Here is a 72,089-nt window from a genome sequence, read left to right as displayed (position 1 = left end):
GTCTTAATGTTAAAAGAGGATATTCTGTTGAAATAGGTATCAAAGACATGATTTGATATCTGGGATTTCAAAATGATAGAATGGGGATAGTGTGGGTGGGGGATGGGGAAGAAACAAGCGTAACTATGTGTTGACAATTGTTGAATTGGATGATGACTGCACAAGGCTTATAATACTATTTTTTCTACTCTTGTTTATGTCTGAGATTTTTCTGTTACAGGTTTAAAGATGTTCTGGATGAGTGTGATATGGAATAAAGGTAGCTTAAAATCTCCATTTAGAGCAAGGGTGTTCCTCAGTGAAGAATTATATGAACTCTCCTTGGATCTTTGAAACCAGCCTCTGACTCGAATGCTTTGTTTTCACTCTTAATGTAAATACTTCACAGTAATAATTCTCAAAATAATTGTTTTGCCTTTCAATGATGCTGACCCCTATGATAATTAATTAAAATAAAGAACATGAAGTTGTACATTATTGGGAGACTTTTTTCCATGATAATAACACAACATCAAGTCGGTCAATGAGAGATCAGGAAGGAGTGTAGCAGAAGAAACAATCAGGAACAGAAATTGTATAAAATGGATGAGGAGAAATATGGAACAAGAAATAAATATTTTGAAAAAAAACAGGCAAAATTATATATATATATATTTGGGCAAACTTCTGCTTTTCTATGCTTTTCAAGTAATAACAACCCTTCATTCTGCTTGTTTTTGAAGACTCAAGAATAGAGCTTGTTGAGCTATATGAGAGTTTGCACATAGTAGTGCCATAAAAATGTAGGGAGAAGGAGATCAAATTATTTGGAGAGATTCATTGACTTCTTAAAATATATCTTAGTTCTAGCAAATGTTTTAATGAAAATAAAACATCCTCGACTTGGGAGGTGCTTTTTTTAAAAAATTTGGCCCAAAGAATTCCTCTCAGTTTTGTCTTATTTTGAGGTCTCTAGCTATCATTCTCCTGCCAATTATATGCTAGTCCTAGGGACACTGCATCCCTATTTATGCTTAAGGCCAAACTATTCTTGCCAATTAGTAAGGGCTACTTCTAGATTAGGATCATATAAATGAGAGTATATATATATATTAAGACTGTATATACGTTGTAAGCATTAACCTGAAGGCAAATATTTAAGTCTGGCCAAGACATCTGGTCACCTTATAAGAAATTTCTCTCTCCTTTGCCATATTAATAGTTATTTCACTTCAGATCAGTATACATTGCAGGTCCAGCCTACTCAATTTAAATTTAGCCATCAGGATTCCCATGGTAGTGTCCTGGCTGCCTTCCCAGGATGTGTTATTGGTGACCTATTGTTCTCTTCTTTAAAATACAAAGTTAATTATGACTAGTTGGAGTCTCTAATGATATCTGATGACCTTTGAGACATCATACAGACCTCTGCTATTCATCTAATGAATAAATGAGATTTTGAAGGAGAAAGTATTCTTTTAAAAAATTGCCAGATCAGGCCAGGGGAAGCTGAATCATCCTTTCTGATGAAATGAGATTGCAGAGAGTATATCTGTGAGAACTCACATCATTGCAACTGGATTAATTATGTGTAATTTCAAGAGAATGGAACACCCCTTCACCTTTGACTTTGAATTAAATGTGAACTGGGGTGATAAGGCTGAGAAGAGAAAAGAGAATTCTGGCCCAGATTTTCAAAGGTTTATATGATTTCCCAATTCCAGGTTAGATTCGTTTTATTGGTCAATCTGGTTCGATTTCCATCAGATATGAGAAACAATTTGAAGAAAATTTATTAAACATCATTTTAGGTTTAAAGTGCTCCATGCATAAATATATTTAAATATATTTATTTGGTCATGAAAAATGTTTTTTTATTGATCCTGAGTTTTAGAATACAACACAGCAATAAATTTAACAGGTGGATTCATCTTTAATGATATTTAAACATGTGATTGTAGAATTAGCAATATACTTATAATCCCATTTAATAATTATACAAATATTCATGGTATTTGCTATTGATAAATGCTGATCTCTTATTATGATACATGTTTTCTTTGTTATAGACTAAAATGTTTATTTAAGGGAAGGTATTTTTATTTAAGATATTTCAAGATGATGGAATATAGCTAATTTGTCTTAAATAAAAAATAGCAAAACTATTTTTAAAGTTTCCATTTTTTTAGAGTAAACAAATATATATTAAAAAGTAAGTGTAGTTTATTCATCATTACCTAAAATTTATTTATACTTACACTTCCAAGATAATGATAAATCTAGAATTTTGAATAACATAGACAAAAAATAAATATGCACTTATCTGTTTTTACTGTAATTCTGTTTGGATACATGATCTATAATAAAAATTAAATTAATGAGGAACCAATTGATAAATCTACTGCCTCAAAATATGGCATTTAATTCTGAAATAAGAGGGTCTAAGTGAGATTTTGAACAAGAATGAAAGAAAATATAATACACATAAAATGATTAGCATATAATGAAATTTAATGAGTAAAAAAGTGATAGATGAAACAATAGGGAGAAAAGAAAAATTATCAGTAAAGCAAAAGAATATTGGGCTGATAAATTCTTCCCGGTACTCTTCTGCTACCAAGTAATAGTAAGACTTTCTATTTCAATTCATCACTTGTCAAAACACAATTCATTGAATGAAGATTGGCAGGTTCTGTCTTCAGGAGGGTTCTAAACTAATTCAGTTTGGTGGAAGTGACTCTAGACAGTGTGTTTTTGGTTTGGGATACCTAGGTGTCAGTTGACAACACGTATTCAGTTGTCTAAAGGAAGTAGTTTTGTGTTAATTCAGGATACAACACAACATCATGAGTTATGAGATCATCTATTTTTGGAAACATTGGGTTATGAGCTAGATCTAGCACATGAACAGAATAAAGTTAACAGTAATTGTGAAGATTTAGAGATTGACTGGTTTCTGTATGCTTTATTAGCTGTAAATAAAAGAAGTTTGGGCAAGTCAAATATCAACTCAAGTTATTTTGTGAAAGTGAGAAGGCCTTCATAGTAATATTAATGAGACCTTTAAATTTTTCAGCCACAGGGCAGGCTGTTACAATCCTAGATTAACCACAAAAGTGAGAGAATCATAAAGAAAACTGAATGTAGAAATTTGACAGATCTCCTTTCAGTCTGATAGAGAATGAGTGAGACACTTGGACGGCTGTGCCTGAAATACTTGAACCCATAGATTCCATTAAATATTCAGGGTTGGCAGAAGCAATGCACACTTCATTGCAAGAAGAGAACATCCTCCCCTTTCCTGGAGATCTTAGAAAGACCACACCTGAAGCAGATCTCTTTTAAGGGGATACATGTCCTCCTCTAGATCCCACCCCCACTGGCCCCCACTGCTTCCAGATCAATGATTAGGTTTAGATCTCAGCAAATTTCAAGCAAATGATAATATACTTAGGCAGTTTACTTACAGAAAAATGTTGTAAAACCTGATAATTACGTACCAGCAGGAATAAGGGGAATATTTGTGAAAATGGATCTTGTGGTTGTTGAACTACAATGGGGAGGAATATATAAACAAATAACATAGACTTTATGAGACATATGGAGCTCTTTCACATGAATCAGGAATTTAACCTCTTGGCAGGGACACCTGCAACTGGTCCTAATTTATTCTTTTGATTTCTCGAAGAGGGGAAGCAATGATGGCTTAACAGTAAATTAAATTATCAATTTAAACTTTACCAGAGATGAGAGTATTGGGGAAGGAAAAGCAAAGCTCAGGGAAGAGCCTTTAAAGAAAAATTTTTTGCATTGCAGAAAATTCATTTGCATATTTTGGATATTAAACCTTTATCAGATATTTGGGTATGCTGGTACAATAAATATCCCCCTAATTCTACCCCAGAGGATATTCTGGATGTTTACTAGATTAACTGTACACTGGGGGAAGAATAATCCCTAGACTTTTTGAGAGAAGCTGTAGTCAGGGTTTAAGGTAACGCAGATACCAGAGACTCCGAAGTGTCTTCTTGTTCCATCCTCTCCCCTTACACACAAACAACCAGTTTGATTTAGAACTTAAGGAGGTCAAGTGATGAATAGATGTCAGGCCCTAGTAAATCCCAGCATCTGTCCAATTGGCCTGTGAAATGTTTAGAGGGACTTCTGATTCTTGACTGAACTCCATAAGAAGCTATTTAATAGTACAAATGAGTTCACATCCACATTGCCATCCTCCGATACCCACAGTAGTCATAGATAGATTAACATAATAAAAATTCTATCAAATTGCAACTCTACTAATTCCCTAATGACATTCAATTGAACTGAGGAAAGGATCCTATGTAATCTTGCCTCTGGCCACCTCTTCAGCCCATATACTGTCACTCTCTGCAAACTATGATACAGCTATTCCATTTTCTATCTGTTACTTAAATATGCTGAACTCCTCCCACCCATAAGAACACTAACCTATGGTACTTTCTTTCTGACATGATTTTATATGTCACCTGTCCTTTATCTATCTGATTTCTATTCATTTTTCCTATCTTCACTAAAAAAAAAAAACTCCTCAGAGAAGGCTCCCTAAATCCCAAGAATATGGTAAGCCCCACCCCTACCTCATTTTAATCACATTTTAATTATCACAGTGGTAATTATGCCATGGCATAGTATATATATTAGTTACTTGAGGGCATAAACCATGGCAATCTGATTTATGTTTGAATTTCCAGCATATGGTTACAGCATTTTTAATTGAAATTTTTATAAAAACATTTTTGTTAAATAAATAAATAAAGAATAAAGAAATGAATGACCAAACATATCATTAAAGAAAGGTAAAGCTTTCAGATGGTGAATTTAGCCTAAGCAAATGTGTAGACATGGGGAAAAAGCTCAATATAAGTAACAGACTCTAAGATGATGAACTATGCAAAAATGAAACTGCCAAGAAAGATCAGCATTGCAGGAAGAAGAGGAATGAAAGGCAAAGTAAAAATTTGAATTACTGTGAAGAGGCAAAAGAAGCCAATATAGATATTTGAATAAAAAGGTGGTTCTTGAAAAGTAAAGCAAATGATGTATGATTATGTATTTGTTGTTTTCTCTGACATTTCTAACACTGGAAACTAGCTTTTTTTATTAAAATATCTCTCAATAGTGAAATAAAAATGCAATTATAGCTCAAGCATTACAAAAAGTACTGTCTATAATTTCATATGTGCTATGACAACAAGAAGAAAAGTGAATGAACTCTCTGTGGATACAGTAAGTTGCTTTTTTTTATTTTACAAAAATCTAAAAAGTGGAAAAAATGCCAAATAAATTGAATCACAGCCAGTAATAGCAATTATGCATGTGCTGAATACTCTGCACCCAATGGCTTGACATTAATGATGTGAAAGCTAGTGCATTAGCCAGCCCCAATTATTGTAGTGTGTGGTCCCTTCCTCTTTTTAAACTTCATCTACCAAAATACACTAAGCCTAATAATGGGGAAAAGACAAATTACAAAGTCTCATTTCAACAATTTAATTTATTTTCCATTCCTGAAATGCGATGGGTCAAATTAATGTTGCTGAGAAGTCCTATAAGAAGAATTCTTACTCATTGATTTTTTAATATTTTGATCTGTGGTTTTACTGACTGATATTACACATCACTTATGCTCAGGATCATGTCAGTATGCACACTGAACTTGAATTATGTAATGGCAGCAGTGGTAAATATCTGATTTAAAAAATGGAAATATAAAATCATGTAAAATTCCACTTAATGAACTTTTGAGGTTAATTCTCAAAGAAAACTGGTGGACAAATGAAAATTAAATTGTGTTGAGTTTGTTAAAATGAAACCAATTATCTCAGTTTCCTAAAGCATCTGTACCAAAGAAACCAGAACTAGGTGGCTTAAAATAGCTCTGAGGCTAAAAGTCCAAAATTAAGGAATTAGATAGGTCAGTCTTCATTTGAAACCTGTAGAGAAGTATCCTTCCTTGCTTCTTCTAGCTTCAGGTGTTTGCCAACAATCCTTTGGCATCAATCTCTGCCTCAGTCATCACATGGTATTCTTATTCTCTCCTCTGTTTTTCTTTCTATCATTGTCCAGTTCTTGCCTTCTTATAAAGACACCAGTCATTTTGATTTAGGGCACAGTCTAATCCAGTTTGGTTTGATCTTAACTAACAACATCTTCAAAGATCTTATTTTTAGATAAGGTCACATTCACAAGACTGGGGATTAGAAATTGAGCATATATTTTTGAGGGATACAATTCAACTTGCAACACTTGTCATATTCATGGAGGATATGACAACTTTTTTCTAAGAACCAACACTATGGTTTTATCTTCCTCCAAAGGGACGTATATTAATTTTCTACCTGTATGATTTTCCTGTTGCCACTGTAACAAATAACAATAAGTTTTGTAGTTTAAAACAATGCAGACTTATTAACTCAGCTCTGGAGGCCAGAAATCCAAATTGGGTCACTCTGAACTAAAATCCAGGTACTGGGACAGGGCTGCTTTTGTCTGGAGACTATAGGGGAGAATCTGATTCCTTGCCTAGTTTATCTTAAAAGACCACCTACATTCCTTGGCGTGTGGTTCCTTCCTCCAATTTCTAAAAAAGCAGCATTATATCTCTAAATCTTTTGTTCTGACTCCTTTGCCTTACTCTTCCAGTTAGGAGGAACTTTTTTATTACATAAGGACTACCTGAATAATACAGAAAAATCCCCCCATCTCATAATCCATCACTTAATCCCATCTGTAGAATCTTTTTGGCCATGCAAGGTAACATATTCATAGATTCCAGGAATTAGGTTGTAGACATCTTTGTGGGAGTATTATTCTGCCTACCACACTGCCATTGTATATTTCAAATTTTTCAAATGTCCCCAAAAACCTAGGTATTACCAATTTAATAAGGTATTTCCCTTCAGTGCATTCTGTTCTTACTGATCTTTTTACTCCCATAATTGGTTTCTTACCTGTCAAAATGTTTAATATGTGACTCATGCAACAGGAACTTCAAGAAAAATTATAACAGAAATGATAGCATGTAAGCCAAAATAGAACATAGTTCCCTACGAAGGTCATCATATAATTCAATTAAGTTTCCTATTTTCATTTATACTTTAATTGCCTGTTGAGTCACACTAATTGAGCTATCCAGAAGTCAAATTAATACTGATGCTGTTCTTCCTTGATCTATGAAATTTTTAAAGTTGTTCAATTAAATTAGAAGAACAACATCATATTATTTTATTCCAGGATGGTGGTTTTTTTTTTTTTTCGCTTTAAATATAGTTGCCACTAAATATACAAAGTAAAATTTAAATGCATTTGAAGTCCACAATTAAGGTATTTGAACTTTGTCAAAGTTGGAACAAAATGATTAAGATGTGGAAAAAGACCATATAGAAAAGGGTCATTGACTTTTCGTTGTGCTTTCTAAGCTTGAAAGCTATTATTTGAGGGTATGATGAGCCTGCTGTGTCCATATGTCTTTGAAATTAAAACAACAACAACAACGACAGAGAGAGATGCACTATGCTTGAAATGATAGACTTAATTAAGGAAAAGTACCAACAAGAAGAGTTATGCATTTATAAGAGCTCAAGCCAAAAGTAAATTAAACTTGAACTATTTAAAATAATGTGGGTAGATTAATAAAATCAATGCATACATTTGTTTTACAGTTGCATCCCTGTAGTTTAAAATATAATACCTCAGGTGTCCATTCATGCCAGGTTATAATTCTTTTGTACATAAATCACTTCAACAAACATGTACTGATTGCTTACTTCATTCAGACATTGTATTAGGTAATGATAGATACTGATAAGATGGACTGAGTTTATCATCGCTTAGAGGACATGGCCAAAGATATTGGTTCAACTCTATGAAATAAGAACCTTGATAGCAGGAGTGCAGGAACTGTCTCTGCCCACAGATGAGAAATCAGGACCAATCTTGTATGTCTTTGAAGGCTTCTCAGGGGAAGACATATTTAAGCTAAAAGTGAAGACTGAGTGAGAGTTAGTCAGGCTAGGAGGATGTGGAAAGTATTCCACATGTTTGGAATGGCAAAGTTTGAGAACTGACATAGACATGGACTTGAACCATTATTAAGTGACCTTAAACTATTTCAGTGTCTAGAACAGAGAGTAGGAAGGATTGACTTCTCAGGTGAAATTAATGAAGAGAACAATTGAAAGGATGGAGCCAGTCCCAAACAGCACTGAAACACCCATGTGTGTGAGGTAACAAGAGCAAATTAGAGGGTGGGTCACAGTGGCTCAGCAGGAAGAGTTCTCGCCTGCCATACCAAAGACCTGCATTCGATCCCCAGTGTCTGCCTTTGCCCAAAAAAAGAGTGAATTAAAGTCACTTGATTTCAGCTATTCTTTTTTTCATTCACCCAGAATTTAAATACTGTATTAAAAATATGCTTGTAGCTTACCTAATATAGCAATTAGGTAAACAAAACAGAATAATATTTTAAAACATATGTGAAACATATGTGCAGCTAAAAAGAATCTTGGGAGTTTTGTAATTAAATTCTCCTTTTGCAAATGATGAACCTGAGTTTACACGAAAGAATTCCATTTACTGAAGGAAACATTATTTTAAAAATCAAAAGCTTCTTTTAATTTTTCAGATACTACATGACACATTGATCACTCATTTCTTTTTTACTTGTATTCATATCTGTATTTAATATTTTGCATATTTTTAATCTTATAAATATGTATTTATTTTATGTGTCAAAGAAATCCAACAAATTGAAAACACTTTTGAAATGGGAAGTTATATTCTTTCAACAACTCTTAATGTCTTAGAACTTATTGGGTAATCATAACAATCAGAAATAAAACCCCCTAATGATTAATTTACATCCTTAGAGTTTGGAGAAGCTGAAACTCCAATTTTCATTCATTAGCATTAGGAGTTCGAACTGTACCCTTGTGAATGAATAATCTATCTTCCCTAACATCAGCCCAGCATTTGTGACTTTTGATTCTGACTTAATTGATTTCCATGCAACCCTTTAAGACATGTATAAGTTTTCCTATTTGCATTATTAAGTTCTTGAAAGTAGTGAATATGTATGGTATTGTATTCCAAGGGTCTAAGAAAACGCTAGTGCATGGTCAATAAATTTTTGTTGACTGAAGAAATGAATAAGTTCCCCAAATAAGTTCTAGAAACATATGTTGATAGGTTTCAAACGTAGCTATTTTTATTGATTTTTCACACTTGTTTTCATTAAAACTTCAGACATTTTTTATCTAACTTTTTTCTATTTACTGTGAATGTCAAAACAATAATTTTACAATTGCCCCCTGTTTCTGCATATCTGATATTACATAGGAACTGCTGACAGTGAACTTTGATTCTTAAACAAAATGGGATGATTGGATCCAAGGTTGGCAAGAGTGAAGTGGCAGCACTTAATCATCAAGACTTGCTAGGCATGGTGTCGGTACCGGAATCAAAGCAGTAATCAGAAAAGTCTGACTGGCAGAAATCCATAGCATTGGTAGTTGACCACGGGGTACCTGGAAGTGAAATAGATGGAGGGACAAATGAATTATTTGATCTCTATAAGTAGAAGAGTTCTATGTCAAGTGAACTAAAGCCCAACTTGAATCACAAAACAGAGTCATGGCCTATAACTCAATTTCAAGATTTGAGATAGTTTATAGAAACAGAAACAGAACCCCTTGAATGAAGGGAAGCTTGGGTCCTCTTGAGAAAGGATCCTGCTATGCTCCAAATATGTAGACTGTTATTTCCTCCTAGCCTTCAGCAAAGGTACCTAAGGCTTTTTACCAGGGTAACTGGGCACTGGGGAAAGGAAATATTCAGAAATTTTTTGGAGGGGGGGAGATTATTAGACATTAGCTCACAACTGACATTAATTTTGGGAGACCCTAAACATCACTCTGGTTCACCAGTCAGAGTAGAGACTTATGGAAGTCAGGTGATCAATTGAGTTTTAGCTCAGGTCCATCTCTCAGTGGGTCCAGTTTATCCTGAAACACATTCTATGATTATTTCCCAATTCTGGAATGCATAACTGGAAATGACATGCTCAGCAGCTGGCAGAATCCCCATATTGGTTCCCTGACTTGTGAAGTGAGAGTTTTTATATAGGAAAGGACAAATGGAAGCCAAAACAACTGCCTCTATCTAGCAATAGTAAATCAGTAAATCAGAAGTGTGACTTAATTCCTGGAGGGATTGTAGAGATTATTGCCACCATCTAGGACTTGAAGGATGTAGTAGTGGTGATTCCCACCCCATTCCCATCCAACTCTCTTATTTGGTCTGTACAGAAGACAGACATATCTTGGAGGATGACAGTGAATTACTGTAAACCTAACCAGATGGCAACTGCAATGGTAAATGCTATTCCAGATATGATATTATTGTTTTAGCAAATCAAAACATCCTTGAGTAGCTTTTTCCTCAATACCTCTTAGTAAAGACCACCAAAGACAATTTTCTTTCAGTTATCAAAGCCAGGAATATATCTTCATTGTCTTATCTCAAGGCCATGTCATTTCTCCAGCCCTATGTCATAACCTTGTCCACAATGTCCTTCATCACCTTTCCTTTCCACTACACATCACTCTGGCCCACTATACTGATGTCATTATTCTGACTGGCCTAGTGAACAAGAAATAGTTGCTAGTCTCATCTTACTGGAAATGCATTTGGACGATAGAGAGTGGGAGATGAATACAATGAAACTCAGAAACCTTCCACTTTAGTGAAATTTCTATATATCCAGTGTTATGGTGCATGTCAAGATATCCTTTCTAAGGTGAAGGATAAGCTGTTGCATCACGTCCATCTTACAACCAAAAATGAAGCACAAAACCTAGTTGATATCTTTGGATTCTGGAGGCAACATATTCCACATTAAATGTGAGACTCTGACACATTTATCAAATCACCCAAAATCTGCTAATTTGAGTAGGGACTGGAACAACAGGAGGCTCTATATCTTGGGTCATGGTAGTAAGGTAGAGGTTTTGCATGGGTTCAGCACCATGGACTTCCACTAGCCAAGGCTGATTTTGCAATCTGCCAGCAACAGAGACAAACACACATTCCCCAATATGGCACCTCCATATTCCCCAATATGATCCTCCAAGGTGATCAGCCTGTTAATATGGTGGAAGATTGTGCTGCTTTGAAACTTGTGTACCCAGAAAGCCATATTCTTTAATCCTGATTCAATACTGTTCAGGGTGGAACCTTTTGATTAGATTGTCTCCATGGAAATGTGATCCCCCCCCCAATTGTGGGTGGAATCTGTTTTTTCAAGTTGTCTCCTTGGATATTTGACACACCCAATTGGGAGTGAGACCTTTTGATTAAGCAGTTTCCGTAAAGATGTGTCTCCACCCATTCAAGGTGGGTTGCTTACTGGAATCCTTAAGAGAGAGTGACTTTGGAAAAAATTTCAGAGCCAACCCAGACAGAGACATTCAGAGATGCATAAAGAAAATTCCCCCAGGGAAGTTGTCTGAAACCAAAAGTCAGCAGATGCCAGCCACATGCCTTCCCAATTGACACAGGTGTCATAGGGACATAGGTCTTTCTTGTGTTAAAGTATCTTTCTCTGGATGCCTTAGTTTGGGCATTTTTATGGCCTTAGAACTGTAAATTTGTAACTGAGTAAATCTTTTCATAAAAGCCAATCAATTTCTGGTATATTGCATTTCTGGCAACATTAACAAACCAAAACAAACGTTAATTGCAATGGATCATTTTCATCATGGAAGGGGTATTTTGCTCTTACTGAGATGGACACATACTATTAATACAGATTGTCCTTCCCTAGTATATAATATTTCTGCCAAAACTACCAGAAATGGACTTACAGAATGCCTAATCTACTATCATGGTATTCCATACAGCATTGCTTCTGATAAAGAAAGACACCCCATACTTCACCAGCCTTACCATGTTCCCATAATCATGAAACAGAGGAATTGATAAAATGGTAGAATATCTTTTTGAAGGCAATAATTGTATCTACTGCTGACAATACATTGCAGGCCTGGGGAACTGTTCCCCAAGAGGGTATTTGTCCTCTAAATCAGTATGTATCCTATGGTGCTGTATATCCCACAAGTGAGATTCATACTTACAGGAATCAAAGGGTGGAAATTTGAGTGGTCCCACTCTCTATTACCTGTAGTGGTCCACTAGAAAAAAATTTCCTTCCTGTAACACTCTGCTAGAGAAAGAATTTCTCCTTCTGTGAAATTTTCTGTGAATACTAGAAAAAGAATTTTCTTCCTGAGCCAATAACTTCAAGTTCTGCTGATCTACAAGTCTTAGTTACAAAAGGAAAAATGTTTCCACCAGAAAACCAGACAATGATTTAATTAAACTAGAAGTTAAGACTACTACCCTGACACTTTAGTCTCCTCATGCCTCTGAATCAATGGGTAAAGAAGGGAATTACTATACTTGCTGGTATGATGAATCCTGATTATCAAGGAGAAATAAGACAGCAATCACACAATGTAGGTAAGGATGAGTTTGCCTGGAATACAGGATATCTCTTAATTTCACTTAGTATTACCATGCCCAATGACTAAAGACACTAGAAAACTACAACAACCCGTTCTAGTCAGGGATACTAGTGGTCCAGATATTTCAGAAAAGAATGAATCATTCACACCATAAGGCAAAGGACCAAGATCAACTGAGGTACTTGCTAAGTGCAAAAGGAATAGGGAATATGTAGTGGAAGAAAGTAGCTATAAATACAAACTACATCCATGAGACCAGATAAAGAAACAATGGCTAAAATAGTTATGAGTGTTTTTCCTTATTTTCTTATGAGTACGTGTGTATATATACCTTAAAGCAAATATCTCTCATCCCCTTATCATATAGCATAAGGTTTATTAACTTCATATGATAGTATTTATGTTACAAGGTGTTTAGTTTGAAAGCTGCTGGAATGTGATATACTAGAAATAGAATGGCTTTTAAAAGAGAGAATTTATTAAGTTGTAAGTTTAAAGTTCTAAGTCTGTGAAAATGTCCCAATTAAGGCAAGGCTATGAAAATGTCCAAATTAAGCTACCAATAAGAGGATAGTCATGTGGCTGGTATCTCCTGGTCCCTTGCTCCTGGGCTCTGTTGCTTTCAACCTCTGTTCCTGTGGAGGTTACTCACTTAACTCCTCCAGGGCTAATATTCATCTCTTAGCTTCCTTAGGCTCTGTCCAGTTTCTAGCTTGCTCCCCATCTCCTGGCAACATCTGGTGGGCTCCAAACATCTCCAAATATCCATGTCTCTGTACTCCACATGTCTGATCTGTGTCAGCTCTGCTGTAAGTTCCTGTCAGTTCTGACTCTTCTGTCATTTCTCTCAATTCTGACTCTCTCTAAAATGTTTCCTCTTTTAAAGGATTCCAATACTAAATCAAACCCACCTGGAAAGGGTGGAGTCACATTTCCGTCTACTTATAGGTCACACCCACAACTGAGTGTGTCACATCTCACAGACATAATCTAATCAAATGTTTCCAACCTACAAGATTGAATCAGAATCAAAAGAAATGGCTGTCCCCACAAGATTGAATCAGAATTGAAACATGGCTTTTCTGGGGTACATAACATTTTCAGAATGGCACACTACCAACATGTAAACTCATTCTAAAAATACTGACATAATTTGGTATACTAGTGCTACCCTAATGATGAGAAAAGTGGCTGATATATAATAGGCTCAGTTAATATCTATTAAATGATTGCATGAAATAAATAGGATTTTATTTTGCAGCATTATCCCTAATATTTAATTATTTTGTCTCTGTATGGGACACTATGTCAATGCAATTTAATATCAATTCATTTAATTATAGCATTTTTCAAAAGGTACTTTAAAAACCTACTCTAGAAGCTAGGTAAAATAGTTCAATTACCCTGAGAAGTTATGACTTCCTTGTGCTTCATTTAAGTGCCAATGGGAAACCGTGGTTAAAAACTGTAACAGAAACTTGTTTAAAATTAAACACTGTGTATTTTATAAATCTAGGGAGCCTATATAAATTTTCTGTCCTCTATAACATAATTTAGCTAAGAGGCACTTTCTAAATCAAAGCTTTTACTATGTAAGTGGAAAAATAAATCAAGCCATTTACCAATATAATGCAAGTTTTTAGGTGTTTGTAGAGGGAAATGTCACTTCAGTTAGAAACCTCCTTTGTAAACATAGCACCATCAGGGTAACATTCTACTATTGCCCAGTAGAGACTTTCTGCAGTGCTTAGTGGATTTATAAATAGTGTTTCTCCAAAGAAAAATTTCTTTTTATGAAAATGATATCACTCAGAAAAGTAACAGTCTTTTGTATCCCTCGTTATCTCAAAAAAAATAAGACTTTAGATGATGTGCTATCTGAAGCATAAAGAGTATTAATGTGACATTTTTATAAAGCAAAACACAACAAAATATAAGAATAAAGGGAACAGGCAACAACAAATCAAAGTCCTTCAGTCTTGAGTATAAGATGAATCTTGGTGAATCATTAATCTTTTTAAGCTGTTTTTGAAAAGAAATTACATTGTCAAATGTTGTTATACTACTTGGTGTTGCATTGATGCACTATTAATATAGCACACATTGGATTCTTTCTTCACCCCAGCAACTTTAATTGCTGCCTCTTTGGCTGAAACCAGCATCCTGATGAAGGTGTTGCCATATGAAAGGCATATTTTTATATAGATGACAAATTACACTAATATATCATGGTAAAACTACTCCACTCTAGAGTAGCATTAGTTAGCACCATAAATAAAGTCTTGTTTCTGCTAAACAAAAGAACAGCAATGGGGCGGGCCGCGGTGGCTCAGCGGGCAAAGTGCTTGCCTGCTATGCCGGAGGACCTCGGTTCGATTCCCGGCCCCAGCCCATGTAACAAAAACGGAGAAACAGAATACAATAAAACAAGAAAATGTTTAAAAATGTTTCCCTTTCTTCCTTCCTTCCTTCCTTCTATCCTTCCTTCCTTCTCTCTGTCTTTCCTTTAAAAAAAAAAAAAAAAAAAAAAAAGAACAGCAATGACATTAGCTGTCCAGTTGAAAAACACATAAGTGAATATTCCCAAAGGACGTCTTAGATGATAAAACCAGAAGGGAAAAAAAGACTCAGCCCACTTTTTAAAGACTATAGCTTAAATTCAAAATGCATGTTTAGAATTGTCAAGGTCAACACATTTTTCCCATGCGTTTTTGTCTAGATAATGTGAGTCAAGAATATAAAGTGATATTTGCAGCATGCTTTTTTTTTTTAACCTAGGAAATGTACTTCAGAAGGCTCTGTTCCTAACGATAAAATAATTTAAATTTTCAACTTAATCGTTCTTTTTTGCAAATTCACTTATATACTTTTTCAAATGCCATTTGCCAAGGTGAACATAAAGCTGTCATTAACTACACTAAAATCCTTGCTCTATCCACCTGTGTGATTTCCTTAACCAATGACATATTGGGGAGCTTAAAAATGTGAAATAAAATTGTCACTGTAATTTCCATTTACTTAATTTGATCTCTTGCTTCATTGTTTTACTTTGTGTTGATATAAATCAAAGGAATATGAAAATAAAAATGCTGCGAATTTTATCTAATGTCTATTTATAGACTGTCTTACTACACAAAGATTTTGAGTGCACTTACAAAAGAATAGAAAATTTATGAATAGAAGTAAGTCATTTGTGTGAAGAAAAATATAAGTACAGAACATTTAGGGTTAAGGAAAGATACAAACATGAACACAAAGATTCATATGAACAGACACTGGTAGTTTAAAGCTGTTAAGTACCCCATAAAGGGTTCTGTTCTTTTAATATATTCCTGTGGGTATAGACATATTTTGATAAGGTTTTTTCAATTGAGATGTAGCCCACCCCATTCAATATGGGTCTTAGTCCCCTTACGGGAGTCCTTTATAAAAGAATAAAGTACACACAGAAGAAGTTCAGAGAGCTCTCAGAAGCTCCAGAGAAGCTGAAGACAAGGACACACCCACAGAATTTGAAAGAGCAAAGTCCTGACGGCAGGACTTGGCCAATGATGAAGCCTGAGAGAAGACCAGCAGATGTCACCATGTGCCTTGCCATGTGTCAGAGGAGCCTCAAATGTTGCAGCCTGTCTTCAGAGTCCAGGTATTGTCCAGTCGTGCCTTGAGTTGAACACACTCATGGCCTAAGAAATTTAAATTATAAATCTTCATTATAAAAATCAACCCATTCGTGGTATATTTCAGCAGCAATGATTAAGAAATGCTGAGTTTTGATCATGTATTTATTTGTAAGCTTATCTCATTTAATTTTTAATAATAGCTATGTTTAATAAACCACTTGAAAATTCCTGAAAATTTAAATGTCAACTCTCACAAGCTCAAAAGAGTAGGTTCTAGTATGGTATGCTTCTGCAGACCATCTAAAAAGCAACACTATAAAACTAGGTTCTCTTCTTTTAATTTATGTGCTTTCCATATTTAGTCAATTTTTACTATTAGCAGCCCAAATCTTTCACTTACTACCAGGCATCTTTCACAGCCAATATTTCAGCAGTCATTACAGCAATGCTACATAAAGTAAAATTTTTAAGAAAGAATTATTGAATTTCTTTTTTAGAGGTTAGGCAAAAAAAAAAGCCATAAGTTTACCAACCTTGATTTTGTTAAAAATGGCAAAAATACACATATAATAAAAGCCTAAATAAGCAGGAGTTGACACTGCATTCATGCAACATAGACACAAAACTATTCCCAACCAGAATCAAAGGTCAAGGAAAAGTCATTTAGAATTATCAACAGAGTACATGTATGTAACAGAATGTAAAAAGAAACCACCTCTACCTTTTAAAGAGAAATGCCGGACATATTTCCTCATTACCTTTAGGAGGTCGCCCTGCTACTTTAGCAGCCATGATTTACCTTTTTTTGTAAGCAGAAAATAGAGAAATTGTAAATCAATGTTAAGAGGCTGCAGGCCTAAAAAATTCAGTATTGCAGCATTTTCTCATCAGCCACAGCTACTTCTTGGCCATTTTGTTTTTCTCTTGAACCAATTGATATTTGGGACAAATCATCCAGACCATGGCAAAGGCATCTGCCTTACTTAACAATGAGCTGTCAGTATCTGCTTCTTGCAGGAACTCCCACTTTCTACAATCTAGTTCACTGAAGATATAGAAAGGAATTCACATATTCACCCACAGCCAGATAACTGAAGTAGCACTAGTTAGGTAAAATGAGAATTTTACTTTCCCCATTTTCCCTTGTAGACCTCAACACAACCAAAGAAGAAAGAGACCCTAAAAATAGAGAAGAGAACAAAGTGAAATAACAGACCATGATACCTCCCCATTTGAAGTTCCTCAGATTGGATAAATGATGAACAAGAAAATAAAAAGATGTGAGACCAACATTTTAAACTTTGTATGGACTATTTTATGTCCGAAATTGTCTGAAAATCTAGAGAATCCATACAATTTGTAATTATATAACAGGGGAATAAGATTTTACACATCTTGGTTGAAGACAATGATAAAGGGAAAATATATATAGTATCCAAATATATTTAATTTGTTTGATGATTAGCAAATTTACCTTTCAGTAATCTGTCCTCTTAGGCTATAACCAAACATTCTTCACATAAAAAAAGATTGGCCTAAAGAAAAACCTAAAACCTATTTAGTGCATGCTAATAAAGTTACACAAAAAATTCAGATAGACATAGAAAGGCTTTCCCTTTTCAAAAGCTAGGGTGAAATATGAATTAAGTCTCCAAGACTATATGATAATTATGGAGATCATTTGCTCTTAACTCACTATAGCCTTACCTTCTAAATACATGTTCATAAAGATTCTTTAATTGTTTCTATTTAATGTATTCTGCAATGGGAAAAATAAATATTTTAAAGGATTTAAATGAAATGCTTCAATTTATAACACATTGATTTCATATTCAAATATAAAAGTCTGACATTTACACTCTATTTATTTCCCCTCTACTCTGCTAAAATGAAACACATGGATAGTAAATTAAACACATTTAAAAACTGAAAATAAGGTTCCCTTGTAATATAAAGGGGAAGTTGAAAGACAGTGATTTACAATAAATTGTTTTATAATATATATAATAAATACAATATATGATGTAATCATAATTTGTTTCTATCTGTAAAGGAACAGCTATAAATCACTATAAGAACTAATGAAGGATGTGCAAGGGTAGTTCCATGGTAGAATTCTTTCCTGCCATGCAGGAGACATGGGTTTGATTCCTGGCCCATGCACTTCCCAAAACAAACAAACAAACAAGCAAAAAGTCAACAAATGGTTATGCACTATCGGGATTCTCACATTGAAAAAGAATGAACTATGACCCCTGCCTTACAGTATACAAAAAACAACTACAGAAGGAGATAAATGCTTGTCATTCCCAAGAATGTGACAGATGCACACACTGATACAGGGAGATTGTATGGCATTGTCATTGGTCATAAAAGTTTATAAGATATTAAACCCCTCTTGGTAAAACTTGGAACCCTTGATTTAAAAGTAATTTTAATTTTTGGAAAATTCTGCGTATATTGAAATTTCAGCAAAGAACAATAATTTGTACTGCCATCTATTTTGCATAGGGTTCGAGTCATTATAAATGTTTATATATATTTCAAACATATAAAATATAAAATATATAGTTGCAAACAAGTGTTTCACTTAACTGAATGTTCAGGTGTAAGGAAAAACTGTCCTATTCATGCAGTCTTTTGTCTTTTCTAGCTCCTGTATACTAAAGGAGAGTGGTGTTCTCCAATCTTTGTGAAATTAGAATACCTCTATAAGTTTTCAAACTATCCCACACCAAACTATGTGCACTGAAAATTACTGGCGATGGGTTTTTATTGGGAATCAAGGTCCTTGGATGCTGGTTCCTTGATTCCACTAAATAGCAATAATTCCTTCAGTTATATTTCTTACCTCAAAGACAGTTCCTGATGCTAAAATTATGATTTTTTAAAAAAGTATCCAATTAACAATATGAGGTGTGCTGATTTGAATCTATGGTGGACCTCAGAAAAGTCATATCCTTTAATCCTCATTCAATATTGCTGAGTGGGAGCACTTTGATTGTACCCATGGTGATGTGACCCACCCAATTGTGGATGGTAACTTTTGTTAGATGATTTCCATGGAGGTGTGTCTCCACCCATCTAAGGTGAAGTTGCTCCCTGGAATCCTTTAAAAGAGGAAACATTTTGGAGAGAGTCCCTTTTGTAGAGCCACAAGAAAGCCAGCAGATGCAGCCATGTTTGCTACACGACCTCCAAGCTGAGAGAGAACTGTTGAATGTCATCAGCCTTCTTGAACCAAGGTATTTTCCCCTGGATGCCTTAAATTGGACATGTCTATAGATTTGTTTTAATTGGGACATTTTCTCAGCCTTAGAACTGTAAACTTATAACTTATTGAATGCCCCTTTTTAAAAGCCATTGTTTCTGGTATATTACATTCCAGCAGCTACCAAATTAGAACACCAGGGTATCAACAAATTCTACGAAGGTTGATTTCTCTTTCCTTCTAGTAATTCTCAGATTAATTATACTTCAGACTTACATATGAATATCATTCAACAAAACTTAGTTCCACCACCTATGAATTGTTTTCATATTATTTATTAAGAACAGCTATGATGCACAATGGTGATTGCATATCTACAATTTGTTGAGGTAGCATTTCATAAACCACTTAGTACCAAAAAGGACATAAGCATTGATTTCTTTAAGTAAATTAGCTTTTGAGTGTAGAGTGTCTCTCCGTGTGATGGCTTACCCATTTAGCAAATAACATCTTGCAGTACAGTAATTGCTACCTTGGTTAATTCAGCTCACATAACTATACCATAAACCACCGAAAGAAGCCAAGAGAAGTGGAGAACACAATTGCCTCTTAAACTTTTAAGTACGACCTTCTGCATCATCCTAAGTTTCTTTTAAGATAAAATAAAATACATAATTTTCAATAGCTTTTAAAGAAATGATTCTTTTCAAATTGGCAGTTATAATCTAGTAATATTTTCAAATATTCCACAAGTTACAAACAAAAAATGACAACAACAAAATAAGATATATACGTTGATGTATATGTAAGCGTGGTGGGTTGAACGGAATACTTCGGTTTATACATGCTTGTGGTCTTGTTTACATTCAGGTGGCATGGACCCATTTTAAATAGGATTTCTTGAAGAATGTACTTCAATTAAGGTATGACCCAATTGAATCAACTATACTACTAGAGCCCTTTATGAGCAGAGTGAAATTAAGATAGAGAGAAAACCATGTAAAGAAGCCAGAAAGTCATTGGAACCTCGAGGATAAAGAAGACATGAGTGTGTGAGTTGCTGAGTTACAGAAAAGCCAAGAAGCAAATGTCACAGCCCCAGAGCACCACTGCCTTTAGGGAGAAAGCCTATCTTGCTGACATCTCAGTTTCGGTTTATTTCTACTTTCAAAACCAATGAATTCCCATTGGTTAAGCCAGTTCACCTAAGGTATTTGTTTTAGCAGCCAAAAAGCATAAACAATAGGTTGTTTCCATTTCACAACTCCACAGATTATTAAACTACGCAGTCTGATTTGTTTTACTGGTCATTTTGATACAGCAAGCAAAATATTCTAGTCACGTAGGTTTCACCTTAGTTATTTGCTTATCTATACTAATTATGCAACTCATTACTCCACACCTTTGCTTTATTGGGTTGTGGATAATGAAAGACAAATCTCAGACATCAAGTCTTTCATCATGCCACTGCATCATGGCTGGAACAGAAAGATAATTTGCATACAAAATGTGAAATGTTCCAAGGGCATTATGGAGTTACAGGTTAAGATCATATAGAAGATAAAATAACACAATCAGCTATAAAACATAAATTCTGGACTATCAATGTGATCAAATAATAGAAGTTTATTTTTCACCCACACAAAGTCCAAAAATGCTGCTACTGCTCAGTGTGTGAGGTAGTCAGGGTATAGGGTATGAGGGAGGGGAATATTCTGCTCCACTGAGTCCCTCAGAAACTACTGTTTCAGGGTGAGCTGGTTATGATGGAGGAAGAAAGTATGACTAGCCCTCCCTCTTCCCTGAAAACTTGGACTTGAAATGACATCCTTGTTTCAGTTTACATTCCATGGGTAAGACCTAGTCACATGGTTACCTCTAACTGCAAGAGAATCAAGGGAATATAGTCTAGCTGAGTTCACAGGAAAAGAAAGAAAGAGAGAGAGAAGGAGTGAGGAAGAGAGATAAGAAGGAAGGGAAGGAAGAAGGAAGAGAGGAAGTTAGGGGGCTTATACAGTATTAAATGTTAGAGATTATATAGCATTCTGCCACTTTCTTGTGTGTTTAATTTAGGGAAAACTTTTATTGAAAGAAAAAACTTACAGCTGTAGGCAATACAAGTTTTAATCAAAGGAGTAAAATGATCAGTTGTATAGTTTAGATTTTAGATAGATAACACTGGCACCTGCGTCTAGGAAGGAATTTGGAGATGGTAGAGTTTTAGAAAATTGTATTTTCAGCCACCAATTAACAGCAAGTTGAGCAAGGAGAAATTAAGCATAGCATGAGTGTTCTCATAGAAATGTTCTTCAACTGAAGAAGTAAGATGCATAACAGAAAGATAATTTTAACAGAGCTTAGAGATTTCATTAAATCCTGCCACTAAACTTTTTTTGTTTGCCAAGTACAACCTCTTTGAGCCTCAGGTAAATGAGAAAATTTAAACCAAATGAACTAAAAGATATTCTAGTGAGTCTTTAGAGGTGTCATACAAATTGAGCTAGTACCATTCTCCTGATATCTCCTTGACTTTACAAAGAATATCAAAAACAGTCAGGGCAACTCTGGGATGGCAGGAAATTTTACAGTGGTCATTACAGCCTGGAGTGGAGGATTTGAGAAATGAATACTTGATTTTATTATAAAATATATAAAAGATATAGAAGTAAGAAAGAAAATGCATTAGTTACACGACCTTATTTAAGTTGTTAACTTAATGAATATCAGTTTCCTACTCTGTAAAATAGGAATTGTACCAATAATAAAAAAGAATATACTGGGCCTTTTGTTTAAGTTCTAGCATCCTTGTAAAGTAATCAGCATACTTCCTGGCATAAGGGAAGGTGGTTAGTAAAGGCTCTTCTGTGCAATTAGTATAAAATTAATTATAGCTCATCACTTGTCAACTGGGCCCAAAGTGGGGCAGTTTTCAACCTTGCTCCTTGTTCTAGTTTGCTAGCTGCTGGAATACAACACACCAGAGACGGATTGGCTTTTAATAAAAGGGGATTTATTTTGTTGGTTCTTCAGAGGAAAGGCAGCTAACCTTCCACTGAGGCTCTTTTCTTACGTGGAAGGCACAGGATGGTCTCTGCTGGTCTTCTCTCCAGGCCCCTGGGTTCCAACAACTTTCCCCGGGGTGACTTCTCCAAAGGCCTGGACTGAGCTGCAAGTGCTGTGATGAGGAATGCTGAGCTGCTAGACTGTGCTACATTGCATTCTCTCATTTAAGCACAAGCCAATTAAGTTAAACGTCACTCATTGCAGCAGACACGCCTCCTAGCCGACTGCGGATGTAATTAGCAACAGATGAGATTCACCTACCATTGGCTCATGTCCACAGCAACAGAACTAGGTGCTTTCACCTGGCCAAGTTGACAACTGAATCTAACTACCACACTCCTCCTTTCGGATCATTCTCACCAACTGGCCTTACTATCTCCAGCTTTGCATATCATGTCTTTATACCAGTGGTTATCATATGTTAACATGCATCAGAATCACCTTGAAGACTTGGTAAAATAGAAATATCTTAGCTCTGCCCCTGAATTTCTAAGTCTGGGATGGACCTGGAGATTTTCATTATTAATAATTTCCCATAGAGGCTATCAGTAGAGTCTCTGGACCACCCTTTGAAACTACTGCCCTGTCCCAAACACAACGATGTTCTTATTAACTTTTATAAACTCTCCTCATTTCCTGAAAATTTTGCTTCTTGGCTCACTTTCACTGTCTCCAAAAATGCTGTGATTTAATTCCTAGTAATTTCCCCAAATATTACATATGGCCTCTGCAACTCACTAGCCTGTCAACAACCTCTATTTCACTGGACTTGAAAGATACTCAGTCAACAAGAACATGCCATTAACAATAATGCAAAATCTTCATTACCTCAATTTCACACTTTCCTCTCACAGACCAACACCTCTTATTTTTCCAGCTCCTTCATTCTAATGGTCAGGCCATAGCGAGCTTTTGGACCTACATGCCATAGCATCAATGTCACAACCTTTTCACCACCCTCAGCTATCCACCCCCAAGTAAATGTTCTTATTTACAATATATTATACATAATAATTTAAAAATCCTAATAAAAATGTGTCCAATTTTATCAAGGCTTGTCTGAAACTAGGTTCCATTTGTCTACACTTTAAAATATTGCTTGGGCCTTTCAAAGGAATATAAATCTTGATCTTCAGCAATTCCTCTAAATCAGATATTAAGATATGTGCTTATTGTTGAATACTAGTAATTATTTAAATAAAAATTAAATTTAGCTAAAATATTAGCATTTCAAAAACATTGAAAATAACAATGGTACTCTACTTCTCAGGATAAGTTACTATTTTATAATGTAACGGTAAGTATACTATGAAACATTTTACAGTAATATCAAGTATGGAAATGACCTATAATCAATTTGGCCAAATATCCAAATTCTTAAAGCTGCTGAAAAATATAAACACATCTCAGCAAGTTCTATCTGTAACTTTAGCACAAAATTAATTTTATGTCAGTAAATTACTGCTTTTAGCAAGTTACATAAGGCATAGAGCCATATAATTGCCCTGTTCTTAAAATATACTTTCTTACAAATAGAGATAGTGAAGATAGCTAACAAAAAGCAATGCATGAAAAAAAGGGAAAAAAAACTGCATTTTATCTGTTCATTCAATTGTACCTTTTAGGTGATTGGCTGGAAAATTGGCAGGTGCTCCTATTTTCAGTGGTAATAAATTCAAACATTTGAAGAAAACAAGTGCGGATGGATTGTCAGTTTATTGCCACTTTGCCACAGTAAAATGAAGATTTAGTCTTTATAGCAAGCAATTTTAAGACTTTCCACAACTGCTATCATAGTATTTTAACATAAAATGCCATCATTTCATTTATAATAGGGACATCATGCTTCTTCCTAGTTTTTCACAATGAAGTTATTGGCATTATGGGTAATGGTGCAACTTTAAATAAATAATTGTATTGGTGCTTGAATCTATGTTGTTCCAAAGATGTAAAGATGGAAAGCAAAGAAATTATGATTACTAAATAATCATAACATTTTCCTAGTGTAATTCATGAAAACCTCTAAAGCTATTTAAAGGCTAATAATTTGTGTCAGATTTACAAATGAAAATAGTTTCCTGATTTTAAAGTTCACTGCTCAAGATAAAAGATATTTGAAAAATTGAATTTCAGTTGAAGTTGAAATATATTTGTGGAAAGGAGGGGTTGAAGTTGTAAGAGCATAGGACATACCATATATTTTTATGCAATGTAATTTGTTAACAAAGCAATCAAATATACAATGTGTTTTGTCTTGTTAAAATATATCTGCCTATCAGTAAGATTTTGCAACACTGTATAATAAATACCTACATTTCACCTCCTCTCTATATAGATCAAATTCTAAAGCTGGTCATTTGGATGCTGAGATTACAATATTTAAAATGGAATTTTGCTTTCTGTCTCATGGTCTCTCTCTCTTTCTTGTTCCCACCCCACCCCCGCTATAATTCCTGTATGCTTTCAGTCAATCACACAGTTATTAATTTAAAAAAACGTAAAATATAATTCAGCAAATGCTTCCAAATAATGTTTTTCATATTGATCCCATCCCGCAGGTCTGCTTAATATACACATGTTGCTACCATCTGCCTTGTGTCTATTTCTCAAGACATCTGCTGCCTATCAAATTCATTGTTTCTCTTTTTCCTGCCATTGTATAAGGAAGTATTGAAATCTATTTTACAACTCCACTAAAAATATAGATTCAAAGAAGCGCTCAATTTTCTGTGTCAGAGGACATTCTACATCTCTTTCTCTGTCTCTGCATCACAGATGTTGAACTAGTTGGTTATATTATTGTTTCTTTCTCAAGTGAGTTAATCAACTTAGGTTTTTGATTGACAGAATCATTGTCTAGCTTTATTCTTAGCATGCATTGAGTTCTGGTGCTTATTTAAAAAAATAATACATATGTGTAATCACAATGTATTTTGTTTTGCTAAAGTATGTCTCTTTATGGCATATTGTATTATATAGGTGTTCATTTCTCCCATTTCTATGTAGGTCAAATTCTAAATTTTGGTCATTTGGAATATATATATATAACGGTTTTTTTTTAAGAGAACAAAAAAAAAAACCATTAAATTTTTCTTGATTTCATGCCTAGGGTGGCATAAAACAGCCAAGGCTTTCCATATTCTGGCTTGTAGAGGAAGAAATATGCCACAGAGCTGTGACAGACATTTGTCCATGCTTAGTATGCCATGTTCAATTCCGTGTCATACAAGCTTTCAAGGTACCAACTACTGAAAGACAGTAAGATGTGAAAAAGTAATTCATAGGGCAAATATGAAATATGCACAAAAAATAGAGGATGGGCTATGATCTGGCAGCATATGAAGAGAATAGTCTGAACTTCCTTATTACATTTTTCTTTTGGTCAATCATTATGTGCTCTAAATCTTTACTATTTTATTGCTAGGAATTAATTTTTTTCACCAACGAATCTTTAGGTAGTGATTAGTCCCCAAAAGTGAAAATGCATGTTAAATAAAAAATGAAATATTGAATTTGTTTCTTGAGAAAGCCAATGTTGAATGTTTAACTTGCCTAGTACCTTTTTAATGTTTATCATCCACGCTGGATGTCATACTGCTATCACCGATGCCATGAAAGACAGCATCTACTTTAAAAGTCAGTGGTTTAAGCATCTTGTGCTAGAAAAAGATGATTTAAACATTTGTAGATACAGAAAGTAAGTTTGCGTATCACTCTGTGAAGAATTTTCATTTAGATCAAATGATTGGTATTCTAAATTGATTTCTCTCTGTTCTTAAATTCTTAGCACTCTTCTGCATAAAGAAATGAAGTGATAGCTGTTAATGTGCTACTCCTTTAGCAGAAAAACTTCACATGTAACTGAAGCCCTCCAGATTAGCATATAATTCAAATAGAAAACTAATGAAGAAAATTACAGTACTGGATTTTTTTCTGTACAATTTAGTGGATCAAAGTAAAATTTGAAATATCTGACATTGTATTGATTGGAATGGTAAATGGTCAGTAATGTTAAAATCTGGGGATTTTTATATATATATATATAATATATAATATATATATATATATTATTAGTTCCTTAAAGATTTACATACTAAATTTAGAGATCTATTTAATGGAAATGCATTTAGAATTGATTATTATGAATTTATTTATAATTGTGTTCAAGCATGTATCAATATTTGCCAATCATAATAAAAGCTATAGTTGGTTATTATAAATTTGCCATTGTTTTCATTTTAGTTGTTCTGTAAGTACAGCTGTTATTTTTATTTAAAAATGATTACTTTTTTTTTCAAAGAAGATACTGTTAGTAATATTGCAAAACCCATTTCTTGGTCAATAAATATCTCTATTATATAAGTTTAGTTACTGAAGCTTTCCATTTCACTATCAAGAGTGTTTCAATATGGACACAAAATGGTATGTGCATCTTAGCTATGTGCCATACCCAATACCTCAGGAAATCCTCCTCCTTCAACTCTCAAAACTTAGCGCTTCTTCCTATTTCTGATGGTTGCCCCACCCCAAACAACGACGGCCTTTTTCCCTAGGTAACTTCCTAGTATCCTAATACGTCCTCCTCTATTTACCCTTTCCTACAATCTATTCTTCATAGCGCAGGGAGGGTGAGCCTTTAAAAAGTGTAAATCTGTTCAACGGCTTAGAAATATATCCCATTTCACTCACAAGAAAAACCAGCGCCTTGATTGTGCCCGTGAACAGCCTAGTAGATCTCATCCTATTTCGCTCTCTAAGTCACTTATAATCCACAGCCTTGCTCAATCCACTTTGGTCACAGTGGATTTCCTTGCTGCACCTCAGTTTTGACCGTCGCCATTCCAGGGGTTTTGCTCTAGCTGTTCTCCCTCTACAACTAATTATGTCCTTCTGGTCTTGACTCAAATCTTACCCTTCAATGGGCCCTAATATCTAGCTACTTCCCCTTGGGTCAGGGAGCATCAGGTCCCTCTACCTTTGCTCCCCACTCCCGTACCACCGCCACTCCCATCGCTCTTTGCGTTTTCTGGTGTACGTATAGTGTGCGTCCTTATTTCAAGTATTTTTTTCTGGACTCTAACCCTTCTAGAATGTTTCTTGGAGAGGATTTTTATATGTTATCAACTAATAAGCTCCTTGTATCCATACCAATGCTTGGCACATTTGTTTGTTCTCAGGAAATATTTTGTTAAATTTACCTAGTGTGAACACTGGCAACCAAAATTTATTATGACATATAATAAAACTAATTTTTTAGAGATAGATCGGCATTTCCCAAAGTCATCTTTTTTCCCACCAAATCACAGTTTGCAGTCCTGGAAAACTGATTTGAGCAAAATTTGGAGCAATATCCAAATTATCAAAATATCTTACCCAGTTTGCAAAAGCTTCCATGTGTCTTTGATGTCCTAAATATAAAAGCTCAAAGTTTGTCGTTGATATTTGTGTTTGTTGTTCTTGTTTTTAAGTATCAGCAGAAAGAAAGATTAAGATATTTGTTTTAGCAACTGAAAAAATTCTCATAAACTACAAAATTCAGACAGAGTCCAGGAAACCTAACAGTTCAAATGAGAAATTTTATGTTGAGTTTTTATTTCTCTACTCATAAATACAATATAGATAGGAAAGGAAAGGAAAATTCACAACCAAAAAAGGAGGAAAATAAGAACAGAACATTCAATTACTTTAAAAATTTACTGTTATTTGTCAAAGATTCTAGAAAGTGAGTTTAAAACTTGATTTTTCTTGTTAATTTTAGGCTGTTTGCTATATGCATTGTGGAATGCAATTCTTTGTCACATTTCTTAAATCATAATGCAGAAAACATTTCAATAATGTATACACCCACATATTTCTTCCTCATTAGAGGAAAACTCACTAATATGAACAACAGAAGATTTTTTTGTGTGATTTGAAGTGAAAAAAATTAATCCTAGCTTCTTTAATGTATTCTTTTTTGATCTCATTTATTAATTTTTTCTTGGATAGAATATTCATTTCCTTTATTTAAAAAAATGGAATTACAGAGCTAATAGGGTCCTTGAAAAGTTTATCCATGTCAAAAATTCCTCTTCAAGATTAAATATAATCCATCTGCACAGTACGTGAGTGTTTTGATATTTAGCAAGTAGTAAGATTATACTTTCCCAAACTTTTTTTTCTAGTGCCAAGGCTAATCCTTGAGTTTGGAGATATTTGGAATATAGTTGGGGAAGCATAATTAAAAACAAAATCTTCTCCCAATTCAGAAAACTTACCCACGAAGGTAGAAGAGAAAGAAAAAAAAAATTCTTATTATTGAATGATCATTAAGCCAGTGTATGATGCATCGAAAGTAATCCACAAAGAGACTGCAAAGACAGAAAGGAAACATATCCTTTTTAAGTGGCTATGGTGATAGAATCCATACATACCTATTTTCAATATAGTTTGGAGTTAGGTTTACAATTTTGAGACAGGAGACCCCTGGAAGATATGCTAATTTCAAACAAGGAAACCTGGAGACAAGAAGCAATATCTTCTTTGATCACATTACAAAGAAATGAATTCCTTCCTTCAGGAGACCTTCTTGTGTGGTGAAATTTGTAATAAGCTCATTCAATTTTTGAGTACATTTAAATTTACATTTATTTTTAAAAGGAAAAAAATTCTGTTCCACAAAGAGGATTAATCCTATTATTATAATCACAATAATTACTATTATTACTTGGTATTTGCCTTTACAGGGTACCATATTAAATATTATAAAACATTAAAAAAATGAATTATAACTAATGAAAAAGGGAACTTGGAAATATATTTAGCTACAGGCAAAATTCCAAAGTTATACTATAGGTAGAGAAGGCTTTCAGGGAAATTTTCAATTCACACTAGGGCCTTGTTTGCCTTCTCTCACCTTCTAACACTGGAATATTATGCTAATATGATTCAGGGTGGTTAAGTATAAGCAGTATAAGTTTTCATCTTCATTTAGATTGGTCAGGAAATAAAGATGATAATTTTAAATTCTTAAATCACTTATAAGGGTAAGAAAGAAGGGTGAAGTAGTATCCTGGGGTAATATTATCTCTAAAACCAGAAGATGCTTACCAGTTAAGTTAAGAGGTCTCAGAAAAGGAAGAAATGGAGTGCTGAGGTTCCAGACTCACATTAGAAGAATTAGATTTTCACCCTGGACTAGAGTCATGGCCAGAGCATGGACAAGCTCTTAAGGTCAGGACTCACATGCAGGGTAAAATCTTTACTTTCTTGGCCACTTCATGCTGATGTCATTGAGAAAACCATTGCCTGCATTGGGTTCCTAAGCTCCTGGCCATGCCATGAGAAAGAATCAAGGGCACAGTACAGATTGAACAAGCAGGCAGAAAATTTACTAAGTACACATGCAAGAAGGGCATATGAGTGCCCTCACAAGAGGAGAGAGGCGAAAGGCAAGAGGTGAGAGACCCTAACACTGTGAAGTCATCTGCTTTTATGGATTTTTGTTCCTTTTGTAGTTTTTACTATTTTATTTATCTTCCCTTTACCCTCTGTGTTAGTTAAATTCTGTTGTCAACTTGGCCAGGTGAGCATACCTAGTCTTGTTGCTGCGGACATAAGCCAATGGTACATGAACCTCATCTGTTGCTAATTAATCTGCAGTCGGCTAGGAGTCCTGTTTGTTTGACTTAATTGTTTGACTTAATTGGCTGGTGCTTAAATGAGAAATCACAATGTAGCACAGCTAAGCAGCTCGGCATTCCTCATCTCAGCACTTGCAGCTCAGCCCAGGCCTTTGGAGATGCAGAAAGAAGTCACCCCAGGGAAAGTTGTTGGAACCCAGGGGCCTGGAAAGAAGACCAGCAGAGACCATCCTGTGCCTTCCACGTAAGAAAGAACCTCAATGGAAAGTTAGCTGCCTTTCCTCTGAAGAACCAACAAAATAAATCCCCTTTTATTAAAAGCCAATCCATCTCTGGTGTGTTGCATTCCGGCAGCTAGCAAACTAGAACACCCTCCTTTGTTGTTGCTTGATCATAGATGACTCAATCAGGCTAGGTCAGTTGGCCTCTGTTTTGATTTGCTAAAGCTTTTGGAGTGCAATATACCAGAAATGAGTTGGCTTTTATAAAGGAGATTTACTAAGTTACAATTCTAAAGCCACGAAAATATCCACATTAAGACACCAACAAGAGGATAACTTCTTGGAGGAAAGCAGCTGGCATCCTCTGTCACATGCGAAGGCATGTGGTGATGTCTGCTGTCCTTCTCTTCCAGCTTCTGGTTTCAAATGGCTCTCTCATCTCCTAAGGGTCCTTCTTGCATCTCCTGGAGCATTTTCCTTCTGCATCACCAAACATCTGTGTTTGAGCTTTCTTTAAAATGTTCCCCTCTTAAAGGACTCCGGTATGCAGATTAAGACCCACTTTGATGGGTGGGGTCACATTTCTTAATCAAAAGTTCTAACCCAACCCAAAAGTAGGTGTTTCCCTGAAAGATTGGATTAAAAAACATGGCTTTTCTGAGGTTCATCAGAGTTTCAAACCAGCACAGATTCACTTGAGGCTTGGCCACTTCTTGGAATTTGCCTTTTACTCATCAGCCAGTTCTCACTGTAATTCTAACCTTGTCTCAATACCTCTGCTTTGTATAGGGCTCTGTCCCATTAATGCTTAGACTCTCATGTGCTGGTGTTGGTCCATACCTCAGCATTGATCCAAACCTCAGTCTAAATTTTCTTTTGGCCCTAAAACAGCCTTAGTGTAATGTGTTTGTTACTGTGGGAAAGATAAGACATTTTAATTAATGCTAAAAATTTGAATTCAATATAACTGGTTAAAATTCTGTGCCATCTGAAAGACCACACTTATCATTCCCTATCAAAATTTTATTTTAATTTTACGTGAAATGAAGTCATATGCAAAGAGATGTAACCACAGTTGCCTGGAGCAAAAGTAAAACTAGCTGATTCGGCTATGTATTCCAGGGCAGAAGGAGAATGAGTCCCTCAACAGTCTTTTCCTCCTGCCTTAAAACTGCTTAGCATATGAAAAAAGAAGCTGCAAACTGCAGAACAAATTTTGATAAAGACTGAGTGAGAATAATATTGAGGAAGAATAGCCTCAAAGCATACATCCATATGATTAAGTAAAAGTTGTACTCTCTCGACAAATGTGTATCTGACATGGTTCTTATTATCAATTATAACAAACTTGACCAGAAGGAACAATATTTACCTCAATATATTTATATGTGTCTATTTACCTTAAAGTATTTATAATTTTGTTTTATCAAAAAGTTAAATGGGTACAAAAACAGTCAAATGGAAAAATAAATAGTAAAGTCTCCTTAATTTTTACCTATTTTGCAATTTAGTTTATCTGGAAAAATTACAGAAAACACCAGAAATGCATTTTTTTTATTTGACAGGTAAGAAAGACAAAAAAGGATGACTAAAACATAAAAAAAAGGCCATAAAGTACATAAGAGGACGGGTTGGCAGAGGAGGAGAATGCAAAAGCTGTAAAGAGATGAAAATGAGAGAAAAGTCACTAAAGAAACTAAAAGGTGAGATGAAGATGAGAATCATAAGATTTGTGTATTTCATATGTATAAAGAAAAGCAACATCAGCATTGTAGAAAAATTCAAAACTTCATTTCTGCTTAAACCCAATGCCTGAAATTAGATAAGTCATTAGGAAGGCAGCTCTGTTTGCATCTCTGTCCAGACTAACATTTCCATTATTATTAACTGGAATCTTGGAAACCTGATTTTTTTCTAATTAAACACAAAGACAAGTGGGTCTACTGTTTAAAATCCATTTGATTAATGAGAAATACCCCAAAAGACATGGGGAGTTTTGTTGTAAGTTTAATTGGACTTCTTGAATTTAAAGATGTCTTAGTGGTCATTTTATCATGGCCCTTAATCTCTCTTCCATCCAGCTCTGTTAATTCAGGTCAAATGAGTTAGTCTAGTATAAAGATAGCTTATAAAAAGGCAATGATGTGGGCATACAATGACCCTTCACTCCAGATTCTTTTGTAAAAGTGTAAGTACAGATACAATGAAAGACCTAAGGAAAACATCCACTTACAGCCTAAAATTTACAATTCATAAGGTAGTATAGGAGCTTCTGGGAATTCAATGCAAATTATTTTATGCAACACTTTTCCCCAGAAAAAAGCTTCAATTGCATTATCAGTGTGACAAATGAAAAATATGTTACATGTCTTTAATGCTAATCTACATATAGCCATGAACTTATAGAGCTCCTTGTAATTTACGTTTTTAAAGATTATTTCAGGTACACTAGGGACAAAAATGAAATAGTACTATTCACATCCACCAATTCTGAAGACCAATATATATGCTAAATAAATGCACCTGTTAAATTTTGAAGCGCATAATTATAATGCAATTGTCTCCTATATCAGAACACCCATGCCAAATTAATAAAATGATCATGTTACTGAGCAAGGACTTGCTGCCTGTCATGCACAATTCTATGATGTGAGGATTTTGGGTAAAGAAAGAGCTATGTTGCAAGGTCAACCAGCAAGGAGAGAGCTCAAATCTGTCTCCCTAATGCAAGAAGTAAGGGAGATATATAGAATGGAAACAAAGGCACATGGGGACAGTGACAGGAAGTCAGGTGTTAGATTCTGATTTGTTGTTTACAGGATTGTCTGTATATGGTTGAAGTATGTCAGCGGGCTGTATCGCATCTTCCTTTCAAGGGAACCTTCATATTTTATTTGATTCTGATAACTAATGTTACCCATAATCTTTGTTCCAAGGAAGGTGATTTTTGTTTCTAGTGTCTCAGGGTTTGGTCAAGGAGGAAGGACAATTTGTCTGTCCTTGCTCTGCCAGTGGCTGAGCTTGACTGTGGCTAAGTCTGACCACCTATAAGGCAAACTCAGAAATGAATTTTTATAATTGGAGAGAATGGAATTCTTATAAGCAGCAGATTTTGGCAAGAATATATTTTATTAGATAGGACTCCTGGTTATCTGCTTATGGGTTTGGGCCCTCCTTTTAGTTATTGATGTTCCTCAATCTTTAGGAATTTGGGCTTCTTGCTGCTAATTGAGGGCATAGTTCGGTGTTTGAGGAATGGAACTGTTTGGCTTGTGGTTAGAGATATTCTCTGGTTCTGAGATGCTATTCTCAGAGGGGTTTATATCTTATGATTGTAGGACTGAATTGGCACAGATATAGTTCAGAAGTTTTAAGACTTTGAGAAATGAATTTAACAAGTAAGTTAAATATTACAGATCTGAATGAAAGTAACAAAATAATACTTATTGCAGGACTCATTAATGAATATAGTCAAGTCATGCTAGACAGGTGAATTTTAATAGATTCCCATGTTCTGTTGGCTGTGGAGTCATTGATTCTGGGTAGTCATGTGGCCTTAGCCTGTGCATATGTTTTTTTTTCACTCATTTTTTACTTGCCCTGAAGTATTTACTCAAGTACAAAAGAGATGTTGGCTACTGCTGTAGAGCAAGGAGATAGTCTGAGCCTAGGCCATTACCCAGACCACATTTGCTAGCATGTTTATGGACAATTGAATAGTTCTAAAGCAGCTCTAGTGGCATTGACTAACTCTTCTGCAAAGACCGTGAGGTTTTTTAGAGTGGCTTCATGATAGGTAAAACCTTTCCAAGCAGCTAATAATCCACTAATGAGTCCAATGCCTGTCACAATCATTCCTGACTCTTTTTCCCTTTGTGTGATTGAATGGTTTGTAAATGGATATGTCAGGCTTTATATAATCTAGTGTACATTGACCTTTTATCCAAATATTACTTCAACAATTGAATACCCTATATTAGTGATAGAGATGCTACTTGATCTTGCAGATAGTAGTTGGTTTTCTAGGTGTTTGCAGATAAGCACATAGCCTCTAAGGACACATAAGTTTTGCCAAACAATGGAGTTTAGGGCTCTATGAAGTGTTCGTAATAGTTCTGAACTGGCTTTGATTGCACTGGGATTATGACATAGAGTTGATAAGGGGCTTACCTTGTGGGGCCTGACCAGGTTACAAGGTTCACAGGAGGGCACACTCCCAGGCATGGAATGATTCCTATAAAATTCTTTCCATTCTTCCCATTTGCTTAGGTTGTTTCTGTCCAATCTATTTTGGTTAATTGATATTCATAGAGAATGAAACTATTCTTTCCTACTTTTACTTCATGTATGGGACTGGCTATATGCATTGCTGAGTAATTTAGGACTCCATATACTGTGTGATTACAAGTTGCTTGATTTTAATTGTCTGCTAAGACCCAACCTGTTGTGCTTCCCCAAATGGGTTGGAGGGTGGAATTTAGAAACATAACTTTTGTTTTTTGAGTTAAGGTTGATACAGGGGTAATGTTGAAACACAGAAAGGGCCATTTGATCATACATTCCCTTCTATGGTATTTTCCAATTTAAGTTCTTGGCGAACATCCTGAGGAAGTCGTGTTGGAATTTTAAGGAAGTCACTCACAGGAAGGGCTGAAAGAATGAGTCAGGGTCTCAGTTGTGATGGTTTGGGTGACTGTGCTGGTTTGAAGCTATTATGTAGCCCAGAACATCCATGTCCATTATTCCTCATTCAATAGGGCTGAATGGGATCTCTCTTATTGTTTATTGTTTACCACCCAATTGTGGTGGTAGCTTTTTATTAGATGGTTTCCATGGGGATGTGTCTCCACCCATTCAAGGTAGAGTTTCTTACTAGAGTCCTTTAAGAGGGAACCATTTTGGAAAAACTTTAGAGTTGCCAGAGCTCACATAGCCAGAGACCATGGCAGATTCATAAAGAAAATGTCCCTGGGGAAACCGTTGAAGAAGCCTGGAAAGAAAGCTAGCAGACCTTGCCATGTGCCTTTTTAGCTGAGAAAGAAACCCCATACATCATTCAGCCTTCTTAAACCAAGGTGTTTCTTCCTGGGTGCCTTAGTTTGGATATCTTTATAGTTTTAACTTAATTTGGACATTTTCATGGCTTTAGAACTGTAAACTGGCAATTTAATAAATTCCCTTTTTAAAGGCCATTCTGTTTCTGATATATTGCATTCCAGCATCATATAAACTAAAACAGTGACATATCCAATAATTCCATAGTTGTCCTCCAGTGACTGCTGCTTGTGATATTTTTATTAATGAGTTAGTTTGCCACCCACTTATGGATTTGGGCCAAGAAGCTTAAGTTGATATAATTGTTAGTATGACAACGTTAGTGGAAAATAATTTTATCTTCTATGGCTACATGGAAATGGTTGTCTGCCAATAATTTACAAAGGAACATTAATTGTAAAATGATTCCAAAATAGGTGAATATAGTTAGGCCAAGACACCAAAAATCTTTTGTAATTTATCTGGTAGGCTTTTAAAGAAATTAAAAGGAGCCTACCAGATAAGTTATGGGCCTGCTTGGAGGTGCAAAGCTTTTAATGGGATTTGGGGACCATTCAGTGTTCAGACTATTTGGTCTTGCTGATTTTTATTCTTCATGGAGATTTCTTATCATCTCTCATCTGGTTTTCATAGATTGATGAGTTTTACTTCGGAATAGTAAATCCATGATTTCATGCCCTGTCACATAACAGAAGAGTAATTAACCAGCAAAACTTCATAAGACCCATTACACTGAGGATGTAATTGATCTTCTGTGTGATGATTTCTCCTGGTTTTATGTAGCACCCAGTCTCCTGGATGTATGCAATGGAGGGTTACATCTATGGGAAGCACAGGACAACTAGAAGCATATTGGTGAGTAGCAGATAGAGTAGCACTTGATTGATGCACTTCACTATATCTAGTTATTTCACAACATGATTGTTTTCAAGATCACAATAAAACTTACTATTCAGAAAAGACTTTGCATATAACATTTCATAAGGGCTCAATTGGAGCTTGTTTCTGTGGGCAACTCTTACCCTAAACATGGCAATTGGCAATATTCTGTGACATTTAAGTTAGTTTCTTGGCAGATTTTGCTAGTCTTTTTTAAGGTATGTTTCTTTTTTTTTTTTTTTTTCAGTTTTTGCTGTGGACTGTGGCTGCCTTGAAGCATGTAATTTTCTAGGGGTCGGGTTATTTCCTGGGTTGCTTTAGCAATAAAAGCTCCTCCATCATTACTCTGGATGGACTATGACAGTCTGAATCTGTGAATAATTTATTTTACTAGGAATTTGCTTACTTCTGAGAGTTTCTCTATCCTATAAGGAAAAGCCTCCAGCCATTCAGAGAAGGCATCTACAAACACTACTAAGTGGTATTTACAATTTCTTCCAGCCTTTGGCATGAAGGTAAAATCTGTTTGCCAGTCCTTTGCTGGTTCTGTTCCTCATGTTTGAACTCCTTTAATAGGAAGAAGAGGGTCTCCTTTTGGATTATTTTTAGCACAGACTAAGAAATTTCTGTATTGCATTACTTTCAATATATTTGTTTCAACTATGAATTTTTGTCACCATGGTACTTGGTTGTTTTAGTTTGTTAATGCTGCTGGCATGCAATGTACCAGATGGATTGGCTTAAAGGAGATTTATTAAGTTACAAATTCACATTTCTAAGGCCATTAAAATGTCCAGATTAAGGAACCAACAAGAGGATACCTTCACTCAAGAAAGGCTGATAAAATCTAGGGTTTCTCTGTCACACAGGAAGGTACATGGCAACGTCTGCTGTCATTCTCTCTGGGATTCTGGTTTCAAATGGCTCTCTCAGTATCTCCAAGTGTCTATGTCTGAGCTTTCTCCAAGATATTCTTCTCTAAAGGAATCCATTAAGCTAATTGAGACCACTTAGAATTTGTGGGGTCACATTGCCAAGGAAAAACCTAATCAAGAGGTCCCACCTGCAATTGGATGGGTCACATCTCCATGGAAACAACCTAATCAAAAGATCCCACTCAACAATAGGTGTGCCCCCACAAAATTGGTTTGAAAGAACATGGCTTTTCTAGGGTACAGAACAGTTTCTAACCAGCACATTCCACCCATTGGACCCCTAAAAGACGTATTCTTTCCATGTGCAAAATACATTAATTCCACTGAAATATCACAAAACCCTTAAGCCTTATCAGTAACAATACAAATACAATACCAAGTTAAAAACAATACAAAATTTCATCAAAATCAGTTACAGGCATGGTCTGTCCTTCGGCAAAATTCTCTTCTGGCTGTGGATCTGTGAAACTCAGAACAAGTTTTATGCTACCAATATAGGGAGGAGAGATAGTCAAAAGATAATCATTTCCATTTCCATAGGAAGAAAATGAAGAGAAAAAAAGGGATTGCTGAACCCAAATAATTTTAAAAACCAGCAGGAAAATTTCCATTAGATTTTGAGGTCTGAGATTTATATACACTTGTGGCTTGAGAAAGCACCCACCCCACCTTTTCCAAGAGCTTAAACTATGGCCCCTATTCTAGTTTGCTGGCTGCTAGAATGCAATGTACCAGAAACAAAATGGCTTTCAAAATGGGGAATTTAATAAGTTGCAAGTTTATAATTCTGAGACAGAAAAAAAAGTGTCCTAATTAAAGGAAGTTTATAGAAATGTCCAGTCTAAGGCATCCAGAGAAATATACCTTGATTCAAGAAGGCCAATGAAGTTCAAGGTTTCTCTCTCATCTGGAAAGGCACATGATGAACATGGTCAGGGTTTCTCTCTCATATGGAAAGACACAGAGAACATGTTCAGGGTTTCTCTCTTGGCTGGAGGGACACATCTGCTAGCTTTCTCTCCTGGCTTCCTGTTTCATGAAGCTCCCCAGGAGGCATATTCCTTCTTCATCTCCAAAAGTCACTGGCTGGTAAAATCTGCTTTATAGTTCTGTGGCATTCTCTGTTGTGGCTTTCTCATCTGTTGTTCTCTGCTCTCTGAATCTTCAGCTTTCTCCAAAATGTTTCGTCTTTTATAGGATTCCAGTAAAGTAATCAAGACCCACCTAGAATGGCTGGAGACATTTCTATACCTAATTCTGTTTAACAACCACTCTTGATTGAGTCACATCTCCAGGGAGATAATATAGCTAAAGTTTCAAACATACAGTATTGAATATGGTTTTAGAAGAAATGGTTGCCTTTACAAAATGAAATTAGGATTAAAACATGGCTTTTCTAAGGTACCTGTAGCCTTCCAAATTGGCACATCCCCTATCTCTCCAAACCCTGGGATGAGTATTGAAACATTGGAGTTCTTTGGGAATGCCACTTTGTTCTCAGCCTCATCTTCCTCTAGCACTGGGTGATACCTCAATTCTCTGCCATCTCCCAGGCACATGCTCAACCCCTTCAGAATAGTGCAGTGGGAACCGGGCTTCTCTCAATTTATGAGGAATGTGGTCCACCCTCTCTGAAGCCTGAAGCAGCAAAACTCTTTCTAAACATCTACAGGTAAGGTCTACCCTCTGTCTTTGGGGCAAACTCATTCTCTCTATGTGCACGGGTGGAACCAGCTCTTCTGGCCCAAGATTTCTTGGCAACAGACTTTATCTTCCATGATTTTGCCTTTGAAGTAAAATTTCCTTCAATCTATCCCTTTTCTGTCTATTTTAGTCCAGACTGGTAGTGGTTCTGTTTATACAGCTCTTGCCAAAAAAGTGGTAACTTGGCATGAAGCATACAGAGGTCAAAACCATTAAACAATAGGACTTTCCACAAATTTTTCCTGGATAACTCAATCTCCAATCCTGTCTTTTTCTGAAATGGCTGACTGGTTTCATGTTTGGTTAAATCCTCACAACAGGCAACATTCTCAAGGGTCTCACTTTGCAAAAGCTCAGAATTTTCCAAACTATCAGTTTCTGATTTCTCTGTATCCAGAATTTAAGTTCTTAGTCAATCCCTTTCCTTTAACATTTTACTATAAGCTGCAAGAAGAAGCCAGTGTTGGGGACCAGAGGCTAACCTAAGATGGCGATTGAGCCAACATGGCCACCCCGGCAAATGCAATGGCATCTATATAGTACAACAAGGTTCTTCACGGAAATAGGTTCCCGCCGGGACCTTCCCGCCGGCGTGAACTCCCCACCAATTATCTAACCAGCCCTTCCCGCCAGCGCGAACTCCCTCCTATCATAATGCTCCACATACCCTACTCCCTCCCCAAGTCGGTATATATACACCCGACTTGCTTAATAAAATTTGCAGCTTGATCAGAATCCTGTCTTGCTGTCCTTCTTGCGTCTCTCTGTCCCATAGCCATTCTTCCCTCAGCAGGTGGCGGACCCCGTTGACTGTCCTGCGGGTCAGGACATTTGGTGCCCGACATGGGGCTCAACCGCTAGCTGAGAGACAGAAGCGTTGCACGCCAAAAAATGAGGAGGGCCCTCCCATAACCCCGGACTGCCACAGAAGTAACTCGCCTGTGAACGCAGCCCCGGTGACACTGCCTCGCGCTGACGGATGAAAAAAGAGAAGAGTGAAGGATCACGCAGTAAGTCACTTTCATTTTCATTTAAAAAATTCACTATGGGACAGGAATCTAGTACACATGAGCTTTACGTGAGACAATTAAAAGAAACCCTCAAGACGCGAGGAGCGAGAGTTAAGAAAAAGGACCTTAGAAATTTCTTTCAGTTTGTCTATCAAACCTGTCCATGGTTCCCTACTGACGGGACCATAGACCAAAAATGCTGGTCAAGAGTAGGAGATTATTTACAGGACTATTATAAAACTTTTGGGCCAGAAAAGGTACCAGTTACAGCCTTCAATTATTGGAACTTAATCAATGAGGCCATAAAAACTTCCCCTTCAGACCCTGAAATACTGGAGCTTTGTAAAGAAGGAGAAAACGCCTTAAAAAATTCAGACCCTGAAATACTAAAGTTTTATACAGAGGGAGAAAATGTCTTAAAAATGCACGCCCCCTCTCCAGACCTCACTCAGAATGTAATTCTGTCACTATAGATATACCAAATGACACTGACCTCCAAGAAAATAAAACTCCTTGTGCTGAAAAACCCCTCTCAGGTTTTGATAATCTCCTGGTCTTTTGACCCCCCCCATGTGCCTTGTGCACCACAACCTCCTCACCATTGCCATCCTATAATGCCCCGGGTTCCACAATATACAGCCTTGGAGGAAGCGGCCACTACGCTCAGAAACAGTGCTCATGCCTTTAGTGAACTCTTTGCCCAGGAACAGGCCAGGGTTAACCGACAACAACTGCAAAATAATCACCTCCTTAACTCCCTGCAAACCGCCACTCAGGCGCTCTCTTCTCTCTCTCTAATGACTAACCAAAATAAGCCCTCTAACCCCCGCTGTGCCCTCTACGTTTTTCCGGTCCTCTGTAGCCAGCAAAAGGCAAAGTCAGAAACTTCCGAGCCTGGGTCTGAACAAGAAAGCAGTGAGGAAGAAGGGGAAGGGAGCGAGAGGGCTAATGATGAGGACGAAATAAAATCGGAATATAGCCACGAGCGTAGCCACGAGCGGGAGAAAATACCCCGACCCAATAAATACAAAAGGATTAATCTAAAATATTTAAAGGAACTAAAAAAGGCCGTGCATGATTATGGAGCAACTGCCCCTTTCACCCTGGCTTTGCTAGATAGTATTAGTGAAAAGGAACTCGCTCCAAATGATTGGTCACAGCTCGCCAGAGCCACCCTATCAGGTGGCGATTTCCTGTTATGGAAATCAGATTATAAAGAACAGTGCAAAAAGTACGCTGAAAGCAACATTTTAAAAGACAGCACAAAATCTTAGTCATTAAAAAAGCTTCTGGGGTCAAGTCCTTATCATCTTAATTCTACCCAGGCACAATATCCCCGAGGACTTGGTCTCCAGGTGCAGTCTGCCGCCATTAAAGCATGGAGGCTGCTTCCCCAAAAGGGGGCTCTCACCTCCTCTTTATCAAAAATAGTTCAGGGCCCCAATGAGCCATATACTGACTTCCTCAGTCGGCTACAGATCGCAGCCCAATGCATTCTTGGTGATCAGGAAAGTGAAAGCGATTTTATCAAGCATCTCGCTTATGAAAATGCTAACACCGCCTGTCAGGCGGCAATCCGCCCCTTTCGTACCACTGACCTCTCCAATTATATTAAACTTTGTAACGGAATAAATCCTAATACTCAGGCAATATTAGCTGCCTTACAAAATCGTCCTCAAAACAACGGCCCCATCTGTTTTAATTGTAACGAATCAGGTCATTATTCAAAAAATTGTCCCCTACGCACAAATAATTTTCCCACGCGTCTGCCGGTATCTAATTTCCCCAATCCAAGACCTCCCCCTCGCACCATCTGTCCTCGGTGCAAAAAGGGATTTCACTGGTCCTCTGATTGTCACTCTAAAACTGACATCACGGGTCAGCCTTTAATGCCTAGGCAGCAGGGAAACTCCTATCGGGGCCGGCCCCAGGCCCCTCAGAGGACAAACACCAGGGCAGTGCAGTTTGTCCCCCAGCAGCAACCCCTCCCTTCAGTTCCGGCACTACCAACCATTCACCACGCCTCCGTGTCTCAGAACTCTGGAGGGCCACAGCAGGAAGTGCGGGGTTGGACCTCTGTGCCTCCTCCGACTCAATACTAACCCCAGAAACATCGCCTTTACTTATTCCTACGGGAGTCTATGGGGCATTGCCTCCTAACACCTTTGGTCTGGTACTAGGAAGGGCTAGCGCCGCCTTGCAAGGCCTCCAAATCACCCCAGGAATAATTGATAACGATTATACAGGGGAAATTCAAATTATTGCTGCCACTAACTATGACCTCGCTCCCATCCATACTGGCGATCGGGTGGCACAACTCATTTTGCTCCCCCTTCAACATATCAATACTAACTTTAAAAAGCCCTATCACTCAAAAAACAGCTTTGGGTCATCAAATGCTTATTGGGCCCAACCTATTACTAAAGAGAAACCAACCTTATGTTTAAGACTTAACGGAAAACCCTTTACAGGTCTTATTGATACTGGGGCTGACGCTACTGTCTTCTCCTCAAAACACTGGCCTAAGGCTTGGCCCCTCACTTCCACTCATACTATAATTTAAGGCATAGGTGGCCAAAATGAACCCCTCGTGAGTGCTCAGTTATTAAAATGGGAAGATGAGGAGGGCAACACAGGAGATGTCTTACCGTATATCGTACCTGATCTACCGGTAAACTTGTGGGGCCGGGACATTTTAAGCCAAATGAGAATTATCATGCATAGTCCAAATGATGCTGTCACTGCACAAATGCTGAACATGCAGCATCTCCCTGGGCAAGGTTTAGGGAAAAATAACCAGGGCATAAAACAACCCATAATGACAGTCCTGCAAAGCAACCGGACAGGACTTGGTTATAATCCAAATTTACCCTAATGGTCATTGACATTCCTGTACCCCATGCAACTAAAATTTTGTGGAAAACCACAAATCCTGTGTGGGTTGATCAATGGCCATTAACTTTAGATAAAACCCTGACAGCCATACAGTTAGTACAGGAACAACTTCATGCTGGGCATATTGAACCTACCCACTCGCCCTGGAACACTCCAATTTTCATTGTTAAGAAAAAATCTGGCAAATGGCGACTAATACAAGACTTATGTGCCATCAATAAAGTAATGGTCCCCATGGGGGCGCTTCAGCCTGGCCTTCCCTCGCCAGTTGCTATCCCTGCAAATTGGCACAAAATAATTATTGACCTTAAAGATTGTTTCTTTTCTATACCCCTCCATCCGGAGGACAGACAGTACTTCGCTTTTAGCGTCCCTCAAACTAATTTTCAAGCCCCCATGCCTCGCTTCCAATGGAAAGTTCTTCCCCAAGGCATGGCTAACAGCCCAACACTGTGCCAAAAATTTGTTTCCGACGCCATCCGTCCCGTTAGAGTTCAATGGCCATGCAATTATATCCTCCATTACATGGACGATATTTTAATTGCCAGCCAAACAATTACTGACTTACATACCTGCTTTCTAATGCTCTTAAAACACCTGAAAGCAATGGGCCTCTCAATAGCCCCAGACAAAATACAAGTTTCAAATCCATTCTCGTATCTAGGTTTTGAACTCCACCAGGAGCGAGTCCTAACGCCAAGAATCCATTTACAAACCAATCACTTAACAACCCTAAATGACTTTCAAAAACTCTTGGGTGACATCCAGTGGCTCCATCCTTATTTAAAATTAACAACTGAGGAACTCGCACCCCTTATAGATTTACTGAAAGGTGACCCCAGTCCTTCCTCCCTCGAATTTTAACAAAGGAGGCCGCTCGAGCACTGACCATTGTAGAATCGGCTATCCAACATCAAACCTGTTATCAAATACATTATGACCAACCATTATATTTTATCGTTCTTCCCACGCCTCGTGCGCCCACAGGGGTTTTTTGGCAACTTAATCCAAAGTCTCCCACAAATAAAGGTTCACCTTTATACTGGGTACACCTTCCCTCCACACCGAGTAAAGTTCTCTTCCCCTATCCATCTTTAACTGTCTCCCTCCTAATAAAAGGCCGACGAACGAGCCTCCAGTTATTTGGAAGGGACCCTGATACAATCATTCTCCCATATACGCTAGAACAAATACAATGGCTATCTCAAACAAATGATGAATGGGCCATCGCTCTCGTTTCCTTTTCAGGCAATTTGGAAAATCATTATCCAAGTGATCCTATAATCCAGTTTGCTAAAACTCATCAGTTTGTCTTCCCTCGGGTCACATCACAAACACCTATTACCCCAGCGCTCACAGTTTTCACCGATGGCTCTGCCAATGGCACCGCCGCCTATGTAATTCAGGGCAGGGCCACTCCCCTTCCATCCCCTTTTACATCGGCTCAACTCGTTGAACTTTATGCAGTCTTACACATCTTTCAAACACTCCAGACCCAACCGTTTAATCTATACACTGATAGTGCCTACATCGCACAGTCCATTCCCCTCTTGGAAACAACACCTTTTATCAAACCCTCCACCAGCACTACTCAGTTATTCTCAACCTTACAAAGGCTTATCCACCAGCGCCACCTTCCTTTCTACATAGGACACCTCAGAGCACACTCGAACCTGCCTAGCCCACTTACCGAGGGCAATGCCCTAGCAGATGCAGCCACTCGCTCAGTTCATTTGGCCGTCCTCAACCCACTCGAAGCAGCCACAAAAGCCCATGCTCAACACCATTTAAATGCAACCACCCTTCATCACAAATATCACCTCTCTAGGGAACAGGCAAGATCCATAGTTAAGACCTGCAAAAACTGTGTCACTGAATTGCCGGTCCCACACTTGGGAGTTAACCCCAGAGGACTAATCCCTAATGAACTGTGGCAAATGGATGTCACGCACTTACCAGAGTTTGGCAAGTTAAAATATGTGCACGTTAGCATAGATACCTTCAGTGGGTTCATTGTGGCCAGCCTCCATACTGGAGAAGCCTCAAAGGATGTTCAATCCCATCTACTGTATTGTTTTTCCGTTTTAGGTCAGCCAAAAACCATCAAAACAGATAATGGGCCTAGCTATACAGGAAAAAACTTCCAAAACTTTTGCCTACAACTTAATATTAAACATGTTACAGGAATCCCCTATAATCCTCAGGGACAGGGAATAATTGAGCGAGCACATCGCACCCTGAAAAATACCCTAGGGCGCCTAAAAAATAACACTCTCTCCTTAATGAAGCAGCGCCCTCGCGACCTCCTTCACCATGCGCTTTTCGTTCTTAATTTTCTATCAGTTGACACCAATGGACGTTCCACAGCCGATCGACATTGGCATTCAGAAACCTCTACAAATCAGGCCACTGTTATGTGGCATGATCCCTTAACATCGAGATGGAACGGGCCTGACCCCGTAATAATTTGGGGACGAGGCTCTGCTTGCATATATGATCAAGAAATGGAAGGCCCTCGCTGGCTTCCAGACAGACTGATAAAACATATCGATTCTCCACTATCGAAACTCACCTCTGAGACACCTTTCCCCCGTCCTTCTAATAATAATCTCTCCAGGGTGGAAGTCTCTCCCTGAGAAAAATGTTTTTCTTCTCTCTTTCAGCGCTTCAACAAATCCTGCTATAGCCTACCTGGAGGCAACCAACCTATACACGACCGGAAGCCAGAAGAATTCCTACTCACAGGTTTACCCCATCACTAACACCTCATGAATTACTGGCTCTTACTAATTTGTCTTCTAGCCCTAGTGTGGGCAGCAATATTAGCACAAATCTCCCCAAAAGACTGGAATCTATTAGAGAGAATTTTGCTCGCCATAACATTTCTATGCGCTATAGGGTGCATTACCCTGCTAGTTTTTCTCCCTTAATCAAGGGAATAGATAGCCTTTATTAGAATGGCTTTATTAATATTTCCCTCTAGACTTGTCATCTTATGCTTGCTCCTAAAATATACTTTTGGTGGCATGGATGACCCACAAGCCATCCAAAAACTGGTGAACAAAATCCATAATACTGCGTGCAATTGTAAAGAAACAATTAACAACACCCCCTTGACGGGAACATACTCATTGCAGCAAAGTTGTGGGGAGAAGGTAGCCTACCTATTACATGGTCATGTCTCCGAGGTAGGAAAAAATCAAAGGTGGGTCTGTTTAAAGCTCCCTAATCTAGCATCCCCCATTAATGGGGTATTACCAAAGTGTGCTTGCACCCAAATATATTCCTCTCTTCATACCCAGTGCTATACAGCGTATTCACAGTGCATAAACGAAAGTAATAACAAAACTTACTATTTTACTAAATTATCTTGCACAGATTTAATGTTTAAGCCGCCTGAAGGAATAAGCAACTCTAAGCTCCAACTCAGTAACTGTGGCGGAAATAACGCCGCAATAGGGAAGGAGGTGTGCTGGTCACCTACACCCCCAATACACATGTCAGATGGAGGGGGACCCCAAGATCAAGCTAGAGAGCTCGTAGCTAAAAAACAATTACAAGCAATAATTGATCATTTATATCCTCAGCTCCATTATCACCCGCTAGCAAAAATAAAAATCCAAAATATAGATCTAGACCCCCAAACATATGATATTTTAACTGCCACTTGGAAATTACTCAATATGTCCAAACCAGAATTGGCATCTGATTGCTGGCTTTGCCTACGGATGGGAGGCCCCCTGCCCCTTGCCTTGCCACCACGCAATAATACCTATAGCAACTTTTCTAGTTCTTGCAGTATCTCCATACCTTTCCGAGTGCTGATTGAGTTCGAAAACAGCACTCTTTGCTTCTCCTCGCCACCCACTAATGATAGTAATGAGATAGATCTCAGCGTGCTCCCTATTGATTGTCAGGAAGCAATCACTAGCTCTAATCCCCTCTGTCCCACTAACGGCACTGTATTCGTATGTGGCAGTAGCCTTGCTTATACTGCACTCCCACAAAATTGGACTGAATTATGTGTCCTAAGTATACTCCTTCCTAATATTGATATCATCAGAGGGGAGGAGCCAGTACCTATTCCCAGATTAGACCTTATTGCTGGCCGCCAAAAAAGGGCCGTGCAAATGCTCCCCCTCCTGGCTACGATGGGTATTCTTGGAGCTTTAGGTATGGGATCTGCTGGTATAGGGGTTTCTGTCACACAATATACTAAATTATCCAAACAATTAATTGGGGAGGTGCAAGCTTTATCAAGTACCATTCAGGACGTTCAAGACCAGCTAGACTCTCTTGTCGAGGTAGTCCTACAAAATCATAGAGGGCTAGATTTATTAACCGCGGAAAAGGGGGGGATATGTTTGGCTTTACAGGAACGCTGCTGCTTCTATACAAATAAATCCGGCATCGTCAGAGACAAAATTAAGAAGCTGCAGGAAGAATTGGAAAAAAGAAGACAAGAACTGGCTGAATCTCCTCTATGGAGCGCATTTAATGGACTACTGCCTTACCTCCTCCCTATATTAGGCCGTTTAATAACCCTACTCCTTATAATATCTATTGCACCTGCTGTTATAAGGAAAATACTCCAGCTTGTAAAGGATCAAGTTAATTCAGCCCTAGGGAGGCCCATTCAGGTGCATTACCAAAGGCTCCATCTCCAGGACCAGGGCGTAACCCTGGAAGGCCAAGAAAACATCTACCCTCTGTAAATCCCCCCCTCCTATGGGAACAGCATACCACTCGAAAGTATGCTTCTAGCTTATGCTATGATTGGTACCACTGGGTGCAAGGCAAAGCACTGCAAAGGAGGGCCAGAACAATCAAAGGCCGTTTTCGAGCTCCTTGAGAAGTATGCCTCATTTGCATAGGGGTTCGCTCTGCAAAAATTCCCCTCCCCAGAAAAACAGAGCCACAAACAACTTGGGGAATGATGCCTCTACTTCCCCCAGCAAAGGTTAATGCCAAAAGAATGCTTAATCAGCATCCTTCCTCCATCCCCTTTTTGAAAAACAAAGGGAGGAGATGTTGGGGACCAGAGGCTAACCTAAGATGGCGATTGAGCCAACATGGCCACCCCGGCTAATGCAATGGCATCTATATAGTACAACAAGGTTCTTCACGGAAATAGGTTCCCGCTGGGACCTTCCCGCCGGCGCGAACTCCCCACCAATTATCTAACCAGCCCTTCCCGCCGGCGCGAACTCCCTCCTATCATAATGCTCCACATACCCTACTCCCTCCCCAAGTCGGTATATATACACCCGGCTTGCTTAATAAAATTTGCAGCTTGATCAGAATCCTGTCTTGCTGTCCTTCTTGCGTCTCTCTGTCCCATAGCCATTCTTCCCTCAGCAGGTGGCGGACCCCGTTGACTGTCCTGTGGGTCAGGACAAGCCAGCCTGCGTTTTCCACATTTAGTTCGGAATTTCCTCAGCTAGATATCCAAACTCATCACCTTCAAATTCTAACTTCCATCCAACACCAGGACTCAATTTTGCCAAATTCTCTGCCACAAGAATCACCTTTCTTCAAGTTGGCAGTGGAACATTCACCATTTCTAGCTAAGGTCTTGCTGGAAGAACCTTTAGTGTCCATATTTCTACCAATGGTCTCTTCAAAGCATTCTAGGCCTTTCCTTTAATGCTTCTCACAATTCTTCCAGAATCTTCCCCTTATCCATTCTTAAAGCCATTCCAAAATTTGGAATCCAAATCTGGGAAAATCCAGGAACTCCATTCCTAGGAACTCATGGAAATGCCTCATAGTAGTTGGTACAGCCACTCTAGGTAATGCTTCTGTTCTAGTTTGCTAGTTGCTGGAATGCAATATACTGGAAACAGAATGGCTTTTAAAAAGGGGAATTTGATAAGTTGCCAGTCTACAGTTCTAAGTCCGAGATAATGTCTCAATTAAAGCAAGTCTACAGAAATGTCCAATCAAAGGTATCCAGGGAAAGATACCTTGGTTCAAGAAGGCTGATGAAATTCAGAGTCTCTCGCTCATCTGAGAAAGCAAGTGGTGAACACAGTCATGGTTTCTCCCTCTGCTGGAAGGGCACATGGCAGGCACACGGCAAGCACAGTGTCATCTGCTAGCTTTATCTTCTGACTTCCTGTCTCATGAAGTTCCCCAGGAGGCATCTTACTTTTTCATCTCCAAAGCACTGGCTGATGGACTCTCTGCTTCATGGTGCTGCAGCATTCTCTGCTCTCTCTGAATCTCCTTCATTTTCCAAAATGTTTCCTGTTTTATAGGACTCCAGAAACTTATCAAGACCCACCCAAATGAATGGAGAGATGCCTCCAGCTAATCCAGTTTAGGAACCACTCTTGATAAAATCTCATCTCCAGGGAGATGATCTCATTACAGTTTTAAACATACAGTATTGAATAGGGATTATTCTATCTTTATGAAAGGGGATTTAGTTTAAAACATGGCTTTTCTAGGGGACATGTATCCTTTCAAACCAGCATAGCTTCTTTCCTGTCTGGCAAAAAGTTCCTTTGTCCTTTTTTTTTTTTATTAATTAATGGAAAAAAAGAAATTAACCCAACATTTAGAAATCATACCATTCTACATATGCAATCAATAATTCTTAACATCATCACATAGATGCATGATCATCATTTCTTAGTACATTTGCATCAGTTTAGAAGAACTAGCAACACAACAGAAAAAGATACAGAATGTTAATATAGAGAAAAAAAATAAAAGTAATAATAATAGTAAAAAAAAATGGACAGCACAATAATACCTAATTGTAAAGTAATCATATTAAAACACTGAATGAAGCTGCATCCTTTGTCCTTTTGACAGCTCAATCCTTAGATATTTACAATAAGTTTTGAAATTTGGATCTTTTTCTTGGTGACTTTGTATCCTTGGTCTGACAGAAAGTTTAGTGTAGGACAGTATTATGATTTGAAACCTTTTTGGTGGTACTGGCCATCAGGATATCATTTACATATTGTACTGCAATTCCTTCTAGGAGTTGAAGATCTTTTAAATCCCTAGGTAGCATTTCTCCAAACAAAGTAGGGGCATTTTTTAAATTACTATGGGAGCTACAGCCCAGCAATATTGTTGCTTTATATTGGTTTGGGGACATTTCCATTCAAAGGCAAATAGCTCTTGGGATTCTTGGTTCAGAGGCACACAGGAGAAGGCATCTTTTAAATCCAATTCTGTGGACTAGAAGAAATTCCCAGATAAGGTGGTAATTTATAAGGTTTTGGCACTCCCGGGTGAGTAGCTTTTACTATTTAATTAATTGCCCTCAAGTCCTGCACCTATCAATACTCATTAGTACTGGGATTCTGAATAGGCAAAATAGGATCTGGGTGGAGATTAGGAAGGTTGACTGAACTAATAGAGGAGAAAAACTTTTATTGAGGGCTTTATGCATTCCTTGGCCTCTTTTTTCAAGGGATACTGCTTTATATGAGGTGCTTTTGTTCTGGAGAAAATTTTTGCCTTGATCAGTTCAGCAGTTCTGGCTCTCCCCTGAACTGCATTAGACCATACCTCTGCCCTTACTTTCATGATACTATCTTCTGGAATCCTAAGTGGGGTCTCTTTAACCAAATGTGGTAAGACAGCTTAAAGAGACCATGATCGAATAGGAAGAAACTCAGTGTTACTCTCTCTGAAGAGAAAGTCACTTGAGCCTTTAGCTTGGTTAGCAGATCCCAATCTAGCAGCAGCACAGGGTATTCAAGCATATAAAGGTAGCTGTGTTTTAAATTAGTGTATCCTCGCTGACATTTAAGGGAAGGTTTATGGGCCATGGTCCCAAGCTCTAGTAATACCACAGTCTTTGGGGAGAGAAAGTCTTGTTTTATTTCATTAAAAATAATGTAGCTTCAATATCTACTCGAAAGTGGATAAGATTCTTCACCACCATTACAGTTACCTGGGATTCCTTGTGGGATATGTCGATGTGGGTAGTTAAGTTGAATTGTAAATCTGGGACCCATCAGTACTGGTTGCCCACTGTTTGTGAGCTAGGACATTTGATAGGCTGATTTTTGAGCAATTCTTGGTGTACCCCTCCTTTGCAGTCTGGGGACTCCTATTGTCATGGTCCCCCTTGTTTGCAACAGGAACACTGCTGTGGCCCCAAAGGGGGTGGCCTTTTTGTTCAGTGGCAGAAAAGTTCATGGACCTTACCCATGCCTATCATCACTCATTGAGGTTTTTCCTGGTCTTGTGAGGCTGTGAGTTATAGGTTCCGCTGGCAAAGCAATCTGGTACTTTATTTGCTTTTCATGGATCTGGTCTCTATTTTCACAGATTTTGAAAGCAGTTTCAACTGTCTGAGACATGGACATCCCTAATCCACCCTCCATTTGTTTGTAGTTTTTCCCTTAGATCTGGAACACTTTAACTGATGTAGTCATATGGTCTCATATTACCCGGGTATTCAGAGTCCAGATCAGTGTATTGCCTGTATGCCTCCAGCATTCTTTTGAGAAAGGTGGGCAGGTTTTCTTTTGGCCTTTGCCATATTTCATAAACTTTGTAAAACTCTGGCCCTAGAACTCCCTTTGGCATCTCTACCATGATGCACCTTTTTTAATGGTTTAATTGGACTCAGTTTTGGAGTTCAATTGGGTCTCATCCAGATTCTACCCCTGAGATGGCTAATGCTGCTGATATATGAATTGGATTCTTAGACTATAATTCCTATAGTCTATCAGCCTCCTGACAGGCTTTTTCAAAAATCACCCTGTGTTCCTCAGGGGTGATGCAGATATTCCAGAGGGCCTTAATGTCTGTTTAGGTGGGGTTATAGTAGTAAAAATGCAAGAAAATGATTCTTCATCTTATTAGAGTCATCTTACTACAAGCACATATTATTTTTCCGAATATGTAGATCAGAAGTTGCAGAAGGGAGAATATATGTATTTAAACACTCTAAGGTTGCTTTCTTCATCCAGCCAATCAAAGATCTGTCTGAGTGGGAATTGCCTTGCCTGGGATTGGGCATTCCCTGGGCCCCATTGAGTACCTTGTCTGGTGTAGGTTGAGAAAAGTTTCTCCTCAACTAGTAGTCAATGAAGGATGTAAGGTTGAATTAGTGACCAGCAGAGGATTAGTGGGCTCCTCCACATGTCTCATTTCAGCTTACTTTGCAAAAGGTTGGGGGTGCTGAAGGAAGCATCTGGTGCAATAACAGTAAATCATCATCTGGTTTGGAATCAGGCAGTACAAGTTTAACAGGAATTTGGCAGAATTTGGTGGCTCAGATTTAGCCTGTATTGCCTGAGTCTCCTCCATCTGAACTATAAATTTATACCTTTTCTGCAAGTTCTTAATTTGCTATGAGAACATAAATGACTGAACATATGGGATCTCATCCCATTTCTCTTCCCTTTTTCAAAACAAATCTAATTGCAGGATAGTGTTATAATTTAAAGATCATTCTCTGGCCAGTGTTCCTCTGACTCTAATTTATATTACAAAAGAACACTATCTTTTTTCCTCCTCATAGACTTATAGCTGAACATAGACTAATTTTGTATATGATATCCCAAAGGATTGCAATTTGGATGCTACTAGCATTGTCTATGGTGATAATTCTGTCTGTGAGCAATAAAAATAACTTTATACCCTAAGGGGAGCTTTCAGGGGCTTGGGCTAGTGTTTTGCTTTTACAGTGTACCTTGCAGAGAACACTTTCTCTGGTTGACACCCTATGCTCCTGTCATCCAACCCATAGCCAGGTACCCTTAGTTGCACAGAAATTGTCTTTTGAGTGGCAAGTGGCCTTTCACCAATCTTGCCTGTGCATAACACCTTATCCTAGCACAAGAGACACTTTTCTTTGAGGCTGAGGCTGCTTATTAAAAGATGATGAGTGTTCTATTCTATTGGCTTTTAACTGCCAAACCCATGGCAGTTAAAAGCCAATAGAATGGCTTTTATTCTATTGGCCATGAAATATTTCAACATGTTTCTGCTTAAGCCACATGTGTTTGTGTATCTTTGTGCATGTATGTGTGTATGTTGTCTATGTGTGGATGCTTTAACAAATATTGAACTTCTTCCTTTTGGAGTTCTACCTGCCTATAGGCAAGGTGTGCTTTGCTCCGCTCTCCTGCTGTGCAATTGGGGACCTGACTGAAGGAAGTCTGGTGAAACCCTTTTTTGTCCAATCTAGCCTATGACCAGATGTTTTTGTAAGTCAGTCTAAATTAGGTGTTTATCAGCAAACTCATTTAGTTTGCATTTAATTAGTAATAAGAAATGACATTTTGATCCCCATCTTTCTGATTCCTAGGTTATTATCTCAGTAGATTCTTTGCTTATAAATTAAAGATGGGCATGGCTTACTAATTCTTTAGAACTCTAACAATAATTTAAATAATTAACACAAGCCCAAACATACTGAGTTATCTAAAATCAGAAATCTGAGCATTACTCTAGAATTCTATCTTTTCTTACCTTCAAAATCATGTACCTCATTATTCAGTAACCAAGTTTTATTAATTTGACTGCAAAATGGATTTTTTTTTCCAACTTCACATTTTCTCCATCCCACTGCTACAGTTTTGGCTTAGTTCTTATCATCTATTGTAACTGCCTCCTTGCTTCCAGCCTTACCTTTTATTCACACAGCTGGCAGACTATATCTTATATGCAAATATAATCATGCCCCTTTTCTACATAAAACCTTTTAACATTTCTGCCTTTAGAACATAAAATACAAACCTCCTCCAGTGATATTTGAAGACCATTCTAAGGTCTTCCACACTCATCTCCCATCACTTTTTTCACCTCAGTCTATGTAGTCATAGTACATAGAATTCCTTTAAAGGTTTTGCTTTATCAGTTTTTCTGCCTTGAATCACCTTCCTCCATTTATTCATGTTAATTCATACACATCCATCAAAGCTCAGGCCAAAGTATATCCTATGCAGTGAAACTTTCTCCAGTTTTATCTCTAGACGGAAATATGTTGGCCTCCCTGTACCTTTCTCTCTCTCTCTCTCTCTCTCTCTCTCTCTCTCTCTCTCTCTCTCTCTCTCTCTCTATATATATATATATATATATATATATATATATATATATATATATATATATAGCACTCATATATATATGTAGCACTCATCCCATTACATTCTAATTATCAATTTATGTATTATTCTACCCCAAGAGACTGGTCAGTATTTGAGGAAAAAGACCAAACCTTATTCATCTTTGTAAGATCAGAGTCTAGTACATAACATTTCTAAACAAATTACAATTGAAAAAATCAAATCCAATTTTTGAATACAAATGTGGGAAACATATAAGAACGTTCATAATTTTCGTGATGTATGTTTTCTCCAGGCCAGAATTGATGGAGTTATTGCAGGTTTTTGTTTTTTCTTTGTTAGTTTGTTTAATTCTTTGATACCATGATAAAGTCAATTTGAAATAAAACTCTTTGGGAGGACTTCCTGTACTTTTGATATGCCATGATGATGGGGGCAATAGCTCCTCCTCTGTTTAGTAATGAATTTGGCCTCCAGAAAGAAATCTGGCTTTTATTTTGGTTCCTAGGGGAGTAACCTTTAAACCTTTAGAATTTCCTACCATAAGAGTACCTTTTGAAATTCATTGAGGGTTCTTGACACCTGATAGTTCATATGCTCACTAGCTGACAGTGTAGGGCCAAACACATGGTTAAGCAGTTGTCACTTTGAGACATTCTTGCCAGCCCAACTACCTCCTGACTTCCTAGAAGGGAGGGCTGCTAGAGATTGAGTTCAATGAAGTAGGCATTGATTCCATAAAGCATGCTTAGTTAATGAAACCCCAAATTAACTCTGGACACTTGAAGCTGGGTAATTTCCATGATTAAAAGATACTTGACTGTGCTAAGCAGGTGAATGGTCTGACTCCATGTGGCGAGAACCCTGGACGCCTGCATTTGAGACCTTTCCAGACTTTGCCCTGTGTGTTTCTTCATTTACCTTGCTTCTTATTTCTTTCCATTTATTATAATAAAGCTGTAATATAAGTGTAGCATATTCAGTAAGTTCTATTTGTCCTTCCAATGACTTATTGTTACCAGACAAAGGCCATGGATTCTTTTGCCGGATATGCTCAATAACCAATTACTGAGACATGGGGGTTTCAAAGAGAGAAAGAGCTTATTACTACATGTGTAGCAGGAGAAAGACAGCCTAACGGCTCAAGATCTGTCTCCCTGAGTTTTGGGGGGTTCAAGGTTTTTAAGGATTTTAGCAAGGGGAGATGAGGTCATTTTAGATAGTAAGTTCAAGCAGAAAAAGAGACAAGTGTTATCATTATCATTTCAATAGGAGAACATAAGTTGAAAGCAGGGGAGGCAGAGCTATCATTTCAGTACTAAAAATGTAAACCAAAAGGAAGAAGTAGTTAATGCCTGACTTCATTAGCATTAGGGCCTTTGCTCTGCAAGCGAATGACCAGCTTTTACAATCACAAAGGTGCAGAATAAGGGCTTCTTGCACTTATTTCAGATATCAAGGCAGCTGGACACAATTCAGACATCTCAGGCATTTCCCTGTCTACTCCAACATTCCAGAAAGCAAAAAAGGAATCTTTTATGCAAAGGTTTACTAATCAAAATCATCCCTTAAATCCTGACCCTTAAATCCTGATTTCTTGGTTACATTATCACAACAAGGAAGTGGTAGAACCCCTCAGGATGGTCTGAGCCCACAAACTTGTGAATGGTGCCTGAAAGGCTATCCAGTAGAGGATTGCATTTAACCTGTGAAGTCTTGCCTAACTCTCATAGTTGGAGTCAGAATTGTATTGAATTGAGTAGCTGTTGGAAGTGTCAAAGTTATTGAAGTTTTTGCTGCCGTTATATCTCCAAATGCAGATTTTCTTCAAGTCTCTATTTTCCAATAGATACAACCAGGATCAGCTCTGGACTTGATATAGATAAAATTTAGAGTAATATTATATCACAGGGGCCGGGGGAGGGGAAAGAAGGTATAATGTTATTTATAAGTGGTTCCAGGATCAATCCTTACAAAATATTTAATTTTAGTAAGTTAATGGTTTAAACTTAATGGGGTAATTGTACTATTTTCTGAGAAATCAGGTGTAGTTGAATGGAAAATTGGGGACTTATGTGCCTTTCCAGATGCAGAAGAAAGAATCAAGCAAAAATTAAATAAGCATATTCTTTTATGTTTTCTATCTTCGTTCTAGACTGGTATTAATTATAGATTGCTCATGTGGCAGGCACTTGAACAAACATATATCTAAAGATTTTTCATTTCATTAATGAAGAAAATCAAATACAGGGAAAGCACTTAATGAGTCCTTGTTCTTTGAAATTTTGAAGAGAAAAAACAACAAGAACCAGGGAGGTTTAATTTTTTACTAATTCCCTAAAATGAGACTTATCCCAACTGTGAGCACTGAGCCAGAGGAACAGCAAGAATACAAAGCACTGCCACAGAGAATCAATGCCTGAGGCTCTCCAGCTCCCTCCAGCAGTTGCATTCAAGTGATACTCCCTTGCATAAACATCTGCCCTCAGGCAGCAACAACCTCACAGAACAAAAGCAGTATTTCAACTTTTAACCTCACCAATGGAAAGCTGCCAACTCCCAAAACCCATCATGAGAAACCCTCCTAAAGCTACCTCCAAACCCCTTTTAAAAATCTCTACTCATGGGCGGGCCATGGTGGCCCTGTGGCTAGAATTCTCACCCCTTGAGCTGGAGTCCCGGGTTTCATTTCTGGAACCTGCTCATGCCAAAAAGAAAAAAGAAAAACCTAGTCAGATACTGGGGAGTGAGAGTTGATTTCTTGAGTCAACTCTCTCTGCAGCTCCTCTGTTAATAAACATTTTCCCCACTGCAGGTACTGTGTTTCTGCCTCTATTTCTTGTCTCCAATCTCCATCCAAGTCCAGGACTTTCACTAACTATGTGATTAAGACTGCAGTGGTATAAGGGAAGAGTAAAAGCCTGAGTTAAGGGAAGATCTTCAATCATATTTTGAACACAATGCTTACAATCTCTGGTTAATGCTGCCATGGATACCTGTATGCAACACAATTGCTTGGATGAGGGGAGGGCACACTTAGTTTTAAACACACACACACACACACACACACACACACACACACACACACAGAGACAGACAAACACAAACAAGCAGGGACCTCTGAAAAGATCAGGAAATCTAGACTGGCTAGTAGTAGTCCCAGTGATAATGTTCAATCAAAATGCACATAATTCCAGTAAGAACCTAGGGTCTGGGCCCCAACCCATCCTCCATTTTGAGATCAAGTCACATAGCAGCCTGCATGACTGGGACAGATTTTAAAGGTCAAGGAATATAAAACACCCTACTCCTAATAACCAAATCTCCTGGAGTCTGCTGATACGCCATTGTAACCAAATTTCTTGAGACTGTTAGACATAGAAGTCTTCCCCTGGGCATGCCTTTCTCTTTTTCTCTCTTGACTCTGGGCAGAACTCAGACTTTCATCTCCCAACTGGCTGCCATTGGGAAAGATCCTAATCCTATCCATACATCCCTATTAAACTCATAGGTAATCTTCTGTCTAGCATGTTCTTTGGTCTTGGGGTTATGCTGCACTGGAACAGTTCCTTTAAATAACTTGCTAAGATATTTGCCATTTTTACTTGAGCTTATTCTTCTAGAATATACTTCATGTAAAAGAACAACTGTAAATTTCCTATATTTACCAATTTACCATCCTACTATTTTCATAAAAATTTTTCTATAAATAGTAATTTCCAGTGTGACAAGTACTACAATAAATCACAGGGTTCTCATTAAACTCATCCCTGATTCCCATGCACAAATATATATTCACACACAGATTCCAATCTGCATCCTCCCAAATCTCTTCAATTAGCATGCACTATATTAACTTCTCTCACAGCTCATTCCTTTCCCCTTCTAGAATACCAAACTATTTAGAGTACTTTCAGAGCAAACTATCTGTTTTCAAGTATATACTGAACATGAACTGGTATCTTTTAAAATGCTACAAGCATTGTGTTTTCTTTAGAACACAGTTTCAGTTTTCCCAGAAGCATAGTTATCTCCAGGAGGTCTCTCACTTGTCCTCTGGCATGAAAAAAAAGTTCTCTTAATGATACCAATTAAGTGGTGTGAATGTCATTTCTACACCTTTGTTCTGTTTCAGGTCATCAAGTCCAGGGCTCAAAACAAAGTCATAATAACCTTGCTGAAGCTTATAGACTTTTTGTAACATTAGATGGGGAAGGTAGGTGATTTCAAAAATAATTGCAAAAGTCTCCATATCCTCAATAAGAGATTAAATAATATATATTTTATTCTTATTCATTTTTCTTCCAGGTAGTATTACTTTTCTCAAATCCTTTTAAACAAATAATGCAATTTCATATAATATACCTTTGCTTACCCTTTTCAATAGTGATAAGGACAGCTATTCTTTTATACTCTTTTTTTGACCTCACCTCCAAAAATGTTGATTCCTTTGACTTTAATGTTTATGTGTGCCCATTCAGCAATAATCAGACACCTCTATTTGGATCAGCTTGTGTCTAAGTGCCATTCAAAATGAGTTCTGCTCAGTGAGGCAGTTAAGATCTATGTCTTCTGGAGTACTCTGGCTGAGACCTCCAAAGTGAAGTGTGGATCAAAGGAGAAGGGTCATTTTTCAGGAAGTGATTTAATCCTTTAGAAGCACTAATAACTGTGCCCTCTACAGAAAAAGAAAAAAAGCTCCTTTGCATGTAAAATTAATGATTTTAGTGATAATCAGATACAAATAGTGATACTATACAATTTTATAACTCATTTAGTTTAATTAGCTTTACATTTAATTTTATAATACAGTTTGGTTTAGTAATGAAAAAGAACATCTCACTGCATAACATTTAGATTGCTTGGAGGCTTGTTTTTCCTATGGACACAATAAAGCAAAAACTGATATTAGTAGTGTCAAGCACTGTCAAGCATGATAGCTTATAAATCCCTTAGAAAGAGTTCTAGATTAAAGTTTATCAACTCACTTTCTCAGCTTGGTTGAAATATATAGTTTTAAAAAGTAGGTTTAAAATTCAGTATGGTATACGAGCAACCAATCACCAATCAACATTTTGAAGTAGATTTAGTCACCATCCTTATTGTATGTCTGAGCAATTCCAAACTCATAATGGTTATATGACATTTCAACTTCACTCCTATGTCAATGTTTGGAACTCAGGAACCTATCAAGAGCATAAGTATATTCAGAGTCCTATATTTTATTTGCCTCAAATGAAATGTCTGAATATTTATTCCAGTGAATAGGCTTACTATAATCAAATTCTTCAGTATTCCTCAAAGAAGCCATTCTAGCTAAATCAAATCAAATTTCACTTTGGAGGTTATATTAAAAAAAAAATTAGTGGAAATACTCAGGAGTATACTTGCATTTCTTAATTTCTTCAGTTTTTTTCATCATTAAAACAGCTTCTTTTAAAATAAATAATAAAACATAAAATGATTAAGAAAGAAATGTCTATATTTTTAAATCATATGTAAAATTCTCTCTCCCACAAAAGTGTAAGACTCACTCCTCAAGAGGAAACCAGTTCTGACAATTTCTCGTGTAGCTTTCTAAAATTTTAATACAGAAATAAACATGTGAGTGTATGTACACACTCATATATATATATACATATATATATATATATATAATTAAGTGCATCTCTGCACATGCATAGTGTTATTTATACATTGACATATATACTTTGACTTTTTTTGTTGAACTAATTATTTCTCTTGAAGATATTTCCATATGGTTACATACAATTTTATTCTACTATTTTCTAATGATAAAATATTATTCCATTTGGTTTAAAATATTGCATGTGGTAATTGTTTTCCCAATCAGCTACTTAGCAGATGACATTTATTGTTTATCATAGGTTACATTTATATGTATGTATCTAGCATATTTCTAGAAGTAAAATTTCTGAATCAAAGATTAGATGTGCTTTATGTTCTGATAGATGTTATAAAATTATCCTACACAAGGTTTATTTACATTTGCATTCCCAGTAATGCCGTGAAAACATTACTGTTTCATTTCCCCCATGCCAACACTGGGCGTTAGCAAATATTATGTCCCAGTGAGTCTAAAGTTATTAGTTTGCTTTTAATTTCTTCAATAAAGAACAGATCTCATAGTGGCTCAGGAATTCCTTCTTGATGTTTTTAGCCCATATTTCCAATAAGTTTTTGATGCCATAGGGAGGGTAGATCAATGGTCATTTTTACAATTTCTTTAATGGTCATTGACCAGCTTAGAAATCTCTCCATGCTTTCCTCTTGTCATGAATAGCATCTTTCAATTCTTTGCATTTGTTATTCTTTCTTTCTTGACTCTGAATTTCCACATGTACTGGGACCCTGAAAAATGTAAAAGCTTGGAGCAGTCTTCCTGATCATAGGTTTTCTCCTAACCTGTTTGGAATCTCACATTTCAGATCACTTTTCATGGTATAATTTTGGGAACCTTCAAAACTAGGCTAGGTATTTCCATATTTCCACAACATTTTCCATACCTTCTTGTTATTTTCTGTTTAACTATAACTTTTCACTGCTAGACTTTCATCTTAAGAGAGAAAGCAGGAACTACTTCTGTATCTCTAGCACTTAGCAAAATGTCCAGCATTTTGTAGTAGACTTTCAATAAGCAGTTATTTATTTGAGCAAAGTTTCTATTGTAGTAAATATATTCTGAAGATTTTGTACATGTGTAGAGTAATTAAAAAGGAACAGTAGGTATTGTGATTTAATTATATTATTCATTCATTCAATTATTCATAAATATAGTCAGCCCATAAATATAATTAATCATTAATATGGGATTAGTAACAAAAACAGCAAGCAACCACATTAAACTATTGAGTGAATGTTGTCAGTCAGCATGAGAGACACCTAAGGAGATCTTAGCCCACTACAATATAGGTATAGAGGTCAGCAAAAGTACTATTCACACAAGCTCTGATGGAAAGATGTTTTTCTCACATGGAGAAGAGACAGAGGAAGGTCAGCTTCAGTTAGTGGGTAGCAATTTCCCACAGGTCACTGGTCTCAGTCCATAGCTAATGCAGGCAGATGTTCTACATGCAGCTTCCCCCTCATGCTTGTACATCATAGTATAGGAACCTTGTTCCCTGCCAAGGGCAGATATACCGCTGGGGTGTGAATTGAATGTTATAAAATATGTGCATCAGAACCAGATCATCTCCAGTGAATATCTACATATGCTTCATTCAGAACATAGGGGATGGAATGTACCAGCAATCTCCTTATTTAGCGGGAGATTGTGTTTTACACCCCCCACCCCCAGACTGACACACCTGGTCCTTGGTACAGGATGAATCTGTGGGTCCCAGGAAAAGGAGAGAGGCCACATTAGGACAGTCCCCAAACACAAGTGTTTTTTTATGTACTAAGACCTTGCATGTATTTTCTTACAAAACTCCTGTGCTGAATGGACCAGTTATTACAGTTTGATGAGAAAGTAAGATTTAGAGAGTTTATGTCACATTTGACATCATAACAGAACTCCAATATAACAGAGTTAGGAGAATTAGATTCCAGGTTCCAATGATTCTAATTTTTTTTAACTATCTCAATAAGAACAAAAACAAAAAAAAAATATTTCTATTTTTGAAGAGCCAGTGGGAATCCAGTTGCCTGTAAGATAACTGGCAAAATACTCCCCTCTATAACTCTTTTGTCAATATTGTACATGTCCCTTAGTGGTTTCTATCCATTTCTGAACTCTGATTCACTTTATTATTCTTTTTTAATGCAATTTTATTGAGATATATTCACATACCATGTAATCATCCAGAGTGTACAGTGGTTCCCAGTATCATTATACTGTAGTGCATTACTAACCACAATCAATTTGGAACATTTTCATTACTCTGAAAAAATGAATAAGAATAAAAATAAAATTAAAAATATAAAGAACACACAAAACATCACATATCCCTTATCTTCCCTACTATTTATTTATTTTTATCTTTATTTTCTTACTCATCTGTCCATACACTGGATAAGAAGAGTGTCAATCTCAAGGTTTGCACAATCTCAGGGTCACATCATAAAAGCTATATAGTTATAACTTTAAGAATCAAGGCTATTGAGTTACAGTTCAATGATTTCAGGCATTTCCTTCTAGCTATTCAAATATATTAAAAGCTAAAAAGGGATATATATATATATATATATATATATATATATATATATGATGCATAAGATTAACTTCCAGGAGAGGGTTCAAAGTACTGGGGGTGGGGGGTGGTGGAAGCATGGTAGCTGAGTTTCAACCACATAATCTTCCTGTCCCATGCTGCCACTGCCACTGAGATCCTTCAGATTGTGTGTTTTAGTTGTAAGCCCACCAGCACTCTTGTTCACCGGTTCTCTCTTGGGTCACCACTGCCAGCCCTGAGGCAGGTTGCTGGGTAACGTCGCCCTCCTAACCCACCCACCAGCCCACTGGCCAGGACCATGAAGGATGTAAAGCTAGATTTTCCCACCCTCCCACAGTGCAAAGAAGGTGCCAAGGAATGGACTTGTCCCATGAGACGAGAGATGTAGGAAATTTTACCTGGATTGTTTTTAGGCCCATATTCTTCTGCTATGAAAAGGAAGATATTTAGTCTTGGATATTGTAAATAAAGCAGTTGAAAATATAATACTTTTTTTTTTCCTCCCATGACCAAAGAATTTATTGATGGTAACTTACAGACTGTAGGAAAAGTTCTTGTCCATGGAAATGCAGGGAACTCCAGAAGTGCTGCCTTTGTTATAGCATACATTATGGAAACATTTGGAATGAAGCTCAGAGATGCATTTGCTTATTTTCAAGAAAGAAGATTTTGTATTAATCCTAATTCTGGATTCATCCATCAACTTCAGGAATATGAAACCATCTACCTAGCAAAATTAACCATACAGATGATGTCACCACTACAGATAGAAGGGTCATTGTCCATTCTACTACATCAGACAGTTTGAAAAGAACACATGAAGAAGATGATGATTTTGGATGCATGCAAGTGGCAGCTGCATGGAATGGCTGACTCAAGCACAACAGTTTAGATGATGTGAATTTCTATTTGGGAAGGAGAAAATACTAGAGATATTAAAAGTGGTAAAAAAAGGTGGGCCATTGTGGCTTAGCAGGCAAGAATGCTCGCCTGTCATGCCAGAGGACCCGGGTTTGATCCCCAGTGCCTGCCCATGTTAAAAAAAAAAAAGCGGTAAAAAAAAACAACAAACAAGTAGTTTCTTTTCAATTATGTGTTGCTACCAGACATGTTTCTCTGCACTTGTTGAGCAACATTTTAAGACTTCTACAATAGATGGCACTGATGGTTTTACTCCTTTTTGGTTTTTTTTTTTCACTTGACAGTTTTATTATAATCCAAGAATTTTGGACTTGCAAAGAGGTATTATTGCAATAATGCACTTTTCATACTTGAAATTTATTTGTATAATATAAAGTTATTACTTTAAACAAAATGGAATTTAGGGGCAATTTGTTTATAAAATATGTGTAATTTATAACAAAAAATTTACTAAAAAACTTCATTTTGTGATATATATATGACATTATAAAAATAATTTTACATTTCATCATTATAATGAAGCCTCTTACAGAAACTTAACAAAAAGCAGTAATCTGCCACATTTCTCTTTTTTAGTATAACTCAATATGTTAATTGTCCTTTTATTTTTCTGAGTGCTTCTTGATCCTTCATTAATAGTACTTAAATCATGATATTAGCCAATTTTCCTTACTTTAACATGATCCAGTTACTGCTTCCCTTCTTGTTACCTTCATATTTTGTTTCTTCCATTTTAAAAAGTTTAATTAAAAAAAAAAAAGAATAACTTCCAGAATGACCTCAACCCTATTTGAAATCTCACAGCCACTGAACCTTTATTTTGTTTCATTTCTTTTCCTACTTTTGGTCAAGAAGGTTTTCTCAAACCCATGATGCTAGAACCAGGATCATCCCTGGGAGTCATGTCCCATGTTGTTGGGAAAATTTATACCCCTGGGAGTCATGTCCTACATAGAGGGAAGGACAGTGAGTTTACCTGCAGAGTTGGCTTAAAGAGAGTAGGCCACATTTGAGCAACAGAAGAGGTTCTCTGGGAGTGATGCTTAAGCATAATTATATGTAGGTTTAGTTTCTCTTTTTCAGAAAAAAATTTCATAAGGGCAAATCTCAAGAGCTCAGTCTATTAAATTGGTAGTCCCCAGTGCTTGTGATAGTATCAGGAGTTCCCCAGGTGGGGAAGTTGAATATTTCCACCTTTTTTCCCAGTCCCTCATGGGAGTATTGCAAATATTTTTAGTTCTTTGCCCAAGTTACTAGGGGGTGTATTGGGGCATCACACCAACCTTGTACAAACCGACAAGATATCACTTTCTATTAAAGGTTCCATGTAATTATGGTGTGATTTGAATAAACTGACCATACAAGTTAAATTAGATAGTATGCTACAGAAAATATAAATTTTGCACCAAATCTCTCCTCCTTTGTTCTCATATGGAAATTGAAGTTTTAAATTACTATCAACATCATCTTTTACCCTTTAGTTTAATTCATTTTAGTCTTAACCAGATTTTCTTCATTCATACCTCTAATTGAAATCTGATCTCTTTTTCAGCTTTTCTAACAGTTGCTATATGAAGTAATGCTGACTTTCATTAGAAAGTCTAATGAAACTACAGAACTCTAACTATGAGTCTCAGTACCACAGAGATACCTGAAGTTCCAGGGAATGACCAGCTAAAACACAGAGAGCTCCACATCTTGGAATTTAAAAATGACAGTTACAATCCAGGAATAAATGTGATTGTTATAAGAGTTTACAATCTAGGAAACTTTACAGTAAGCCTTCCCCTGATAACCTATGCTCTCAATTCAATTCTCAGAGTTGGTCCTTTATAATAGCGCATACTTAGTGAGGTATTATAATATCTGTTTTTTCATTTCTGAATTATTTCACTCATTGTACTCTCCTCGAGTTTCATTCACCTAGTTTCATGCCTCACGACTTCATTCTTGCAGTTGCTCAAGATTCCATTGTATGTATACACCACAGTTCACCCTTCTGCTCATCAGTTGATGTATGGTTAGGCCACCTCTGTCCATTATAAATCATGAATAGTGCCACCATAAACACCAGTGCGCAAATGTCCATTGGTGTCCTTACTTTCAGTTTCTCTAAGTATATACCTAATAATGTGGTTGCAGGATCATTTGGCAACCCTATACTTAGCCTCCTCTGGAACCACCACACTGCCCTCCAAAGGGAATGAACCCTTCTACTTCTCTATCAATAGTGAATAGATACGTCTCTTTCCATATTTTCTCCAGCCCTTGCATATTTTTGTTTACTTTTTAAAGAGTTTTATTGACACCCCATACAATCCATCCTGTGCAAACAATCAAGAATTTCTGGTGTAATCATTTAGTTATGCATTTACCACCACAATCTATATTTGTCCTCTGAATGAGGACATGTCCATTTCTTCCACAAAGAAAGAAAAGGGAAAAAAATAATAACAAAATAATAAGAAAGAACACCACCACCAAGAATCCCATACCCCCAGCTTATATCTCTCTTATTGGCATTTTGCTTTGGTATATTGTCTTTGTTACATTTAATGGAAGCATATTTACTGTTAACTATAGACTATTTTACATTGATTGTATTTTTTTCCATGTACCATACCATTTTCAAAACCATGCAGTGTTGACATTCATGTAGTCTCCCTTATAAGAAAAACATTCTTGTATTTATACATTTAATCACCATCATTGACCACTCTACATTTCTTTAAGTTATATAATCCCAGTCTTTATCTTCTGTCTTTTCTTCTGGTATCATATAAGCTGTGCAAGTTTGACTCTGGTGTGTACCCCAGAAGGCCAAGTTCTTTAATCCTCATTCAGTATTGCTGGGTGGGACATTTTTTATTGTTTTGTTGGAGATGTGACCCACCCAATTGTGTGCATAACTTCTGATTAGATGGCTTCCATAGAGATGCATCTCTACCTATTCAAGGTGAGATTGCTTATTGAAGCCCTTTTTTTTTTTTAACATGGGCAGACACCGGGAATCGAACCCGGATCCTCTGGCATGGCAGGTGAGCATTCTTGCCTGCTGAGCCACCGTGGCCTGCCCTTACTGAAGCCCTTTAAGAGAGAATCATTTTGAAAATTACTGCAGAGTCCATGCAGCCAGATATCTTTGGAGATAAAGAAGAAAAATGCCCCTGGTGGAACCTCATGAAACAAGAAGCCAAGAGAGAAATGTAGCAGATTTCCTCATGTACCCTTCCAGCTGGTGCCTTAATTCAGACATTTTCATAGCCTTGCCTTAATTGGACATTTTTCACAGCCTTAGAACATATAAACTTGCTACTTAATAAACTCCCCTTTTTAAAAGCCATTCTGGGGTGCACAGTGGTTCAGTGGTAGAATGCTCATCTTCCATGTAGGAGACCCAAGTTCAATTCCCAGACCCACCCACACACACACACAAAGCCATTCCATTTCTGACAGCATATTAACTAGACCATATGCCTTCCTTTTTCAACCATGCTCACACTCTTTGTTCACTGTACTTATAATATTGTGCTACCATCAGATAATATTGTACTTTCTACTTCTAGATCTTTACAATCAATGTTGAACATTCTGTACTCCTTCAGTATCAAATGTCTAATTTCTACATTTTCCCTATCTCCTGATAACCTGTGTTCTCAACTATAACTCTCAAAGTTCAATCATTAATGTTAGTTTTATTATTAGATCATAAAGTATTTGTCCTTTTCTTTATGGCTAATTACACTCAACATAATATCCTCAAGACTCATCCCTGCTGTTACATGCTTCATGACTTTATCATACTGCTAAATAATATTCCATCTTATGTATATACCAACATTTTTTTATCCACTTCTCCATTCGTAGACATTTGGTTTGCTTCCATCTCTTGTCAATCATGAATAATGCCGCTATAAACATCATTGTGAAAATGTCCATTCATGTCCCTGCCTTCCATTCCTCCAAATATATAGCTAGTAATGGGATTGCTGGATCACATGACAATTCTATAATTAGCTTCCTGAGGAACCACCAAACTGCCTTCCAGAGTGTTTGTACCATTCTACATTCCAAATAACAGTGAATAAGTATGCCTTGTTCCCCACATCCTCTCTGGCACTTGTAATTTTCTATTTTTTTGGTAATGGCTATTCTAGCCACTGTGGTTCTTATTTTCATTTCCACAAATAGCCAGTGAAATCGAGTGTCTTTTCATATTTTGGGGTCATTTTTATTTCCTCTTCAGAAAAGTGTCTGTGCACGTTTTGTGCATTTTAAAGATTTGATTGTGTCTTTTTTATATTGAGTTATAGGATCTCTTTAAATATTCAAGATTTTAAACCCTTATCTGATATGTGGTTTCCAAATATTGTTGCAGTTGTGTATGTAGGCTAGCTTTTTACTTTTTACTTTTGTTTTCTTATTCATTGACTTTTTTCCTCTCTGTGTTCTTTGGCATTCAGTTCAAAGTATCCTAGACCTCTAGCGTGGCTTCTGTTTAACTTATTAAAATTTTTTCAGCTCTTTTTATTCTTATTCTTGCCCTGCCAATGTGGAAATTTTTTGAGAGAGATCTCCCCAGATATGATTGACCCCCCAGTCAGAATTTCCCAGACCAGATAGGCCCAGGCCTCAGAAGGTAGATATAATCAGAATCAAGTTTCCCTGAGAATGAGACTCAGCATGTTGCCAGACTTTCCTGTGAATCCCGTAGACTGCTTTTCCAACTCTATCCAGTAGGTGACATTTGTCAGCCCTCAGCTCCCCACTGGCATAAAGCTTTGAGATGTCTTTAATTCCCAGGAGCTCCTGTCACTACCAGGGTCATGGTTGCAGCAGAGTCTGAGGTAGAAGGCAGGTCAAACTGTTTCAGTTTTCAGTCCCTGGTGTCTGAATTCTCTGAAGAAGGGCCACCACCTAACCTGGGTCCTGTCCCCTTTCCTTGGAGAAGATGTGCCCTTGAGGAAATTATCTCCCCCACTTGACTCATTACTTTGCCTCTCATACCTATCTTAACTCTGCCATATCCTGTGTCCTGCTGATAGTTGAAAATGACTGAGTCTTCCTCTGATGAGCTACATGGAATAGTTTAGAAAAAGAAGAAAAGAAAGAAAAAGGAAAAATAAAGAAATCCCCTTTCAGAGCCAGTCCCCAGAACCCAAAGTTTGCTAGTCAGGAGCCCGAGATGGTATCCAGCTCTATGTGCCCCCCACCCCCCTTGGGGCACAGCCCTTTTCCAGTAGTCTGAACTTGGCTGCCTTCCAAAACTTCCATCCTTATTCTTTTATTTTATTTCATTTAATTTTTTCCATCAGGCCTGCCTTCTCTCTGCTAAGATTAAATCTGTATTTGGAGCTTGGATAAGCTACTTTCCCTTTCTCCCAATAAAGCCTGCTTAATGCTCTGCTCATTAGGGAATTATCTACTTCACCTGACTAGTCACTTTGTCTCTCAGACATATCTTAATTTCATTCTTGCCTGAGGAGTGCTGAAGCCTAAGTATGCTACAGCTCTACCTAAAGGGCTTTTTAAATGAAAAAAAAGAGAGAGAAAAGAAAAAAATCCTTTATAGAACCGACCACAGCTTCCCAGGTTTGTCAATCAAGGGCTAGAGTTGGTACCCAGCTCTACATGCCGCTTTCCTTGGAGTCCAGCCCTTTTCCGGTATTCTGAGCTTGTCCAACTCCAAATTTTCTTTATTTCCATTTTTTTTTTCCATCAGCCTTGTCACTTCTACTGGGATGAAACCTCCTCCTTCCTTTCCTGCTTGCTTCCGGTTTATCTGTGCTTGTAGCTTGTATTCAGTAGCCTGAATTTGTTAATTCCTCATTTGGAGTTTGTTTGAACTAACTTCATTGCTTCTAGTAGAGATTGCTTCTTTTTCCCTTAGGACACCAACTCCAACACATCCTGCCATGCTAGTTGGGGAGGGTGCCAGCTTGCACAGTTTGGGAGACTTACAGTTCTGCATTGTGATCTCAGCTGTCCCATCCATTCCAGACTGGTATACAATGTGTTTCCAATCATGGAAGTCCTCCAAACAGTTGTTCCAGAAAGTTCCTGGCAACTTACTGGCTGCCCTAGAGACTAACTAAATTCCACATCTCACTGTGTCGCCATCTTGCTCTATTTTTCTTTTAGTATTTTCAAATTCAATGCTTGATTTTAGGATGTTTGGTCCTTAAATCCACAAAAGGAACAAACATTTTATGGTGATATGCATAAATCCTATCATATATTATTGATACCAGACAAAAGAGAGAATTTTCTGTTCTATGTGCTCAATGACCAATTCTTGAGGCACCAGGGTTTCAAAGACATAAGAGTTTATTGCTAGGCATGAAGTAGGAGAGCAGATGGCTTACCAGCCCCGAAATCTGTCTCTCCCTGAGTCTAAGCTGTTCTGGGTTTTTATAGATTCAAACAAGGGGAGATGGAGTTGTTATCATTACATTAATAAGTATACACAGAACTGAGGCTAGGCTAGAACAGTCATTACAATAATGAATATAAACAAGGGTGGGACTATGCTAGAATAGCCATTGCGATAGTAGGTATAAATAAGGGTGAGTCTAGGCTAGAAAGAATATTACAATAATAAGTATCAATAAGGGTGAGACTACTTGAGTTTCATTAATTTCAGATATTAACTTTTGGCTATTCTATAATATAGAAAGAAAGTAATCATTTGCTAATTCTTAAATCATTGTTTACCTTATTGTATTTTATTTGCTAGTTTTTTGTTGATGTTTGCACTTACAAGGAATCTTTTTCTGCGATTTTCATTTTTAAAAAATCTCTTCGATAGATTTTGTTGTCATGATTATATGGGCTTTGTAAAAAATGAGCTGGAAAGTGTTTCTTCCTCCTCTGTTTTCTGAAAGAGTTGGTGAAATGTTGATACTATTTCCCTTTTAAATGCTATAAAGAAGACTTGTAGTCTAGACCAGATGGTATAGATTCATTTCTCCCTGTTCCACCATGCTAAATACAACCATAAACCCTGGGAATAATGCAATAAGCAACCAAACAAGAACTCTGAGACATGAAAAGAGAAAAGCAGACTGATTAGGAATCTCAGGACTGGAGGAATAACATAGCATTAGAGCACCTTATGAAGCCCTACACAACAAAAGACATTTAATCAGGCCCAGTGCTTACCAATCCCCTCAGTCTAGCAAATAAGGAAATTCAGTTAGGCTCATAGCTCCTCTGGATCAAATGGGAATCCCACCAACATTGGTTGAATGTGGCAGCACTGGCAAAAGTGATTTGCCAAAACCTTGCTGACAATTCTCAGCCAGAGCAAGCACTGTGTTTCACAAAGGGCCTGATACTCTTCTCTGCCATCCAGAGAAACCAGTAGCCAACCATTGTCATCATGAGGGAGATATTACCCAAAAATAAAAGCCAAGCCAGAAAAGCATTCTCTGCCCTCCATAGGCTATGGGGAATCCTGACACAAGTGACTTAACTCAGGAAGACTGTTTTCCTGATGGGTATAAATCTTTCCTCTCCCACCTTTAGACACGGGGGAGGGACTTGGCACCAGGAAGGGTGATCTCCACCTAATAAGGTGCCCAACACAGAAATTATTCTTCATCCCCATAGGATAGACTTCCCTTCATAACTTAGAGGCACCAAGTGATCCCAACTCAGTGACCTCTTTTTGCACTCTCAGGCATCCCCAGTAGGGTCTAGTGAGAGCTCCAATAGAACTAGATCAGCCAAGCAAACAAAAATAGCCTACATAGAATCCAAAAATTAAATTATCAGAAGAAACAGAGCCTAGAAATTTAGCAAGAATTTGTGTGATATACCTAAATAGAGGAACGGACTTCTAAAATGAAAGATTTAAATAGGACTTCAAATTTCCCAAACATAATTGTCAAAATGTCCAGGATGCAATAAAAAAAAAAAAACATCCACCATACAAAGAACCAGGGAAATCCCAATTTTAATGAGAAAAGACAATCAACTGATACTGACATCAAGATGAATCAGGTGTTAGAATTATCTGACAAAGATTTTAAAGCTGTATTCTTAAAAGAAAAGCTCCAATAATCAATTATAAATTCTATTGAAACAAATGAAAAAATAGAAAGTCTTGGTAAAGAAGGAGAATCTATGAAAAAGAGTCAAATGAAAATTGTTAAATGAAAAATGCAACAACAGGAGGAAAAAACTTGCTGAAAGAGCTTAATAGTTCAGTGGAGATAATGGAGGATAGAATCACTGAATTTAAGGACAAATCAGTAGAGCTTAATCTGAACAATAAAAAAAGAGATTATTAAAAAATGTGAGGGGCCACGGTGGCTCAGCAGGCAGAGTTGTTGCATGCCATGCCGGAGACCCAGGTTCGGTCCCCAGTGCCTGCCCAGGCAAAAAAAAAAAAGAAAAGTAAAAAAAGTAAAAAAATGTGAAGGACCTATGCTACAAGAAAAAAAGATCCAATATTTGCATTATGTGAATCCCATTAGGAGAAAATAAAAAGCGGAGGTTGAAAATGTATTTAAAAAAATGGCAGAAAGCGTACAAAATTGTTGAAAGACATAAACCTTCAGATTCATGAAGCTGAACAAACCAGAAGCAGAACAAATCCAAAGAAAACCAAGCCAAGACAGATCATAGTTAAAATTCTGAAAATCAAACACAAAAAAAAATCCTAAAAAACCAGCCAGAGAAAAACAGCATATTACTGATAGGGTCACAACAATTTGAATGGCAGTGGATATTTCATCTGAAGCATATTTTTAATTGCTGAAGAGAAAGAACTCTCAATCACAAATTCTCTATCCAGTGAAAGTATTGTTCAGGAATAAAGAAAAAATAAAGACATTCTTAGAGGAAGGAATACTAAAATGATTTGTTTCTGCCAGACTAACCATTCTTAAGAGTGGCTAAAGGTAATTCTTGAAACAAAAAGGAAATTGTAAAAGAAAGAATCTTGGAACATCCAGCAGGAAAAAATAACAAAAAAGGAGAGATATGTGTACATACAAGTGACTATTATCCTTGTGGATTTTATAAATCATATTTGGTGATGGAAAAAAATCAAAACTTCATCTTATCTTCTAAGCACTTTTTAAAAGTGGCAAAGACACAGTGACCTAAATTGTAGTTTAGTTTCCACACTTCAAAGTAGTAAATGTTATATAGAAATAAATTGTG

At 37.2% G+C, this 72,089-nt stretch overlaps 1 protein-coding gene and 1 pseudogene across 1 annotated transcript; both read left to right on the top strand.

Annotated features, from left to right (window-relative positions):
• Positions 1 to 45,783: 45,783 nt before the first annotated feature.
• LOC143647706 (syncytin-1-like) lies at positions 45,784 to 47,472 on the top strand. Its single transcript, XM_077117494.1, has one exon. It carries the CDS (start codon positions 45,784 to 45,786, stop codon positions 47,470 to 47,472), a length of 1,689 nt encoding a protein of 562 aa, XP_076973609.1.
• Positions 47,473 to 62,295: 14,823 nt separating this feature from the next.
• On the top strand, positions 62,296 to 62,870 carry LOC143648006 (serine/threonine/tyrosine-interacting protein pseudogene; annotated as a pseudogene).
• The last annotated feature ends 9,219 nt before the right edge of the window (positions 62,871 to 72,089 follow it).

This window comes from Tamandua tetradactyla, chromosome 10 (genome assembly GCF_023851605.1).
Source record: "Tamandua tetradactyla isolate mTamTet1 chromosome 10, mTamTet1.pri, whole genome shotgun sequence".
Classification (NCBI taxonomy): domain Eukaryota; kingdom Metazoa; phylum Chordata; class Mammalia; order Pilosa; family Myrmecophagidae; genus Tamandua; species Tamandua tetradactyla.
Note: the sequence above shows the minus strand (reverse complement) of the source record. Positions and strands in the feature narration are given on the sequence as shown.

Excerpts from the sequence above, each read along its gene's own strand:
- LOC143647706 (XM_077117494.1), top strand. The coding sequence starts at position 45,784 with ATGGATGACCCACAAGCCATCCAAAAACTGGTGAACAAAATCCATAAT.